Source organism: Thamnophis sirtalis, unplaced genomic scaffold, assembly GCF_051295495.1.
Source record: "Thamnophis sirtalis isolate CommonGarterSnake01/CBP01778 unplaced genomic scaffold, rThaSir2_p1.2 scaffold_7, whole genome shotgun sequence".
Taxonomy (NCBI): Eukaryota; Metazoa; Chordata; class Lepidosauria; order Squamata; family Natricidae; genus Thamnophis; species Thamnophis sirtalis.
In genome coordinates this window covers 56,902,764-56,972,024 of record NW_028261387.1, presented here as the reverse complement: position 1 = coordinate 56,972,024, position 69,261 = coordinate 56,902,764, and the positions used below count along the sequence as shown (strand labels likewise).

Genomic DNA, 69,261 nt, shown 5'->3' with positions numbered 1-69,261 from the left:
AATCTGTTTTTCTGGAAGTTCAAAGTATTCAAGTGGCCTCACCTCGAAGTCTAGCTATAATAAATATTCCCCAAATTATATGTTCATTTTCCCCTAAGTATATGTTCCTTTCGTGTTATTAGCTAAGCATCCTGTATTAAAACCTCACCAAGAGGTTTTGTAGCTTTTTGTAGCTTCTTGTATCTCTTGTATCTTCTAGAGGATAAAAGGTCTTCTAGAGGGAAAATCAATATGGTAAGAGAGATATTTCCAGAACTATACTTGGTAGGGATTTGTCTTTCAATAAATCTATATGTAATTACGTTCTCCATCACCACGGGCTCCATGCCTGTTTGAATGATCCATAAATCCACTGTGTCTAGATCAGTGGTTCCCAACCTTTTTTTGCCCATGCTCCACCTAAGCACCTCTAAAATCCTGACCCCCCCCCCCCGTGACATATAATTCTTAGTTTACTCAAAAACTGAACTTTGCTCATGTGGAGGAAGCCTAAAAGGCCATTAACTTGGTTTAGACAAGGTTCAAATTCTCCCTATTAAAAATTAAATTCCCCCCCTGTGGGGCCTGGGTCCCACATTAGGAACTGGTGTGTACCAAGACCCGTGGGTAGCCAAAGGACTGAGGCAGAGACAGGAAATAAAGGCTAACGAGTTTATTCCCTTAAGTACAGGCTAACATTTCAGAACCGGCTTAGAAAAGAACGCGCGCTGCTCGTTTGGACAGCTCCCTATTTATACAGGAGCTCTCAAACGATCAGCCAATCAGCTGTCGAGCGCTTTCCCGCTCAACCCTCTAGTCAGCGCACGCTCAGAACACAACACTCCTCCCCCCTTACATTCGCGCAGGCGTAGTCCTGTAAGTAAGCTGGACGCCGCCTGATGCGGCCTGATGCCCTAGGCCCTTCTGCTTCGCTTGGAGGTTCTGGCTGTTCGACCAAGGACTCTGCATCGGAGGACGGCGATCACCTGGGCCGCCGGAGAACACAGGATGGTGCTGGCCCACCAAGTAAGTCGCCGCTTCGGGTTGGGACTGTGGCTGCTTGTTCCCTGCTGGCCTCTTCGTTTCCGCGCCCGGCGTCGGTCGTCGTGTCCGTCGGTGTTGGCAGGTCGGTTGACTGCTGCTGACTGGTGGGAGATTGGTGCCTGCTCCGCAACTGGTCGCAGTGGCGTTTCCAGACTCTGCCGTCGAGGAGCCTGACCCTGTAGGAGCAGGGCCCAGTTTGGTCAATTATTATGCCCGGCAGCCACAAGGGATGTCCTACATAATTCCGGGCATACACTGCCTCCCCCTGGACGAAGGAACGGGACCCTCCCCGGGAATCCAATGGGGTGGGCACGGAATAAGTGGGGTGCAAACGGTCTAAGGTTGTCCTCAACCGTCGTCCCATGAGGCGCTCGGCTGGGCTAGTGTTTGTCTCTGGCGAGGGAGTAGTATGTTGGGCTAACAAGAAGGCGTCAATACGCTCCTGCCAGGGAAGGTGGTCTAGTTTGGAAAGAGCCTCTTTGACGGAGCGAACAGCGCACTCCGCCAAGCCATTGCTAGCAGGATGGAATGGGGAGGTGAGGGCATGTCGGATGCCCTGTGAAGCAAGGAAAGCTTCAAACTTGGTGGCTGTCAGTTGAGGTCCATTGTCGGACACCAACACATCGGGCAGTCCGTGGGTGGCAAATAAGCGGCGCAGGGTCACGATTAGCGCGTCTGCAGTGGTGGAGGACATGTGGATGACCTCGACCCATTTCGAGAAGGCGTCCACAGCGACAAAGAGCATGCGGCCGTGAATAGGGCCTGCAAAATCAACGTGAATGCGGGACCATGGGGCTGAAGGGGGCTCCCACGTTCGTGGCTCAGCTTTTGGTGGCAGCGCCTGGGCACCCTGGCATTGCGGGCAGTCGGCGACATGGTCGGCGATCTCTTGGTCGAGCTTAGGCCACCAGACATAGCTCCTACCTAAGGCTTTCATCCGGACAATTCCCGGGTGAGTGTGATGTAGCTGCCGCAGGACAGTAGTCCTCAGTGAGGCAGGTACGACAACCCTATGGCCCCACAGCAAACAGCCGCGCTGAACGGAGAGCTCTGCCAGGCATGACTTAAAGGGCAGGTACGCGGTGTCAATGGGGTCTTTTGGCCACCCTCGCTTAACCCAGTCTAGCACCCGGAAAATTACCTGATCCCTTGCGGACTCCCGGGCGATGTCGGCGGCAGAGAGTGGAAGGTTGAGGTCGTCTATGAGGAAGACAGGTGCAGCAGCAGCAGGGTCTTCCAAGGCTTCTGGCAGGGGGCAACGGCTGAGGGCGTCGGCGTGAGCGATCTGCTTCCCCGGTCTGTGTTTGAGCTGATATTCGTAGGAGGCAAGGAAAACAAACCAGCGGGTCATGCGTGGGGAGAGAACCTGCAGGGCAGGGCGATCTCCAGCGAGCAACCCGAGCAGAGGCTTGTGATCGGTGACAATTTGGATTGGGCGGCCGTACAAGTAATGGTGGAACCGGCGCACCCCAGCCACAATGGCAAGAGCCTCCTTATCAATTTGGGCATAGTTACGTTCAGCGGCAGAGAGCGTGCGTGAAAAATAGGCAACTGGCACCTCTGCTCCGCTGGGTAACTGGTGGCAAAGGACGGCGCCCACCCCATAGGGTGAGGCGTCACAAGCGAGCACAAGAGGCAAGTGTTCGCTGTACTGCACTAACACATCGTTGGAAATCAGTAGGTGTTTGACCGCTAAGAACGCGGATGCCTCCCGGCGGCCCCACACCCAAGGGGTACCCGAGTCGAGGAGGCGATGCAGTGGCTCAGCGACTGTCGCCTTGTGGGGCAGGAAGACAGCGTAAAAATTAAGGAGGCCTAAAAAGGCCTGTAATTCAGCTCTATTTTTGGGAGCGGGGGCCTCAACGATGGCTTTGGTTTTGGCGGCCGTGGGGTGGATGCCACTGCCATCGATAAGGAACCCTAAGAATTCTATCTGGGATACCGCAACTTGGCATTTATCTCTCTTAACCTTCAGGCCCACTTTTTGGAATCTTTGGAGAACCATGCGCAACCGGGCCATGAGTTCCTCCATGGAGGTGGCTGACACAAGGACGTCGTCAAAATAGGCGACGACGCCTTGGAGTCCTTGGAGCAGCCGCTCCATTAAGCTCTGGAACAGTCCCGGGGCAATGCTGACCCCAAACTGCAGTCTGCGGCAACGGAACGCACCCCGGTGCGTGACAATTGTCTGTGCTTCAGCTGCTTCATCGTCCACGACCAGCTGTTGATAGGCTTGGGCGAGGTCGAGCTTCGCGAACACAGTCCCCTCGCCCAAGGTGTGCAGCAGATGTTGAACCACCGGTACTGGGTATGCGTGGGAAGGCAAGGCACGGTTGATTGAGCAGCGGTAGTCAGCGCAAATCCTCACGCTGCCATCTGGCTTGATGGGTAGCACAATGGGTGTTTCCCATCTGGCATGTCCACTGGCTCCAAAACGCCCTGAGCCACTAGTTTGTCCAATTCAGCGTCTACTTTTGGTTTGAGGGTGATGGGCACCCGGCGAGGCTTCATCCGCACCGGCTGTACGGACGGGTCGAGGTTAAAGGAAACCGGCGTGCCCGTGTACTTGCCTAATTTGCCATCAAAGACTTCGGGGAACTCGTTGACCAGGCAGTCGAGTTCATTTGAGCTGAGGTGGTGGATTCCGCTGATCTGTAGACCCAGGGACTGGAACCAGTCGAGGCCGAGAAGGCTGGGCAGCCGTCCGTCGACTACGATGAGGGGTAGGCGGCCGTCAAACCCCTTGAACTGCACTCTGACCTTGCGGGTGCCAATTATTGGAATCAGGTTGCCCTGATAGTCTCTCAATGTGAGATGGCAATCGTTCAGCTGGCGTTTAGAAAGCTGTGGCACAATGCGTTTGATGGTGCTCCACGACACTATGGATGTTGCGGAACCGGTGTCGAGCTCCATCTCGCAGGGCTTCCCTTCAACCATGACCATCAGTTGAATTTTCCTTTGAAGTTGGTTGCACGAGAGGCCATAGTGAGAGTTACGGAGAATGGAATGGCAGTCCACTCTTGCTTTCTTGGGGCCCTCTGTCCTGGGACGATATGGCTGCGACCGCTCGGTCTGTGACTCGGAAAAGGACATGGGCTGTGCTGCTCGGCATACTCGAGCGATGTGACCCTTTCTGCCACAGCGCTGGCAGAGGCTTGCCTGAATCTGCACTCAGCTCTTTCGTGGTTACCTCCGCAACCACTACATGCAGATTTAGGTTTGCCCTTCTGCCGTTGCCAGCTCTTTCTGTTCGCCTCATCAAGGCGGTTGATGTCCTCATTATATGTTTCAGCATCGGAATCTTCGCTTTCCGAGTCTGGCTGACTGGTCACTGTGTTAAAGGCATTGGCAGGCTGCGCGGCATTGGCGGCCCGGGCCTTCGCGATGGTGGCTAGGGAAGCAGCAGCTATTTCGGATGCCCGAACTTCGTCGAAGGCTTTCTGGAACGACAAGTCTGATTTCGTTAGTAGCCTCTTCTGTAGCTTGAGGTCGCGGAGGCCACACACCAGGCGGTCGAGAAGAGCTTCATCCAAGTCCCGGAACTCGCAGTGCAGGGCGGCGGATCGTAGGGCAGCAACATAGGCACTCACGGACTCCCCCTCAGCTTGGCTGCGCTGATGAAATGTGTGCCGGCTGGCTATTTTGGACGGGGACGGAGCATAATGGCTCGTCAGCTTTGCCATTAGCTCAGGCCACGGAACGGCCTTTATAGGTTCAGGAGATGTCAGAGCCCTGGCTGTGTGGAAAACGTCTGAGCCACACACGGACAAGAAAAACGCACATTTCCTCTCATCTGTCAGCTCGGTAAGGTCGTGTGCGACCAGGAAGCATTCAAATCGAGCCGTGTATGACTCCCATGTCTCAGCTCCATAGTTGAATGGCGCGAAATTTAACGTGGCCATTCCTGTCAGAACCAACGACGTCTCGTCGCGGTAGGATTAAGCGTGGTTCTAGTGACTCAGCGAGTGACTTCAGCTGTAAGTGACTTCAGCTTCTCGTACCTCAGTTTGGCGATCCCATCCTCGTCGCCAGTTGTGTGTACCAAGACCCGTGGGTAGCCAAAGGACTGAGGCAGAGACAGGAAATAAAGGCTAACAAGTTTATTCCCTTAAGTACAGGCTAACATTTCAGAACCGGCTTAGAAAAGAACGCGCGCTGCTCGTTTGGACAGCTCCCTATTTATACAGGAGCTGTCAAACGATCAGCCAATCAGCTGTCGAGCGCTTTCCCGCTCAACCCTCTAGTCAGCGCACACTCAGAACACAACAGGAACCATTGGTCTAGATCAGCGATGGTGAACCTTTTTTGGGTTGTGTACCATAAGGGGGGAGCACAGGGGGGTTATGTGTGGGTGTGCCACACCCATAAGGAAATGTGTGACCCCCCCATTGTGCATGCGTGCATGAGAGGTGTTCCCCCCATTTTTGCATGCTTTTTTCACCCTCCCCCAGGCTCCAGAGGCTTTATAGGAGCTTGGGGAGAGCGAAAACAGCCTCCCCTGCCCCCCGGAGGCTTCAGGGACCTTCAGGAGGCTTCCTTGAAGCCTCCAGAAGACTAAAAAGGACCCTACGAGTAAACCTGAAGTCACTTCCGGTTTGCTTGTAGGGTCAGTTTAAGCCCTCCAGAGTCTTCAGGGACCTTCAGGAGGCTTCCCTGAAGCTTCTGGAGTACTAGAAATGACCCTAAGAGCTCGTAGGGTCCTTTTTAGTCCTCTGGAGGCTTCAGGTTTCTGAAGCCCCCGGAGGGCTTAAACTGTCCCTACAAGCAAACCAGAAGTCTGTTCCTGAACTTCCAGTTTGCCCATAGGGGCGTTTTTTTGCACTCCTGAAACCTCTGGAGGGCCTCAGGAGTGGGGAGGCTCTTTTCGCCCTCCCCAGGCTCCTATAAAGCCTCTGGAGCCTGGGGAGGGCAAAAAATGGCTTTAAAAAAGGCTGAATTCAACTGGCCAGCGTGTGCATGAGCACTGGCCAGCTGACGGCAACACCTTGCGTGCCCTGACAAATGGCTCCGCGTGCCACCTGTTGCATGTGTGCCATAGGTTTGCCATCCTGGGTCTAGATTCACACCAGTGGTAAACTAAACCCTGGCAAACTACATTTTGGTGAGCCAGTCTTTCTTCTGTCAACTGCCTCTGTTTACAGAAATAGTTCTATGTCATGGAGACATTCTCATAAGGATTGTTTAACTATTTTGTGGAATAAATAAAATGTGTCTTTTTACATCATGCATTAAGCTCTATATTATGATCTGTAAACCACTGTGGTTGAATTTTGTTCACTTCAAACAAACCAAATTATAATTTACTGCAGTGTGTGAACTAGACACTTGGCATGGCTACAGGTCAATTGATTTGGATTTATTCTTGTATTTGATAAATTCCAGCAATCCCTACAACAATTCCCTGTAGAATCCCCTATCAACAAGAAACTTGAGTGTGAGAAAGTCTGTGAACAAAATTCTTAAACTTGTTTCTGACAGCATGCAGTTAGTATATTTAGGACCAAAGAAGAAGACAAAATCTAGAGAACTTCTGCAATTTTATAGAAGTTGCTGTAGTTTCCAAGAACCAAAAAAGGAAAGATATAAAATATATTTAGGACTTCAAAACCAACAGCTTGCATAGTCAAGGTTAGGAAATTGTGGGGACCATAACCCAAAAGATGAAAATAATCTGCATCAGAAGAAATCTATCAGAACCAGAGAATCCACAGGGTAAGGCTCCATGGTAAGCAGACGACTAACCTTCCTTGCTGAGGTTTAAATAAAAACATTTTTTTAAAAAAATATGGCATCTAACAAAGATCAATGGGTAGGTACTCAGATCAGAGCCTGAAAATTCTCAAGGTAGCTGATCCAGTAGATTTGATTGTATTCTGCCTTCTTTTTACTACTTGTCTTGTATTTCTGATGTTTTTGCCACTATTTTAAAAGAAGTGCTGCAAAAGTGTGAGCTGTGTGCATAAGATTACTGTTTTTATGGGTTTTTATGGCATAACTGGCTTGTTTCAAGCTTGTTTCAAAGTTTTGATTTGATTGCAGAGGAAGATTAATGTATTTGCTATTTCAAAAGGTATTCTGGTTAGGGCTTGCTGAAAGGAGTTGCACAGGTTGCTTGTAAAATATGTATTCTGCTTATGGTATGACTCAGTAAAAGTAGTAAAGCAAGATTCCCTGCCCTTGTTGCTCAATCAGCTAGGCCATTCCATTTCAGATGACTCCTTGAATATTGATAGGAAAGACAATAAGGGAGGCAAGTCTAATTAAAAAAATTGAGCATTTCCTTGAAAACCCTGAAACTTGGCCTTATGTCTGTGGTATGAATAAAAATGAAGACCAATCTGCTAAAAGCTTTTGACAAAATATATAAGTGGTATAGGTTTGCTGCATTAAATTGATTTTATTTCCTTTGAAATTAATATATATTTTCTGCTACTTTCCTATATTTTTAGAGGAACCAACCTCAAATGCCCACTTTCTCCCTTGCTTTTTGTTATTTGTGTGAAATTGTGACTTATGCTATTAGACAACCTAAGAAGATTTATAGAGTAGTGCATCACTTTGGTTTTATCTGCAGATAGCATTCTTTATTTCTAGACTTCATGCCAGTGACGTGCAGTGAGCTTCATGGCCGGTGAGGCAAGCACAAAAGCCCCGCTGAAGCCCCGGCACAGCTTTAAGATTTGTGGACTTCCCAGAATTCCTCCTCCAGCCATGTTGCGATGACATCATCTGCATGGATCTGCTCCACTTCGCTTTATTCACGGGGGGGGGCAGAGTGAAGATGTCGACGAGCCCCCGCCGCCACCAGAATAACTGCTGCTGCTTCCTCCTCCTCCAACAGCACCACCACATTTGCTGCCCGGCGCTGCGGCCTTTTTTCCTGCTCCCGCTCCCTCCCGTGGACTCATTGCTCCTCAAAACCACGGCAGAGGAGGAGGGGGCAGGGGTAACACGGAGCCCACCTCAGGTGCTCCGAGCGAAGGGGGAGACGCCGGTGGGACCTTTGCTGGCTTCACCTCAGCCGCAGCGTTGGGCGGCAAATCCAGCAGTGCTGTTGGAGGAGGAGGAGGAGGTGGCAGCAGATATTCCAGTGGCAGGGGGGCTTTGGGGCTTCACTTCAGCTGCAGTTCCGGGCACAAGCGGCTAAGACTGGCCGCCCACGAAGGACCTCCCCGGGCTTGCTTTGCTGAACACAGGGCGACTGAGGCTAGTTTGAGGCTAGTTTGAGCGGGTGCAGCCGGCGCAAACTACCGTCAGTCGCCCCGCACTCATCAAAACAAGTCTGGGGAGGTCCTTTGTGGGCGGCCAGTCTTAGCAACGATATATTACTAATTCTTTTTAATGTGAACTCGAGTCTCCCCCAAACTGATTGCCTCTGGCATAGAAGGAGCCATCCTTCCAAGTACGCCTCGCTAGTCCAAGCCAACCAAAAAAACCAAAAAACCCACCATGTGTTTTTGAGCAAGCCCAACGGGAAAAACAACCGCCAGCCTAATGGTTCATCCATTTGCAGTCGATCACCATTTACAATGCACCCTGTCAGCTGACACGGACAAAATGCTGTTTAATGGTTTGCCCGGGCAGGGAGGGAAATACAATGCGCCCCACTAGATTACAGCAACGCATTTCAAAAACAGCAAAACCCCATCTTGGAGCTTAAAGTGGACTAACCTCTTGCTTTACCATGACTATTCCTTTTAAATATGTGAAATATCACATTTTGGAATGGGCGGCTGTAACAAAACATTAAAAGCGTCCTGGCAGTTATCAGACAATGGAAATACCAATACACTGAACAAAGGACGTAGAGAAATATAAAGAATGTAAGAGAGAAACACACATCCTTTTAAAGTCCCCAAACGCCAGGCACATTAACCCAAGAAGAAGTGGTCCCAAAGGTGCTTTTTTTTCCAAAAGGCGAGTTGACTTTCTTGGGGTATTTTTCCCCACCTTTGAAAACGTTTCGCTTCTCATCCATGAAGCTTTCGGTTCTTCTATCCTCTTGCATGAGAAGAGAAACGTCTGAAAAGGGGGGGGGGACCCCACAAAGTCCACTTGCCTTTGGAAAAAGTGTAGATCTGAATGATTGAGAACCTCTCCGTAGACATAATAGTAAAAGGTTGGAAAAACCAAAGAAACTTTACTTGCACGTTGGAGAGTTGAACTTGCTCGGAGCATGAACTTTTCCAACACAAGTGTGTTTTACAAGCAAGGCTCCTGCTGATAGATTGCGCAATCACTCAACTGCAAGGCATGATTCGCTGTTCTCAGATCAGGAGGCGGGAGAATCACGTGCCTCCTTTGCATATGAATTTTTTTGCTTTTTAACCCTTGCTTAACTCTTAAAAGGCGAAAAATTCCTTATGCAAAGGAGGCCCATAGTTCTCTAGCCTCCCCCTACAGTTAACACTAAGCAGACTCAAAGTCACTGTGACTTGGAGTCTGGCAGCAACTACCCTGGCCTTTTTAATTATTTTAAAAATTATTTCCTTTTCCTCGCTTGACTGGTGAGGCCCCACCTCCCTTGCCTCCAGTGACTGCACGTCCCTGCTTCATGCTACTATTCCACTGTTGATGTAAATATTAATTTGGTTCTTCAATTCTGAGAATATCTTTACAGAAAATGCTGTTACCAGTTAATAAGAGGATTTGGTTTCCCAAATTTGGAACGCAATCAGGCTTACCTACTGTCAAATGTTCAACACTAAAAGCCAACAATTGGTGTTAATATTTCAACAAAGGTATATAGTACCTTTGATTGCATGGACAGTATTAGGATCTAATGCAATAGAACTCTAATAATTCTGGAAACATCAGAAAGCTATGGAATGGAATAAAAAATTTGATCCTTTTTTGTATGCAAAATTGACTTTATGGAGAAAATAAAAATTGGGGGAAAGATGCTGATATGGAAAGATTGAATGGAAGCAGGAATATTGACTTTTAATCAATTAATGATGTGGATGAAATTAAACATAAATTATAGTAATAGACAAATATCAGATATAGCTCAGTGGTAATATTTACAGTACAACTTCTGTTAACAACATTGTTTCGATCAGCAACATTCAAGTTTCTAAGACACCTGGGATACTAGAACAACTGGTTAAATTTTTAAAACTAAAACACATACTAATGTATTAGTTTCTTTTGATATTTGTTATCAATAATCACTTTGACATCGAGAATAAAGAATTAGAGGTTTCTACATTACCTACACAATGGAAAAGTGTTTTAACTTCTACATCTAAAGTGCCAATTTCTTGCAATTTTAAGCCACTGAAAGCTACCGTGCCTCTTTTGTAAATGCAAGGAAAAAGGGGAGCAATTTATACAAAATACAGTAGGTTGAAAAGCATACAGACACACACACACACACTTACATGTTTGCATTTGATCATTCTATATAGAATTGTAACTTTATTGTTCTAAGAATATATATTCTATACATTATACTTTTTGCTGCATTTGTTTCATTTATTTTACAAGTATTTGTGTATTTTTTGATAATGTATTTTTGTGCTTTGCTTTTTTCCTTTTGCTGTCATTATTTTAAAAGCAATAAAAGATATTTAAAAATTATAGCAATACTATTATATTAGAATTTGAACTTGCCTTCAAACCACCTCATACGATACTTTAAATTATTTAAAATAAAGCAAACAAAACCAGACAAAAACAGACAATTGTATACAAATTCATGAGGACAAATACCCAGATTGCTTTTATTGGGGGCAAGAAAAATTAGAAATTTCTGCTTCTTCTAGAATGGAAAGGGGAAAAGTTATTGTTAATTAACTAAACACTGGAAACTCTGAATCAGTAAACTTAGCAGATAACCAGTTTGAGACAGAAGGACCCCTCATTGACTGACATTCTATGCAGTCAGATGTTGACAATTTAGAATAAGCAATTATTAGCTGAATGACCACTCTGAACTCCAGACTAACCAGCATATAAAAGATCATGCAGAAATCCCAAAAGTGCTTTTCAAAGGCAACTGGATTTTCTGGTTTTTCTTTGAATACGATTTTGAAGAAGCTTCTTGGGTGAGAAGCGAAACGTCTTCAAAGAAAAACCAGAAAGTCCAGTTGGCTCTTGAAAAAGTACTTTTGGGACAACCATGACCTGGATGACTGAGAATCTCCATAGACATAATGAAAAAATCATTTGAGAAGAACAGATGGTTCTTAAAAACAGTGCAGAAATAATGATTGGCTTTAAAATACACAATGAATGTTTTGCAATGGGCTGATGTTGTGGTGTAGCTCAATGATTGTTTACAAACATGCAGTCTGAAATGAATTTCAGAACTTTGAAAAGATGCTGAGAATACAAAGATGTTGCTTATTGTTTTTTCTAAATGGCTTTTATGTCTCCTACTAAAATGAGCTACAATCAATCAAAATTATTAATTCTTTGAGTTTGGTCAAAGCTAATCATATGAATGATCAATATAGGTAAAATCTAAGACAATTTCATGTATGCTGAACTACTGAAAATGCTACATAATTTGCATACTGGAAATTTCAATGTATCTATTTTAAAACATAATGCAGGCATGGGGAGTTTCCTGAACAGAATCTCTTACTATTGGACATGCGGACATACTCCTGCTTCTTCTGAAGGTCAGAAGCCGCCTAGATCTTATAGACAAGAGAGTTAGGACTTTTTTTTCAATCAGTTTATCTTAGTATCAAAGGTTATAATCAGGGCTAGTACAAGTTGTTCTCTTGCCTGAAGCAGAGCAACAAATGGATACTTAATCATGGCAGGGTAGTTCCTCTGATGCATGAGACAGAAAAATCACAGAAGTACGTCTTTCCATCCTGGCAGTAAAAATACAGAAAAAAAAATCAAAGGAAAAAAAACGTAAATGAAATAACTAACAATTTACTTCCTTTCATTCCACCCATCTTTTGTTTAAAGTAGATTCACTCTGACTCTTGATAGAGGTGGTTTTACTCTAGGTTCACAAATATATATACAAGCAAGAAATAAAGTAATATGTAAATAGAGTGCATAAATACAACATAGAAGATGGTTTGCAAACGACACCTATTTCAGCCATTTTTGATTTAAATGTTCGGAAACATTTGATGGCTTTAAATGGGAAGCTTCCCTAGGACACAGATAACCATCTCTTTTGATAAGTGATTTAAATTGAACTCAAACTACACCATAATTCTGCCAAAATGTTTTTCCAAAAATGAATCTGCTGCCAGGCAAACTCAGCATGAATGTACATCCTTTATAATTTCATCATCATCGTTGTCGTTGTCATCGTCATTGTCATCATCATTTTAGCCATTGTCTATCCACTGCAGAATGAAGGCCTCTTCCGCCTGTTTCCAACCAATATGGTCCTGAGTTTTATTTTGCCAATTGGGCCCGCAATACTTGCTGATGTCATCAATCCATTTTGTTTTAGGTTTCTTTTGTGAATGCTTCATAATTTAAACTAAATTATCTATTAAATATATAGAAATAATGGCTATAATCTTGTTCCTTTGCAAAATCTACAGAAATAATTTGAGAAGCCCATTTTCTCACTCAGTTCTAAAAACTAGAATTCAATCTATAGACAATTGGAATATAGGTAACCCATTAATTACAACCATAACTGGAAGCAGAATTTCTATTGTTAAGCAAGGTGGCTGTTTAATGATCTGTGTCTAATTGTATGATCTTTTTGCCCAGGATTGTTAACTGTTGAAGTTGTTAAGTTGAATCATGTGATCATTAAGCAAATCATGTAGTTTTTCCATTGATTTGCTTATCAGCTGGAGAAGTTGCAAATGTCAATCACATGACCTCAGGATGTTGCAACCGTCCTAAACTCACGCCAGTGATCAAGCAGGTGAATTTTGATCGCATGACCGTAGGGATGCTGCAACAGTCCCAAGTGTGAGGATCATTTGTAAGACACTTTTTCAGTGCTGTAATTTTGAACAATTGCTCAACAAATGGCTATAATTCAAAGACTACATGTAATTCTCATGTATAACCAGTACAAGCCAAAATGGATTATAGCTCTTTTCTTCTACTTAAGCAGTAAATCCCACTGAATAAGATTTATCTCCAAACAAACATATTTGACATTTTCCAAGGTGACCTTTAAGCATGCATTGCTTTCCCCTTCAGTTACAGAGATATAATTTGGTTTAATTTGTGTAAATGCCGGCACCTGTTGCACTAAACACCTCTCATATCCATTAAATATTTTTAACTCCTAAACCAAAATAAGAAACCATAAGAAAAACAAGGTTGTAGACAGAACAATTGCATTCTTGAAAATTAAAACAATGCAGCAATGAATTGCCAGGTTATCCCAGCAGCTATATATTGTTTGGTCCATTTAAATATTGCACCGTTTTTAATTTAAAATGGCTCTCAAATTAAATCCAACTGTGTGTTTTTAAAGGGAACTGCAAGAATTAAATTTGTGTCTCTAGAATGGCTATCATTTTTATCAGTTCAGTCTCAAATATTTTGCAAGATATAAGAATATTTGACAAGGGCCTCTGGGTTTCTCATTTTTTTTCTATTCAGGATTCTAACAATGGTGTGATAAACAAAAAAATAGTGGGTACAACTTAGAGATGCACTGCTAAGAAAAGCTCTTGTCATCCCAAAGGTGCTTTTTAAACAGGCTCAGAGCTGAAGCTTCCTGGATGACAAGCAAAAAGTCTTCAAAGAAAAACCAGACAGTCCAGTTACTTCTTCAAAAACACCTTTGAGATAGCCATGACCTGGATGAGTGAGAATCTCCATAGACAAAATTTCCTGTCAATTTTCTTTTGTGCTAGCACTATTGAAACTGCAAGTATCACAAAATTCTAATCTTTCTCTCTTGCTCATCCTTTATTCCTCTAAACTCTTCCTTTCTTTTCCCACAACTGTACCATTTTCTTCTAGCTAACAGCGGGCTTTTTAGGCCATGCCTGATCTAGAGCAGCCATGAGTGGGTTACTGAACTGCATTCTTCATCTTGGATCATAGGTTCTTTGCTTCACCTTTCTGTTGCATTCTTCCTCCTTTACTTGCTTTTTCTGAATGACCAATGCATGTTTGTAAAGACGGTAAGGTAGTAAGGTAAACTTTACTCCATGCCTGTTCTGACCTATTAGTCAAATGTGCCCTAGAATGAAGACACTTACATAGCTATTCTTACATGATGCAAAGAGGTTTGTTACCAAGATAGCTTCATAAGACTCATTCATAACATTGTCTGAATAACTTAAAACTAATATGTTTACAAAAAGATACAGAGGCCCTACAGAGGCGAGTTATAATACAGAACAAAGAATGAGGTCCAGGTTGAGTAGTAACAAGCTGTGTACAGATGCAGAGCTTCTGACAGAATGATCTTAAAGAAGGCCTTGGTAGGAATAAGAAATGGGTTGTCTTGTGCCAGGCCTGACAGTAAATGTATTTAGAGTTCCATATTGTGGACTAATGTGGAAAGGCCTAAACAGAAGAAATATAAAAAATATCATTAGCTCAATAGAAATTATTAGCAATAAATAAAGACCTGTGATTCAATTAAGAGGTATATTTAATTCTAAGTACAAGATCAAAATGTTAAATGAAGAAACTTTTCAAATCAATATTGTTTGAGATTTTGTTAGTGAGATAGTCTTTGATTGCCAGAAACATGAACAGCGAATATGAAATACTTAATACATTTTTGGGGGGAGGCATAATCGCTTTCTAAGCTAAATTCTAACAAGTTTATCTTACCAATATAAATAATAATCTGGATGGTTTTAATATTTTTGCTTCTGTTTCAAAAATAATTAAAGTACCTGGAAACAATAATTCTGTTGAATTATATAAGTTTCTTGGTACCCATGCCTTCTCTATAAATATAATTTGAAGTGATCTTAGCAGTAGGAACAAGTGTGGAAGAATCAGGCATTTGGCTGAAGCGGTATTATTCATCTGTTCACCTGACTGAATAATAACTTAAATGGAAAATACTCTACCTAGAGCATTGTAACTCTAAAAAAAGAGGTGGGGGAACAGATTGCTTACATTATACTGGACAAAAGTAACTGCAGAATGTCAACCTACATGCTGACTTCTGGCCAAAATATTTCCATGCAGTTCCTACTCACATTACAACTCCTATATTTATGACAAATGAAACATACCTGCCAGAGGCATTGGCGGAATAGTCTCCATTTTGGCTTTTAGACTGGGCATCATTGACAGAAGTATTGTAAGTTATAATTTTTCCAGGCAATTCCAAGGATACCCTTCGACCCTGTGTACTATTGGGAACATTTCTGTGAGGATAATTTGCTCGATGAATCCCTTCCATAGCTGAAGAGTTGTAGCCATAGGAGTTAGGTGTGCTCATACTGCGAGCAGACATAGCTGTCCTACTATATAAGTCATCAGTCTCTGATAAATAAAGGCGTTTTTTAATTAGGGGGCGGCTATTGGGACAGCTACTAAGGTAATTGGAGGTATAGCTACCAGCTGGATAAGGGTGACTATAGTCATTTGGCCTTTGGACTGCTGATGTCAGAGGGTAACTATTGCCATAGTTGTAGCTTGAGTTGTTGAAGTTAGGTTGCATATCTGAGACCTGAGTATCTGAAGAAAACTTTGGGATTTCAGAGGTATCGTTGCTGAACTCTGGTGGTGGAGGAATTATTTCATAATTGAATCCTTCCTCCACCTGATCATTTTTAACTGTATGGTTTTGGGGTGGAGAGAAAAAATGAAAGGGACTTTCGGGTGCACTCTGTGGACCTTGCTGCTTCAAGTGACTTGAGTTTGAGTTTTGAAGCAAAATAGAAGAACCACACTTATTTGATGAAAGACTCGGAGACTCATTTATCTCCCTGAATTTCACTGTGCTCCTGCATTGTTCGGTAGCATTGGAGAATATTTGTGGCATATTTTCAGTTTGTCCTGACAAACTCCTGATATTGTTGTTGGATGCACTTGCTCCATTACATTGCTTACTTTCAGAGACTGCCAATAAGTCATTGTGTGGGGACTTTGGGACCACCTTGATAGTGTTGGGTTTTGAATTGCTGTAATAAATGCTGGATAACCCATTCTCTGATTGGCAGCTATTGTTCAACTTGAGCTGAGTTTTCTCCAAAACAGAACTATTATTTTGAGAGGCAGGAACAGAAGACTTGACTCTATTGGCTCGCAATTGTGCAGCCAGAAGAAGAGCCATTGGAGAGCCTTTCTCTACTTTTTCTCCTGTAACAGGATGAAACAGACTATCACTGCTCAATTGCTCTGCATTCCTAGATAATTTGGATGTTGAGGGCATGTTTCCAGTAGAATATCTTTGATTTTCATTATTACTTGGGCTGCTGAGTCCATCATATGTAGCTTGGGAAGCCATTGCAGAGACAAGGCTGTCAACAGTTTCCAATCTTGACCTATGAGTCTTATATTGCACAGAGAGATCCTTAGTAGGAGAAGCACTTTGTGTGACTAAGGTAGCCTCAGAATTAGGAGAGGAAGATGTAGCTGGAGCCAAAAGTTCACTTTTGGGTTTTAAAGATGGAACTGGTGACTTGCATGTGTGGACAGAATCACTAGGCATTGTTGGTTCCTTCTCTGTACCTTCCAGTTTTCCTGTTGAAAATTTTAACTCACCATTATTGACCTTATTGCTGGAAAACTGAAGAGTAACTTGTTTTCTTTTTTCTGGATTATGTCTCAGGTTTGCAAGTGCCAAAGGTGGGCCTCCTTCCTTGACTGGAGACAATAAAGCTTCCAACTCCTCTTTCAGTTTCACAGCACAATTTGCTTGAGTGTCTGTAGTTGAGAAAGCATCTTTGGTGGAAGATTTGGCTGAAGGATTATTGGCACATTTCTTTTCTTTCTTCTCATTCTCCGCTCCTTGTGAAAAATGTATTTTTTTCACATCATGCTTAACTAGTTTTAATTCATCTGTAGTAATATTGTTGCTATCAATATCTGTGCCTTTAGCTTTAGAAACTGTAATTCTTTTAGTTGGCAGGTCATCCTTTCTGCAAGTTGAGGACAGTAGGGTTGACAGTTCATTCTTCAACTTATCTAAATTGCAACGTTCTTTCCAGATATCATCATCAGACGATGCATGATCTGGAGATGAAAATTCTGTTCTTTCTTCGGTGGACCAAGATAAATTCTGTTTTTTCTTCCGTGGGCGACTTTTGGAATCTGATGTTTCAGATACTGTGACTAAAGCAGAATGCTTTTCCATAGTAGTTTTGGCCCCAGCTTCTGCCTCTGAGTAAACTATGGTAGAAGATTGTACAGTAGGTAACAGAGGAGTGTGACTGTCTGGTGCCATTGTAGGAAAATATTCTTTGGGACTAGAGTCTTTTTCTCCTGAGGAAATAGATGATGTTCTCATGGGAGTTGGAGGGGGTACTTTTAATGATTTGGGGAAAGTGAGATGAGCCTCTGGGCTGGATTGCGGTAACTGTGTCTCCTTGTGAATAGGTATTGCTGGAGAATTGAGAGAAGTCTCTGATTTCCATTTGGACACACCATTTGAGAAGAATTGCGTATGAACTGGTAATGAAACTGGAGGAATAGAAGATACTGCAGTATCCATAAACTCTGGAGGAGGAAGTGGGGGAGGAGGGGGAGGAGGAATGAAGTCTGGTGGAGTTGGAGTACTGGGAGAAGACACATCGGAATATGGGAATGAAGATGGCGCCAGAGTTGAAAGACATGGAGCTGGCAATGCTGGTGGAGGTGGAGGTGGAGGAGTCATTGGTGGTGGAGGTGGAGGAGTCATTGGTGGTGGAGGTGGAGGTGTCATTGGTGGTGGAGGTAGAACTACCACAGAAGGTGAAACTGGTGGTAAATCAACTGAAAGTGGTGGTGGTGAAGGAGGAGGAATTGAAGGTGGTGGTGGAATGTAGTCATCATCCAAATAATCATCCCCAAATGGCTTTGTCCTCAGGTCAATGACTGAATTGTACTTTCTATAACTGCCATTGATTTGTGAACCTAGGAAGAAATACGTACATACATATATAAATATATTGCATTGCTCTCATTTTACATCTGAAAGAGTAAATTTATCTAAGTGAATATTTTCTGTTGGACCATATTGAGAAATACATTCAAAAGGTTTTGAAGGGAATAAGAGAAAATAGCTCCTCCTCCGGCCCCGGTGGTGAAAACTCAGAAAAACAACAAGTACAAATCCATTTATAATGCCTTCAATTTTTGGTTTTCAATTGATTTTCTTTAAGATGCTGCAGTAAATTAAGTGATGTTTTTATAATGGAAATGGAAGTTTCAGTCACCGATGCTTTTTCTAATTTAACAAGTGGGAAGTTCTTTAGGGGAAGTTCATTTGGGCCATAAGAGGCAAATTATGAAAGGACATAATCACTACTACGGCAACCACATCAAATGTTTCTATCATACTTAAGAGAGCAGTGTGGTGGCATGGTGACTGGAATCTCTATTGAACAATAAAAAGGTCTATTCCTGTAATAGGAAACATGTCTATAATTTGTAATTTAATCTGTTCTTTTTGATGCAGGAGAGTAGATTTCTGTAACCTGTCTTCCTCCAAATGAATCAGGATTGCAAAATGTAGAAGGCAAAATCCCAACATGGCTGGAGGACATTATGAGTGGTGAACTTTGAGCTGCATCCCTAAACATCTGTAGAACTTTATGTTGGGGAAGCTGCCATTGCATAAGAGCCATGCTAAAAGCAAAGAGCTTCTGCTCCCATGGGAAGCAATAGTTTGTGCTTACAGATAAGAAGCCCAACAGATGACACAATTTATTCTGAATAGCAGCAGGAAGGAAAGTTTAAGTTTATCCCCTGCTTCCCATGGGTTAATAATCATGTTTTTCCTCCCAGATTATTTTTATTAAATAATATACATTATTTATATATTGTACATGTACATGAAATTAAACATCATGCTCAACTTTGCTTTAAAGGATACACCACAGATATTAATGCAACTCAATATAATCATATAAATCAGAGAGATGATATGGAAATGCATCTTCCCCTCTCAAAAATACTTCTTTTCTATGGAAGATGAGGATAATTTCATTGGTAGGATTTCATAACAACAGGGATGATAGTATAGGTGGGAGAAATGTTCAGTTCCCCCATCTGCCTAAACAGTGTTTTAATAGCCTATAATGATTAAATATTAGAAGAATCACTCCAAGTGTGGTAATAGAAGACATCTACCTCATTTATATTCTACTAGGACAGTACTAAAAAGGGGGACATTGAGTTAGACGGATGGGTCTGAGGAGAGCTTGGAGTCTCCACATCCAGATTATTGCAATGTTCGTGGAGCTGACCTTGGAGGCCATCTGGAAGCTATTAGTACAAACTGCAGCAGTGCAAACAATAATATCAGCCTTTCAGCATACAACTTTTAAAAATGTTGCATTTGTTGCCAGGTGGCTTCTGGGTGCAATTCAAAGTATTGGTTATTACTTATAAAGTCATTTATGGCATAGGATCTAGATAACAGAAGAACTATCTATCTCCAACTGTTTCTTCCCACCTGATATGTTCTAGCAGAATGGTATGCTCTTGGGGCCTTCTATTAAACATTGTCCTCTTATGCAGCTGAGGAAGCTTCTCTGAACTGGTCCCTGTCCTCTGGAATAGCAACCCACCAGAGACACAAATAGCACTCTTTCAATCGGCTTGCATGTTTTTTATTACTAATATGTGATCCTGTCAGAGTGAGCCTGTATCTGTAGTGCCAGAAAAACCAAAGATTAACAGCCTACAGAAATTATGCTGTTAAGAGAACCTGGTTTAAATCATTTAATTAAAATTAGTTCAATTTCTTTCTGTAATATTACGTTCTAAATAAAAATAAATGTTAACAATGTGCGCTCTTCTCTATCTTCTGTACATTCCAAGTCACGGGGGGGGGGGGGAGGGAGGGAGGGAGAGAGGGAGAGAGAGAGAAGCAAAGCAATGTGCCAATGATGAAAGGATTTGGTCCCGTGTAAAAATCTTTCTGGGCTAATAAGATAACATTAGTTTTGAGGAGAGAAAGAAAAATAAGAAAAGGACCCCCCACAACAGAAAAGGTATACAATATAGCCCCAAATCAATTCAGATCAGTTCAGTTCAATGGCAAACCAAGTCAGATATATTAGTCTACCAATGTAAATGGGACATTTAGTGCTGCTTGATGATTTACAAAAAATATGTAAAAAGAACAGCATAATTAATTTTAGAAGCTGTTGTATACCACTTATTTGGTATCCAGGAAATGTTCCTTCCAGAGATGGCACAGATAATAGAGCTTTAGAGGCTGGAAAGCCTATAAGGAGTTGTTATAAAGAAGAACAAACAAAATACATTTTTTCTGATTCTCAGCAAACAGTAACCATGGCAAAGTAGATCTGCTCATTAACAAGGAAGTAACTGTATATGTTTTAAAAAGTTTGCTAATTGCCATGGCTACCTGACTACAAAAACTAGCTGAACTTGCTTTTAAGAGACTGATTTAAGTTAATGATAGCTCCCCTCAACTCTGTGCCAAGCCTTCCTGCTAGCAATGCTAAATATTTTCCATTTGTAGTAAATGTTTTGAAAGGTCTCAGAATAGGAAGGCCAAAAAACTAAAAGGGAGTTCATAATCTTAAAAATAAATAGTAAGTGTTTATTTAAAAACAAATAGGATAACAGAATGTGGGGGTATTGAAATGTTATCAGATAGCACATTAAAAATCTTGGTTGTCTTTAAAGGGATCTTCCTTATGCCCTATAGATTTGTTGAACAAAACTTATATCCCAAATGCATGGATAATGGCTCTGCATTAAAGGCTCATTTAAAGAAAATGTGATCAAGTAACTTTATGGTAATTAAGAGTTGACACTGATTTGATGTCATGTGATCAATCAAACAGACAAGCAAAAATTACATATGACAGAGAAGCAGTTTTGTAAGCTTCATGCAACTAAAAGCTTCTGGCTAGAGGAAGATTGTACTTAACTATAAAGGGAATGGTAATGGTTAACATTTCTTTAAATGACTAGCATCTTGTACAATAGGTATGCCAAGCTTAACTGAGCATTGTTGTGCTGCATATTTGTCACTAAATTTAAATTCAGATTTTTTAAAAAAATCTAGTAGGTTGTTAGCTATTATCTGTTATGGAATATAGGTAGTATAATTCTTCTTGATTGATTAAAACTGCCAAAGGCTAGGATATCAATCGAAACACTGATATTCAGATCCTTTTTGACTCAAACCCAATCAATTCTTTTTTAAGCAGATAATGTCACGTAGTAATTAAATATACAGATTATTTATTTATGTAGGGGAATTGCTCTGCCCCAGGGAGGCTGGCACAATAACAAAATAATCCCAATGATCTCCCAAGCATATTTGCAATATATATATATATATGGGTCTAACATCTGGCAACTTGGGGCAACAGCATCTCCGAACACCAACAGAAAATGACAACTATTTTCCCTCTTCCCCTGCCTGGTGCCATACTCTGAACCCAGCTGGACACATTTCAGAAACGGGAACTCCCCCCTTAAGGCCTCGGCCAGGTTTCGGTAACACCTGCCAAGTTGTCCTACTCCTCCCTGATAAGATCACAACTAAGGAAGCGTTATTATTACTCAATCTGGTATTAAGCAGCAACAGTAAATAATCCAGGCTTCTGTAAGTCTACTGACCAGGCCTGGGCTAGAACTCAGATGGCTAGAACCCACCATCAGTACTAAACACGAGGAAGGCCTTCCCCACAAATGGACCTCTCTCTGTCTCCCATCAAAACATTCCATGCTGTCACCACTACCATCAATAAACCAATGCATTGACCTCCTCTACACTTTCCTCCCTCTCCTAGCCTAAGATCCTTCCATCTGCTCCAGGGCAAAGGCAGCAATGGAGGCACTTCTTCAACGTTTACCAGCATGCTACTATATAGACTGTAAAAGAACAATTTGAAATATCCATGTAAACTTCTGCAAAGCTTCAGGTCTCGCTCTCACTTTTGGTGGCTTGCAGACTCAGTAGTGTGCTGAAGGGAGCTCACAAAAGCTGATAAATTTTCTGGAATTTTGCAAACTGGATGAGAGCAAAGATGAGCCACATGCCTCTGTCGAGGTAGCCACATGTTCTGTGACTACCTGGACAGAGGTGGCAATGGAGCCAGGTCTTCAATGTTTTCCAGCATGCCACTGTATAAACTATAGAAGAACAATTTACAACATCCATGGTATCATCTAAAACTACAACAAGACAGCATAAATAGAAGCAATAAAAGCAGTACCAAATGAAAAACAACAGTAAGCTGAAAACAATTACTTTAAAAAAATGCTTTTTCATGGTCACTACTTAAAAGCAATCATAGTTGCCATAATGTCTATAGCCACCACATGGTTGACTTACCTTAAGAGGAATAATAGACTCTGAAATCAGAAATGATCTTTCTATTCTCCTGATAGATGGTTTCCTTCCTTATGCCACCTAAAGACCCTTTCCATAAAATGTGGTCAACATCTAAATATGTTGCCTTTTGTTTCAGTCCTCAGTGTGAATGATAGATTATACAGTTTCACAAAAGTTCAGAAACGTCACAAAAAACTACATTGTGCTAACATTGCAAGATGATATACTGATGCCAAAGCAAAATTTATGATTTCACTGTCAAATAAGATAATGAACGATAGCTAATGATATGCAGATAATAGATATGGTGAGCACCCATCTCAATTATCATTTTACCTGCTGGTAGCTTGTCCTCAAAGCTGTCTGGAACAGATGGTGTTGGTACAGCTACCCCATGTGCTTCTTGAGCATTCTAAAAAGGTTGAAAGACATTAACATTCTATAAAAGTGGTAAACATAAATGCCTCAGTAGACAAATCTAATTAATACACACATGCACAGATGCATGCATGCAACCCCCACACACAGATACATACACATAAACACACACAGAGAGACAAACTTTACTATTACTTATTCCATTTTTAAAATATTTTTCTAAATATTCCAAAATATTTTTCCTGCAATATTTGTAAATTACTTATTGTTTATATCATTGCTCAAGAACAAGATAAATATTATTTAAACTATAGTGAAAATGCAAATTCAGTTCATAAATCAACTCTGCTACATTGCTAACTCATATTAGTGGAATTCCAAAGTGCAATCTTTTAAACTTTCCACAAATTTTATAACTAGGGAAACTTCAGGAAGCATCCACACACATAATTATGGAACCAATCTAGAAAATGCAGAAACAACATGTTTCATTTCATCTTGACTTGAAATCTACCAGTAAAAAATCTGCCTGATAATGTGTCTCTATAGCCATTCAAATAAGGTGGTTAAGGATATTTATTCATCCATTCATTAATCAAATTATCACCCATCTCATAGAAAGTGACATTGGATGGCGTACAATATTTTGGACAGAATCCAATAAATTATGCAATTATTTCAAGAGTTCAAGAAACTCTAGGGTAGCATTTTTCAAGTTACCGTTCTCTAGTGTCATTTATTAAATAGTTTTTGAAATCTGAACATTTCAAAAATGTATGTCATGGTTTGGATATACTAATCAAGGCAAAGAGATCATTCAGTTTAGGTATATCCATATCCTTTAATCCATTTGAAGTATGCACTTCTTTTGTCCTGGCCCATGGTATATTTAAGCAAATGGTATTCACAAGAACAATGGTGTGGACTGTCATTGACAGCCCTGGCTTTCAATGCAGTTATAAGACAAGCACCACTGGCAACATTTTTGTTTAAACTATTGCAAAACTCAAAGCACACCTTGCAGATAGTTGGGATTTCAACTTCCTCATTTTTTAAAACCAGCAAACTAAGTTTATAATTTTTATTTATTAATACTACAGCAATAATAATAAGCATCAGGCACATAATGCTCCAGACTTAACAACTGTTGGTAAGAAAGACATAAAGTCTGAATAGAGAATGCTGTAGTACCTGAAGAGAGCAGAATCAAAGAACTGGAGAAAAATAACAAAACACAAAGACCTGGAGATAGAAATAGAACGATTGTGGCAAAAGATAGTACTACTACGAATAGGTGCCTTGCACGCAATTCCAAAATATCTAGAATACCATTTAAATGCTATGTACATTGACAAAAATTACCATCAGTCACTTGCAAAAGGCAGCTTTATTTGGAACAATTTACATCCTGTGATGATACTTTTAACACACCATTAAACCACATTCTGCCTGTCCCAGGTCCTTGGGAGGACTCCTAGGTGGATAAAAGTGCCAAATCCTGTCTAAACATTTGGCTGACTGTGTAGCCAACTATAATGACAATAAGAATATATACTGTTAAAACAAATGCATTAATAATAGTATGAAGGAAGGTTGAAATGAGTTGAGGGTGTTTTGTCAGGATAAGAAACAACAAAGAGGAAATAGGTGAGGCAGACAGATTACAGAGATGATGGCCAAATTGGCTGGGAGATGAATTACCTACCATTTTAAGGTTACTTCTAGTTTATAGTCAACATTAGTAGCAAGTTTATAGTTCATCCTGTGACTCTAAGCCTGAGGATATAGATTCAATCGTTATGAAAAGGCAATCTGGGATCATTTTAGATGCCCACTTTCCCTGCTACATGTTTTAAACTTCAGCTAATATCACTGATAGTTGAAATGTCTCTTAATAGCTTGGAATGGTGAAACGGGCTTCTGCCATAATGTAGCCTCAGAGAAAAAGTCTATTTGTCACTCTACAACTTGAAACTTACTCTTGAATTATCCCACAAAATAGCAGTTGGTGCGCCTGCTATTCTTTCAACATCTAAATTAGTGCTGAATCAACCTTGCATTTCTTATGTCACTAAGTAAACTCAGAGTTACTTAGCAGTACGTTTCAGCTTCACCCAAATCCAACTGACCCACATCAGAGACCAACCCTCTCAGACTCTTATTGCATATATTATGCGTCAGTTCCCCCATGAAACAAAATGGCCCATACGTTTTGGTAAATCCAAATGATCAACATGGATATTCCCCTAAAATTATACCAAATGACAGCTTCAATTCAACTTTGGTTGATTCCCAAAAGTTATGTTTGGTTAAGCATGGTTAATACTAAAATAGAAGCCCATAATAAAGTCCCAGAATTATAAGGCTTGTTCCAAAGTTAACTAGAAAAATAAAGAATATGATCCTCCACCATACAGGAAGTATAGAAGTCACACTCCTTTATAATTAGTTTTACTTTCCCTGCAATCAATTAATTATTGTGGCTAGATGTTGTCGTTATTCTCTGCTAGAAGTAAAAATGCCTTCTCTTAACTCTAAGGTTTTATTGAGTTCTAAGGTGGTTTCATTCTGTTTTTTATAATAGTTGTATTAAACCTTAGAGTTCACAGATTAAGAACTAATGCAAATTATATTTAAAAAAGGAAAAGAAAAAAGAAAAAAATGAAAGTGGAAAAAAGGGGAAAACAGTAATATACAAAGAAAACTAAAAAAAAAACTATAGCAAAGAAAAAGAAAAGAAATATAAAGAAGTAATCCCCCTCCTTTTGTAGGCTGAGTATGGAAAGGCAATATGACAGACACAAAGTTATAAAATAAGAACTCACATTCACTATTATGATAATAATGAGGATGATGTTTAGATTTTTATCCCACCTTTTAATATATATAACTCAAGGCAGCAAACCTAATGAATATTCCTACCTCCTGTTTTCCTTACAATAACAACTTCCGGATGCTGGGAGTAAAAGTGGCCCAAAGTCGCCCAGCCCTCTTTCATGTCCAAAGAAGGCTTAGAATTCACAATCTCCTGTTTTCTAGGCCAGCATTCTAATTACCATTGTACATACTACCATGTTTTCCCAAAAGCAAGACAGTGTCTTATTTTCTTTTGACCCCCGAAATAAGCCTTTGGCCTTATTTTTGGGGAGGTCTTATTATTTTTGAGTGCAGGAGGCAGCGAGCATGGTCACCTCATGGCTGCTGCTGTGTTGTAATATTTTCAGGGAGGGCTTATTTTCAGGGGAGGGCAGATTTCAGCTCATGCTCTCAAAAGTCCCATTCGACTTATTATCCGAGGTGGTCTTATTTTCAGGGAAGCAGGGTACTGCTGTATTACTACACCAAATGGGATCTCTGTTAAATTGGTATTGTTATCTTAGTGTTATTCTAGTATTAGATTCCTGTTTCAGAGTGAATGTAATTCGCTAGGAACCTTCAACTTTAACCACAGTTCATAAGAAAGGATTACATGGATGTGATCTACTGTTTCGTTCATATCTTGGCCTATGCTCATCTGAAGTGATTCAGGAAATCAGTGAAGTGCAAATCAGTACAACATTCTACTGTCAGCTACAGGTGGTGGAAAGGGACTAATAAGCAGCAGACATGCTGAAACTAAAAGGGTTAACTTTAAGGAGTAACTAGGAAATGAAACATCTTACTGGAATTTTGTGTTCTTTCTGTTTGAATATTTACAGCACTGTTCTGAATACAAGGTTGGATAATGATTAAACAAAGCCTGGGCTTTCTAATGAGTATTTGCTAAAAGGCCAAAGTCTTCTGAACTTAGCAGAACATAAAAATGCTCAACTCAAAATAATGAAGGGCAAATAAAGAGTTAAAAAACTGGTGTGTGTGTTGGGGGAGAGAGACACACACATACCAATAAACTAATCTCAATAAACTAATAAACATCCAGGGGAAGTGTGAAGAACTTTTTACAGTTCATTATATTGTTACAAAAAAAATCCACCTTTCCCTTATATTGTTTCCATTGTTGATTTGTATTCATCTTGTTGTTTGGATTTTTTAGGGAAGGTATGTACATTAAGATTACACTAAAAGGAGGAGTAGTGGAGAAAAGTTTATGACTCTGTTCCGCTCTAGTCTATGTCAGAATTAAGTGCAAAAAAGGAGGCATGAAGCCTGAAGCACAAAAACTTTGTGAATGCTCCAAAAGACTTTAATGGAGGCTTGACAAATTTCAAAGGTTGTTACCAAATTACAGTATATTTTTTAACATGACACAAGTATTAGCTTTCAGTGGAGAGTGAGACACTTTAAACATTTAAGATGGTAACCTCAATTCCACAGTCAAGGTTTCTATTTTGATGTTTTTATACCTACCACCTCCAGGTGCACTGAGAACAGAGAAAAGTATTCCATTTAGGAGCAGAGAGTACTAACCATATTGTGGAGAGTTTAGAGGATGATCTTGACAAGGCAATGATCAGATAAATGTGGTTTAAGCCCACACAAAGAGACGAATTTATGAAAACATCTCAAAGAGGCACTTTCTCCCAGTTAACATGAAAATAAAAGAGGGAGGAAGGGAAGCACATTTAGATTTGCAAGACTGTGTTAATATAGCCACTATAATAAAAGTAACATTAGGCCGATGTGGTGTCTGTTCTGTGATATGGTCTACCTTGTAGGGCTGACACATATTTTATTTTAATTAATTTGAAATGTAAAACAAAACAAAATGAATCAACTCTAAGTTTAGTTCTGGCTTCAAACACTACTTTTGTTAAGCATGGTTTCAAGCAGCTCACTCAAAGGCATTTGGAGCTTTGAAATTTCATCCCTCTATACCAGGGGGATCACATTTGCGATATCACATTGTCTTCACATGAGATATCACGACTTTTTCTCCCTTTGGTAAACCGAGGAGTGGGCATGGCCAGTATGTGACGCATTTGGCCCATGGGCCACGTGTTTGACACCCTTACAATACAATACAATACAATACAATACAATACAATACAATACAATACAATACAATACAATACAATACAATACAATACAATACAATACAATACAATACAATACAATACAATACAATACAATAGCAGAGTTGGAAGGGACCCTGGAGGTCTTCTAATCCAATCCCTTGCCTAGGCAGGAAACCCTATACCGTTTCAGACAAATGGCTATCCAACATCTTCTTAAAGACTTGCAGTGTTGGGGCATTCACAACTTCTGGAGGCAAGCTGTTCCACTGTTTAATTGTTCTAACTGTCAGGAAATTTCTCCTCAGTTCTAAGTTGCTTCTCTCCTTGATTAATTTGCACCCATTGCTTCTTGTTCTACCCCCAGGTGCCTTGGAGAATAGTTTGACTCCCTCTTTCTTGTGGCAACCCCTGAGAAATTGGAACACTGCTATCATGTCTCCCCTAGTCCTTCTTTCTATTAAACTAGACATACCCAGTTCTTGCAACCGCTCTTCACTCTTGCTCTATATGAGTCAAGCAAAGCTTTATGACCCCCAAACTTTTTATAGCTAATCATGTGCTGGTATGTTGGGAATGTTTGGAATGTTTATTTAATTTGTATGCCGCCCCACTCCCGAGGGACTCGGGGCGGCTAACAACCAAAGGTGGGAAGGGGGTACAAAAAGACAAAAGACAAACAGATTAAAAACAACAACAGTCACAACATTTCAAGTGGGGCTGGAAATCCATCAGCCCCAGGCCTGCCGGAACAACCAGGTCTTCGTGGCTTTGCGGAAAGCCTGGAGGGTGATGAGGGTCTGGATCTCCACGGGGAGATCGTTCCAGAGGGCCGGAGCAGCCACAGAGAAGGCCCTCCTCCGGGGATTTGCCAGTCGGCACTGGCTGGCAGATGGAATTCGGAGGAGGCCTAATCTGTGGGATCTAATCGGTCTCAGGGAAGTAATTGGCAGGAGGCGGTCTCTCAAGTACCCAGGTCCGATACCATGTAGGGCTTTAAAAATAACGACTAGCACCTTGAAGCATGTCCGGAGCCCAATAGGCAGACAGTGCAGCTCGTGGAGGATAGGTGTCATGTGGGTGCACCGAGGTGCACCCACAATCGCTTGCGCGGCTGCATTCTGGACAAGCTGAAGTCTCTGAATATTCTTCAAGGGCAGCCCCATGTAGAGCGTGTTACAGTAGTCCAGTCTTGAGGTCACAAGGGCGTGAGTGACTATTCAAAGGGCCTCCCAGTCCAGGTAGGGTCGCAATTGGTGCACCAGGCGGACCTGGGCAAATGCCCCCCTGGTTACAGGCGACAAATGCTCTTCTAAAGTCAGCTGTGGGTCCAGGAGGACTCCCAAATTGCGAACCCTTTCTGAAGGGCGTACAATTTTACCCCACAGCCTGAGAGATGGAGTACATTGCCAATCTTTGGGAGGGGGCATCAATAGCCACTCAGTCTTCTCGGGATTGAGTGCCAGCTTGTTCATTCCCAGTAAAATCTTTAAGAACTGGCTGTCTGGAAAAAAGAATCCCAACATCTATTGGTAATGCTGGCTCCCTTGCCAGCAACATCCCATTTAGCCACTGAACAGCTGATTGATACAACAATCATGATGGTTCAGTTCAGCTCATAAAGTTTCAGAAAATTTAATAATCAGCTCTTGTGAGTCAGTAGGACTTGGCTCCAGCTTTTCACTGCTTCTAACCTATACAGAATTGCTCAATATTTTATCCATTGAAGGGCTTCTATGCTCATTTGAGCGTTTAGAAAGCTGGATAATAATTTTGCCCTCCAGATGCAGCCTTGGAAAACAACAAACTCATAGCTCTCGTACCTCATTCTTTTCTTCTATGCTAATTGTATTTGGCAAGTTCAGCCCCACTTTTTGCAAATTGCATTTAGTTTTTAACAAATAGTTACGTTCAGTGGTGGGATTCAAATGATTTAACAACCGGTTCTCTGCCCTAATGATTTCTTCCAACAATCAGTTCACCAAACTGCTCAGAAAGTTAACAACCGGTTCTCCTGAAGTGGTGCGAACTGGCTGAATCCCACCACTGGTTATGTTCCTAATTTCAGCACAAATGTGATGCAACTTTTACATAGTTGTTTTGATGAAATGTGTATGTTAAGAGACTAACCTTTATTCTAGAACTTTACCATTTTTCATTTTGCAAAAATACTAAGACCTAAGATGACTCTACATCAATACATGTATTGTGTTAATTCAGTGCAATATAGACATTATATTAGCGTTTATTTCTTTAGGGATTCATTGAAACATATATATTTACCAGAGGTGTTTAAATCTTTGCTTAATAACTTGGTGTGTGTGTGTAAGAGAGAGAGAGAGGGAGGGAGGGAGGGGGAGGGAGGGATGGCTATATCTGTTAATATTTTGAATATGTGTAGATCTAATATAGATGGGTCCATATGTGCTGTCTTTGTCTTTACATACTACCATATGTTTCCACAAAGTGGTCTCCATATGATCCTTTTTGGGTCATATGCCAGAAAGACAGACAATTTAATTCTGAAAGCATTACAAGCTACTGCCATTTGCTTTTCCAGGAGGATGATTTTTTTGGGGGGGGATTCTCTACCCCTCCTTGATTTGATCCAACCTAGTTTGGAACTCTATCTTTCTTTTGCTGGCTTCTCCTGCTACATTAGATTTCATCCTTTTTTGTTCTATCATCCTACTGATGAAAAAAGGCAGACAGAACGTAATTTATTTCCAACACTCTGTCGGGTTGGAAAGAATTAAAAAAGGTCAGCAAAACCAGTATTTCAGGTTTGTGGAATCTAAATCCACCATTTGAATGTATCAGTCATCTTTTCAGTCAGATTTTCATTATGCTAGTGTTGGAGGTTGAATTTGTATCCCTGATAACATAAGACATTCGTCATTACATTTGATGAGGCTCTGAAAGGATATGAAGGAGAGGGCCTTTTCTGCCAAGCTCCAAGATCATGATTTCATCCTGTTTATCCTAAAGGAGATCCCACTGGCTACATTGCTATTCATGTAATAACTGATAACTGATGAAATTTGATTTGTACTAATGGGTTTTGGAGCTGTCGCTTTAGCTGCTAGATTGCTAACTGGGGAGGCTGTATAGCACAAGTTTGAAAAAGTTTATTACATCAATAATACATTTTTTTCATAATTTCTTTGAACCTTTCTCTTGGTATAACACAAAGTCATGTCTCTAAACCAGGGTTTAATTAATTATAATGGTCTGATTCACACATAAGGCTAAACCATAATAAGTGTTTCCAAAACAAATTCAAAACAGGCTTCTTAGATTCTAAATTGTGAGCCAGTAAGGCAGATGCCAAGTTTGGCTAAGGGTAGGGCCAGAAAGCTTCATTCTTATTGGGTATTTTCAGAGTACTGTACAATAATACAAATGGGCTTCTGTCCAATGTTGGGTGTACACAGCTCCTGTGCAATTTCAAATATTGACTCACTCCTACATTCAAGGTGGCTGATCAAACCTTCATTCCTTTCTGGGGTAGAACTGTACAGAGGTTAAGGCCTTCATTAGGAGAAAGTCTCAATGCCAGTCATTTCCAAGAATGCACAGTTAAAGCATGGGCTGAGACTCACATACTTCATTGTTTGAATTCATTTATTAAATTTACTCATCATTTAAGAGCTTACCTGTGCATTGGGTAAGAATGCATGACATGAAGCCATACTGATCTCTTGTCCTTGGATTTTTGTTTTGGGGGTAGGTGGGAAGAAGCAGGTTCTGATGAATTGTGGGGGGCAGAAAAGTGCATTGTACAGGATAGAGGGAATGTCAACTCTTTTCTTATCAGCTCTTTTCTCCTTTCCTGATCACTTAGTTGTTCTTAGTGTACTTCTAATGAAAAACTAATTGTCCATGAAATCCCAAAGAAAATAGATCACGCACATCATAGATTAACCTTTGGGAAGTTTTGCTTTAAACACACACACACATACAGAGAGAGAGAGAGAGAGAGAGAGAGAGAGAGAGAGAGAGAGAGACAGAGAGAGACAGAGAGAGACAGAGAGAGACAGAGAGACAGAGACAGAGACAGAGACAGACAGAGATACACACACAAACATTATGCACATACACTAAACTTTTTTTAAAAATTACAAAACAATTGTTGGAGATATGTCAGTCTATTTACATGTAGCTTAGTTAATAAGTCTGAAAATCTAAGTCTGAATATGGTCATGAATTATAAATGTATGCAGGTGGCAGGGGTGAAATTCGACCGGTTCTATCCACTTCAGGCGAACCTGTAGTGCTGGTGGTGGGAGGCTCCACCCACCCATCTGGACCTCATCATGTCCCATTTTTGAAGCTCTGCTGATGCGCGCACTCACATTTACGAACCGGTAGTGAAGGTAAGTTGATTTCACCCCTTGCAGGTATGTGCATATGATTTGTATATATGTAGTCACTGATGCTTTAGGGGGGTTCTAAAGCTGCCATAATTTGAAAGTGAATTGCCCCAGAATTTATTCATTGATTAGACTTTTATCCCAGCCTTATTTTTTGGGACACCTCAAAATGGCAGACATGGCTAATGCTCCTATTTCCTCACATCAACAATGTTGTGAGATGGATTGGTCTGAGAGAAAACAACTGGGCCAAAATCACCCAGCCAGCTTTCATACCTAAGGGAGGATTAGATCTCTGTCTCCTGGTTTCCTGCCACTTTTAAAATAGAAAATAGAAAACAAATGTGAAAGTCTTAATACGCGTAAACATGCCAAGCAAACACAGAAATTACAGCTCTACCCAATGTGACCTCTTTTCTTTGTGGTGATGTCAAATTGGGTAGAGGTGTGATTTTTGGGTTTTCTTACCAAAGAACATTTCAAAGGCATCTCCTATGTGGTGAGAGATACTAACTTCCTTTAGATAATTCCTTGTTTCAGTAAGCGAATTTCTGTCATAGCTTCCTTTGCAGTTTCTTTGCTTAGTTAAGTGATGTATATCTGGCCATGAAATAGAAAATATACAAAAAAACACCTGGTTGGGGAATTCTGGGAGTTGAAGTCCACACCTCTTAAAGCTGCCAAGATTGAGAAACACTTCTTTACATTGGACATTAATACAATTGAGTGGATCCAGAGGTGCTTCATGAGAAGAGTACTCCACTCTTCTACTCATAATAGAATTCCCTATGCCACCAGACTTGAAATTTTGGGCTTGGACAATCTGGAACTGTGCCGTCTGCTGTATAATCTAAGCACAGTACACAAAATTGTCTGCTACAACGTCTTACCTGTCAATGACTTCTTCAGCTTCAACCTCAATAATACATGGGCAAATACAAACTCAAGGTAAACCGCTCCAAACTCAATTGCAGAAAATATGACTTCAGCAACAGAGTGGTCAATGCCTGGAAGGCTCTACCTGACTCCATTGTTACATCATCTAACCTTCACAGCTTCAACCTTAAACTGTCTACCATGGACCTCACCCCATTCCTAAGAGTTCCACAAAGTGAGCATGCATAAGCGCACCAGCGTTCCTAACGTCCCTGTCCTACTGTCCCCATATATTTGTATTCATTTCTTTCATTTATATCCATGATTATATTTATACCTGCTATCTTGAACATTTTTTACAAACTAATAAATACAAATAAATACACTTCTGTAGAGAAAAAAATTGGAAGCCTGCAAACATATTTTGGGAAGAGATTTACATGTGGAACCACAATGCAGGAAACTTTGCTCCCTTGCATATATAAAGCCCAGGAAAAGGAATTCAAACCTTCAATTGCCAATGTTATTCAGAGTTTTAAAAGGCAAGTTATGAATCTTAAGTAAAGCTAGAATAATTGGCAGGTGGTACAAGTTTGTTTATTTATTTTTAATAGTTTAGTATTGTTCCTGCTATGTTCTAAATAAAATCTTGGAACAGACTTCAAACAAAATTCCATGTATAGCATACTGAATTAATATTAGCTTTATGTAAAGAAGTAGTAGTATACACTGGCAAGAGAAAATAACTAATTTGTTGCTGACTCATTCAAATCTGTATTTTTTAATGCCCATTGACTAATAATAAAGGTAAAGCCAAAACTAACACCCAGTCAGACCTGTTTAAAATAAGAGGGTAGTACCAGATATATCCACACCTCAGTCTAGAAAGTTGCTCATCTGCTATGCATAGTACATACAAAGCAAATGAATAAGAGAAAAGAATATTTTCATATTTGCTAAGCAACATCAAAAAGTAAACACTGTATACTTCTTCTTGTTGAATTACATGAATTTGAGAGGTAAATATGTGTACATATAGTGAAGTGCCGATTTTTTAATGTTAAAAGTAACCAAATACTTTTGAGTAGAAGAAACAGCAGAAAGGAATGCAAAAGTATTTATTATGAGCCATTTCCTCTTCAGAATCCTGCTCCTAGTTGCAAGACACCAGGTTGGGGAGCATCTGTTCTGTGTATGTGTGTAAAGCAGTCAAGATAGTGGCTGTGACCCCATAGCTTGCAAGAGAAATAAAAAGTAGGCAGGACTTTGATCATGGGTTAACAGCTACCATTTTGACTTTTTAAATTCACTCTACACATATCCATGGATATTTCTGAAACATATGCACATCTTCAGGGGGAAAAGCAATTCTCTGAAAAATTAGTAGTAAAAAGAAAAGAAACGTATTTTTTCCTGTTATTCCTGCACCCCCAAAAAGAAGCTCTTCCAAATGTTTCAAATGCTATTTCTTTATTAGAAACATTTGATTGTAAATTTCACTGGGTAAGGGTCACAGAAGTTGGAGTAGAAAACAATAGACATCAGGAACCAGAGACAACAAGTAAGGCAAGCAAATATCTCCTCTCTTATTTAATGCCTAATATTGTCCAGTAAACATGTGAGAAGATAGGAAAGAAGCTGTGTGACTGAGGTTGAAGTTCAGAGCCTGTCAAAATCTGAGAGTAGGTAAATTCAGAAGTTTATTGGTGTCAAAAATTAGAGCAAGGTGTCAATTCCTACCAACCATATAGATAAATATTCTACAGATGGATCTGTCCCCAGCATTGTCCTTCAGGTCTTTTATGGTGCTTTTATGGTGCTCCCTTAACTACCTAATTGAGTTTATCTACTCCATCCACTTTGCTGTAGGTTATTATATTCTTTTTTCCTTGCATGTTTCCCAGCATTATTGAATTCTCTAGAGAGTTAAATCTTTGTATAATGTGTCTGAAGCATGATAATTGGACCCTGGTCATTTGGAGCCTATAATGTCACCCAGATGTTGTAACTTCATCGTTCAATGCAAATTTTGTAATTTGCCTTAATTACATAATTTACCTCATTTGTGCACATATCTCACATCCCCTTAAGTGCCTCCATCCTTAAGGTTAATGAGTACCAGTCACTTCCAATCTGCATATCTACATTTTGTGAACCAGACTATCATGCTAAGCAATAATATAATTGATTTGTTTGGACACAGAGTGTTATGTGAACATTGCAAAACTTGCAGGCTGCTCTGGATGTAGGCTTAGGCACAAAAGTATAGTCTATGAAAGTCAGAAAAAGTTTGAAACCTGCAATTAGGCTTTTTTCTCTGTTGCTGGCTTAGCACTATTTATCCTTGAGTTGGCAGAAAATGATATTGACATGTAATTCATTGTCCATATTGCTGATTCCTCTCTTCCTGATCAACCACGGTCATCTCATTTTCTCTCACATAATAATTGACAAAGACAACAGATGTATAACATCTTGGGGCTTCTCTTGGATGATGAATAAAGAGAAAAACATTGCTTTAGGTAGAGCAAAGGATGATTTAAGTCTATAATTGACCAGGAATGGAAAAAAGGACCAATATCATGTAGTCATAGTAGAAAAATTGATATTGCCAGAGCAGGTTTTTAGTGTAGTTATGTACAAACCAGGAAAGGTTGTTGATTAAATTAATTGTGTATGTGAACCAAGTCATTTCCTTTAACTTAATGTACATCTTACTAGGTCTGTATCACTACCTTCCACAAGATTTTCTTTATATATAGTCTTATTCCTAGAATACTGATATTTTGATAGTTACATCAGTCAGCAATGATGTTACATCTATCATGTCTCTAATCCTTAAGCTGATAGTAAAGTGTGGTTGCAGACTTTGCACTACCTTCAAATCTGAGTCCTGTTTTGCTTCAGTAATAAGGCAAGGGGAGGAGTGCGGTCCTTATAGGTTTAATGCAGAAAAAGTTAAAGAAAGCAACTGGTGGATTCTCCTACCCCTGTTTAGTTTTCCATCACATCTCATCAGCTGTTGGAGGTGGGGGGCAGACATCCATCAATCATTTTCTTTGCATCTGGACAGGAGGTGAACTTTGACAGGTGTTTAGACTTGTTAAGGCTTGCTCTGGTTTTACTTCAGTGTTTTTGTACAGGGGTGCAGCCAATAATGTGGCTCCTTTTAGACAAGGATTAAACTGATTTATGTATACCCCTATTTTGGAATAGCCCTAAATCATTCTCCAAAAGGATAAGCCTGAACTTTATAGAGTGAGAGGTGACAGTTATGAGGGTAACCCTCCCCCCCACCACTTTGCTATTTTCCCTTGTCAACTGCTTTACCAGGGTGCCCAACCCATCCTGCAGATCTGGGGTTGTAGCTATAGTGGGAAGGTGCTTTCCCACTTCAGGAAGAGAAACTGCATTACTTGTGTCTAAAGCAGTCTGATGGGTACAATGGAAACCATGTAATGAAGCAGGATCTCCCACTTCACGGTAACCCAACAGTTCTAGTCAGCTGCTTCTCAAGCTAGTTCATAGGTCCCAGCTGCACGCAGCAAACTCTTTCATCACCAGATTGCCATGCCATCAGACGTCCATGGACGGAAAATATCAGTTCCCCTTCTCTCCTCTTTCCCGCTCTACATGCTATCCTATCTGGACTCCTAGGAGGAGTGAGGAGAGATAGCTCCTGCTGCCAAAATCAAAATAGTCCTGAATAAAAACTGCCCAGGGAATGGACAGCAGCAGGCATGGAGTATATTCAACGGCATAAAATAGCCAATGAAGGTAGACAAATCTGATTGTATCATTGACCACATTATAAATGAAGGGATCAAAAGGATCAACCTCTATCATGTGCAGGAAAAAATAAACCAACCACAAAAGAAAGCTGACCGGCCTTTTCTTTAAAACCAACAATCTTCACAGGTACATTTTTCTGCTACTGCAAATTTCTTAGTAAGTTTTTCTTTATATTTAAATGAAATCTAGATGGATTCAGTTTATAGTTATTTTAATAATTATTTCTGACATTATTTTATGTGGCCATTGAAAGCACTTTTTGATCATTTTCACTGAAGTTTCCTTTTATGGACCTGAACATGGCTATCTTGCCTTTCCTTATCTTTTTTGTCTCTACACTGAACATTCCAAGTTCCTTTAGTAAATCCTCCAAGGCCAAATTCACCCATGCCACAAGGCTTATATCAGGAAAAGAAGAACACTACCTTAACATCCAAAGAATTATGATAAGCATAATCACCTCCATGTTTAGTAGTGTGTGAGATGAAGGACAGATATGTCCTTTGAGAATAGTTACTGACACATCTTTGTGGCAAGGTTAATAGGATCAGTTATAGAGACCTGTCACAAAAGAGAAGTCAGATAGCTGTGCCAGTCTGATTTGAAAAGGGAAATCTGCCTATGAAATCTTTCTTGAAAAAAAAGTTATTTTTTTTACTCTATAAATACATGCACCCTTAACATTAATGGTATCAGAATATCTCTGTTTCATCTCTGCTTGTTTCCAAATGTAAAAGTATTGGTTCAAGTTGTTCATAGGCTTATCTATCTAATAGTAATCGTTTTCTAGCAAAACTAAATACACTGAAGATAATACAACTCAAAATCACTTGATTATCTTCATAAAATTGTTACAAAGAAGAGTGGGGGGGGGGAACCTTCTGTTTTTTTCTTGCCACAGCTTTCATCATTTATCTGATACATTTTGAAAACTAGATTATCAAGTAGTGATGTATCTAATAATGATCCCTTCAACATTCCTATGAACCATATGTTCTGCAATATTTTTCATGGTATTTGCAAAAAGGATGCTAGTCCAGTCATGCAACCTGGTAGCTATAATAATTGATGCTCAAAATAGTTCTTCAAACATTCCTGTTTGAAAAATCTTGTTGTAATCCAAAGGGGTTGCAACATCTACTAAAGTCATATCCAAAGATCTTTCTAATACTTTAAGGAGAAGCCAATCTGAGACATTAATTGCATGAATGCAGAGAGTAAGCATGATATTGCAATAGTACCTCCTGAGCAGAATCAAAACCCCAGGAAGTGGGCTGAAGATTGTAACATTTGTGTCCCCTTTAGTCTTGATGAAAAGTGTCTCTCACTTCAACTACTGTTGTAAAAAGAAAGAATTTTCCAACTTTCCTTATTAATGATATCCCTGGCCTGGTTCTAAATCAATATATTTCCATGCTGTATGCAAAAAAAATCTTTCCATTTCAAATTGCAATTTTCAGCATGTATATAATATGAGACCTGAAGCTCTTTTCAGTTTCCATAATATCAACTTATATTTTATGTTGATTGTGATTATTCCCTTCATCCACATAAAACCAGTATATACATTCTCACTTATAAACATGTGTTTGATATATGAAAGCTTTGGAATTTTCTTACTTCCCCCTTCTCCTCCAATAAAACCCCAATCTTATTTTCAAAGCAGCTATATTAAACTGAAACAAATAAATTTGTCCTCTATCTTCCCTTACAAGAACAATAAGATTGTTAGATGGATGGGTATCATCCAACATCATGTAATGTGTAGCAAATACTCACCAGAGGCAAGAAAGTGAGCAGAGGGCGCACTCTTGGACGTGGTTTAAGTGTGGCTGTTCCAGAATCTGTCATTGACCCAAAGCGATTGCCGCCATAATAAATACCATCCACTTCACCTAAAACAAAATAGTGGAGATAATAAATAAGCAAAGGAATGAAGGCCAAATGTTGTTTTTGAGATGAGTTATAAACTTCCTAATTATTCCACTCAAACCAATCCTACCATCTAAATAGTTTGTAGTAATATTTATCCATGAGACATATCAGATTCCTTTGACAGAGGGGCTTAACTAACGGGCATTAAAAATAGAAGCACATAAAAGGTCACCATGGTTTCACAAACACTTGGAAGCCATTTCAAATTACTTTATGCATAGAATCTAAAAATCATTAGAATCCTTCTAAAGATGCAACCTAAACTTGCCATAAAATACAACTTCAGCATGTACTCAGAAGCTTCTCCATGATTATATTAATACGATACAAGATGAACCAGCAAATATGTAAATTCTTTCATTCGCAGCCTTGCATCCTTACAACCATTGTAGAACTTGTGTGGGAATTAAAAACTGAGTTGGTTAACGATGAGCTCAATTTCTGATCCAAAGAAAAGACTGCAAAGACTTCCTCTTGGGCTATGATGTGGAACTATTTCCATTGCCAAAAGCACCCTATTGCCATGTGCCTGGTCACCATAACACCAACTTTTGTTCTGCATAAGCAACTGGGCAGGGAGTCTTTCTGCTCCCAGAACTTATTGATGGTGTTTCCGCTTGCTATTACTAGAAGAAAAGTAGGAGGGAAACAAATAGAAGAGTGTGGACTGATTGAAGTATTCATTTTTGTGCTTCCTTTTGGCAACCAATTTCCCTTGCTAATGGGCAGGGGGCAGGGAGTGTCAGCAATTACAATTAACTTTACAGTTTACTTTACTTTACAACAGGTGAGTAGGGGAGGGAGAAAAGGGATGCACAAATAGCCAATGTAGCACAAGTGCATAGTAACTGGGATAAAGTTCACTGGGGGAGTAAACTTACTCAAACAGTTTGCAACTTTACCTGCCTACATCCTCATTGACTTTCACCCTATGCGCTTCCCATAAGCAAAGACTTTGCTATCAGGAAGCTATCAGGAAACATTGGAAATGAAGATCACATGACTGTGGCTGACCAAGGCAGTGTGGCAGCAGAACTGAAGCAGCAGTAGCACAGCAGTGCTGAAGAGGCTGCAACTTCCCCAAGTTTTACTCCCATGGGTGTCATAGGTCCAGGATTTAAGACACATTTTGTAAATTAGTTCATTGGTTTAAAAACCGTTGCTCTTTGAGGCATCATTTCAACCAAACAATATGAGAGTTTTAGAAGTATATAGATATTCTAATGGACACTTACTCTTGGAACTATTATTCACAATAGCACAATTTTTATATTTGTGGATGAACAGTTTCTATAACTCCTACATGTCATACTTCTGTCTTATTCTGATATTCAGCCCTTGCTTAAAGATCAAACCATATTATTTACAAACTAAATCTTGTGAAAGAAAATAAAATCAATGTTGGTTACTTCCTTATAAGCACCGATAAAAATTTGTGAGTTAAAAGAGATGCAAATCAATATATCCCTATCAAGATAACACACCCTTATTTACAATTCTACCTAGCTAGCTGGCTGGCTGGGAAAGTGGGTGTTTGAAGTTGCATCCCAGTCAGAAGTATCAGACACTGCATTACAATTTCAAAGTAACCCATGTTTCTGAAAAACCATTGTAGCCCTGTTGATGTATGAAAAAAAAATTCCAAAAGTTAATTTGGGTAATATTTCCAATACAATTAACAAAAATAGCAAGAACGTATGCAAATTTGAATTTTTCACAGTGTCCCAGCAGGAAAGATGATATAAAAACAGAAGAAGCAAGAAAGTTGGAAAAAATGAGAATAGACATTTTAAGATATAAGACTTTCAGTTTAATGCCATTTGCAGTATGGAGTACAGAGTGGGAACAGAAAAAAGAATGAAATCAAGAAAGCTTTTTCAAGTGTGGTGAAAACATGTTTTCCTATTCTTATCAGCCTTCTATCTAAAGTGGAGTAGTTAATCCTACTGATAACTCAGCCTCTTTTTACCCATGATCTTATCTGACAGGTTTTGTTAGACCAACCAATCAAACTGTGGCGTCAAAGAACAAGCAACAGCCTGCTCTACACAACCTGCTATTCCCAAAACCCAAGCTTCAACATTTCCTTTACGTCCTTCCATTGACAGGGACTCTGTTCTCATACCCAAGTGCTTTAGTTGCTTTTATCACCTCAACAGATCTTGGTCATTTAATTATGCTCAGAAGACTGAAGGACAAAACATCCTTAGTGTTTTTCAGTGTTGCAAATTTACAACTTGCATCCACCATAGTGCTTTTTGTCTGGTGTCTTTGAAGAAAACATCAAGCAGGATCATAGATATGCATTCAAAGGATGAGACTTCATTCAAAGAGACCTGCTCTTTATCTTGATGTTTCATTTTTTACTAAGTAAGGCATTGGGGAATAATAAAAATTAGAAGGCAATATTTCATAATCACAACAACAATATGTGTAAATTCCTGGAAATGCTCACCCTGGTTCATTCGCTGGATAAAATAAATGCATTATCCCAATAATAATATACCATGAAGATCAGTTTCAAGATGAACTGGGCACATAGATGAAATATTTCCTATTTTTTGGGAATAAGAAGCAACTTGCTGGGAAGCACCCAGCCTGGCAGAGAGGAGGGATCAAGCATGGAGTTAGCCTGGAATCCCTGCACACCACCAAAAGGTTAGAACCGACCTATCTCCTTTAGGTTCCATCAATCTCCTACACTGAGGACATTCTTGTATTATAGGCAGAACTTAATAAAATATTTAGCTTGATTTCTGCATGTATGCGTCTGGTAATTCATGCCTGACACAACTTGGCAACCTATGACCCCTTGGATCATTATTTCAGACATTTCCTGACCAGATTTCTCAATGCCTTCAATAATGGCAGAGCTTCTAAAGGACTTGAAAGGTTCTTAAAACATGCAGGGAGATATTCAGAGATGTATCCGTCTTGAAAGTATGTTGAACTGTATAGCACAATCAAATATCAGGAGTTAACCAGAGGAAAGGTTTTATGACACTTGTATTATGTCACAAAATGCTTATCTAGGCTCTAGAAAGACCATGTGTTTTCCGATGGTCTTAGGCGACCCCTGTGAAAGGGTTGTTCAACCCCCAAAGGGGTCGCGACCCACAGGTTGAGAAACGCTGCTTTATTGTATTTTTATGTCATAATATGCTTTACAAAATTTGCCAAATTTCAATTACCCAGGAGTTATGGATCCCAGATTTTGCATGCATTACGTAAGTTAGTTCATTTAGGTACCTTAATTGAAAAGGTTTTGCCCTATGATGCACTATTTTGCCCAGTTAAAGGTCACATACACAAAACCTTTAGCAGTATAGCAAGCAACTCAGAGGATGCGGATCAGAGGCAGTCATATTTTAGTACCAGGACTGAGAGTTTTTACAATCATAAAAATATAACAGCATATCAAAGAATAGACTTGTCTTTAATATTCTGCCAAAACATTTAGCCCTTAGTTCCTTAGTTTTCACCTTAAAGGGTCTCCTCCTAAAATGGTACCTTTTAAAAAAAATAATTAGATCTATTTTTGCACTGTAGTATCTCATCTTAAGTTGTCAACTGGAGTTCAAAATTGGCTTGACAGAAATTTGACAGAAAAGATACAGATTTAAATCTTTTAAATTACTCAAGGAACTTTAACTAAATCTACAAGTAGACTTTAGGACTTTATTTACAAGAAAATCTATGAAGATTTATAGTCTTAATGTATGTGATTTAACCATTTAATAGATTGATTAAATCAATTACATGTTTCTATATTTGCAAATGAGTAAACCAAACCTATTTCTGAATATGTATGTCTGTGTACTTAAATATATGTATTTTTTTTCAAACGATCCTAGCACATAAATAGTAGTAGGTACTACTTTAGAAGGCAAATTCATTTGTCTGCAAAACCAATGAGGAAATGAAAAATTTAAAGTTAGGTTTGTCACCTACCATTTTATAAGAAGTTCTATTTATGCATTTTGAAAATTGGGATACCTTACTTATTTGGCTACAATTTTACATGTGCATAATTAGGACTTTCATTAAAATAAATAATACTTTCAAATTAATATGTATTAGATTGCATAGTTTATAATGAGTTAATATAATCTGTTTATTCCAATAGTCCCCTAAAAAGACATTGAAAACATATACATGTTTAATCAGAAATATAAATGATCTTTTATCATTTAAATTAAATTATAAATTAAATGTTGATTTAAATCAAACTTTTACAACCTGATTCCTCTGACGATGAAGTGGATTAGAATTATGGCTTTTAGAATGCCATGCTAGCATAGTATTTGATCATATTGAGTTGGTATTCTAGATTAGAGTTTCTAAACTTCAGCAATTTTAAAATGGCGACTTCTACTTCCCAAAATTCTCTAGCCAGCATCTTAAACTAGATTGTGGAAATTTGGTATATCTGGATGGCAGCTGATTGGTCCAGTTTGTTTAACTTATCAAACATCAGGAACCTAAATTTTAGCATCTCTCCCTTTCTTTTACAATTAATTATATATCCAAACTAATAGTGCTAATTGGATAATATAAATAACTTGACGTTTTGAAGAAGCCACTCTTATTCATTATCTTTCTGCATACCTCTTAGAACAATATTTGGCAAATATAAAAGAATTTAAATCTGACCTCGAAAGGTATAAGCAAGCCATTAAAAAGGGTCTTGGAAAGACCAGAGACAGAAGGAAGTATGAAATTCAAAATAACCCCGCCTTACTCTTGTTTAGTATAAGATGAAACAGAAAGAAACCTGGACAAGATTTTCTTATTTATAAACTGCAACAATAAAATAACATTCCTGGAAACACTGTGGTGTCTGTGTTTTGACCCAGCCCACTTTGAAGACATGACAGGAATCTAAGATTTGTAGAAATCTCTATCACCTGATAAATATTCAGAAAAACTGCCCTTGAGAGGGCATCCCAAAATAGCTCAGCAGGGGCTGACATGCTCCTAGAATGAGGCAAGCACATGATTCTTGAGGGAGAAGGGAAGGAAATCACAAGGGAGGATTTAGCAGAATGGAAGAAAGACTGTAGGAACCAAAATATTCAATTGTTCTTTCCTTTTTCAACTCTCAAATGTATCTGTTTTTCTGTAGCCCAAAATATGCATGGAGGAAAATGAACTTGGGAATGGGAGGAATGGGAATTAAGAAAAAAAGTGGGAATGGGAGAAATGGGAATTAAGAAAATGTGATGGATTATAGTAAGAAGGTGGACTCCCAGGAGGGACGTGGTGTATTTCAGAGGACTAAGCAATTCAGCTCAGATATCAAGTGAGAAAGAGGATGAAGCCAGCTCCTTCCTACCAGTTCACAAAGTACATTGCAGATGAAGATAGCAGAGTCCTTAGTCTGGTAAGATTTTGTCTACAGGTGTTAAAACAACAAAGAACTAAGCTTAGAAGAATGACCACACGTCATTCTTGGGTTTGGGCCTGACAGATGAGCATTAATGGCATAGACTGTCCTGAACCAACATAACACCAAGGACAAGCTTCTTGTATTTTACCAGTTTCCTGAAAGACAGGCCCTTTTGCTCTTTCTCTTTTACTACCTGTCCTCAAGACTTAGTTTATTGAACTGAAGTATACGTCAGTTTGGTATACACAGCTGTGTGATATAGCTTATTGTTTCATAGAAAGGGAATGTTTGGGGAACTTTATGACCCTGTTGCTAGTACCATCATGATCATTCAAAATTACTGCAAACACATGTTCAGAAAGACAATAATAGAGATTAGCCCATATTTATTATCCAGACCTCACATTTTTCAGAAGTTTTTTGCAATAACAATTGGGATCTAGACACAACTATAGGCCTATTAAAACAGCAGGGAAGAAACCTTGGACATGTTGGTACATTCCCGAATCAGAACCTGTGGACATCTTAGCTTCCACCCTCACATTCTTGCCACATAATCACACTTCTCTAAGCTGTGTTTTCTAGTTGTTAATGCAGCCCATAATTTACTTTAACAACCTTCTCAGGTGAACAGCATGAATTAACAAGTATGATCAGCAGACACACTCAAACTCTATAAGCCCCACCTCTGTTGGAAGGCTCTGCAGGAAGTTGCTGCAAAGAAAATAAACATTAAAGCACATTAAAAGAGGAGAGTCATATAGAGTACGCATGATCAGCAGTAAAAGAAGCAGAAAAATCCTTGCCCACTTGCAATTCCATTACTGATTCAAAGTCAGAAATAAACAAGGAATTATACATAATTTCATTACATAAAGGGCATCTGCATATGTGTGCTTTCTCTCCCTCTCCACCCACCAGCAAATCTGTATGCTCTTGCTGTTTTTGTCAGATAAATTAAAGCACCACTGCACCATTTTAAGCTTTGCCCATTTTAGGCATCTGGGTCATGATACGAATAGGAAAAGTTATGATTTGCACACAACTTATACACACGTGCAAAAGAGGACAAAACATCTGCAAACTACTTGTCTCTACCATGTGTTTTTTTCTGTTTAGCAGATGTAGCCCATTAATTCCTTTTCTCATTAGGAAAGAGCTGGAAGAAATGTATTTTTATGGAAATATATATCTGAATATTTCTTCTATAACAATGAGCATGCACCTGAAATTCTTCAAATATCTATTCTTCTAGATTGTCATGTCAATAAAGATTATACGCACTAAATTCATTCCTTTTAACTTATGAATTCTTGAATCAATTTTCCATCTAGATAGCCAAAATAAGCTTTGAAAACCAGCAAGAAATTTGTAGCACAATTGACACCGTATTTCTTATATAAAATATTATTCTTTTATCATGAGTAATATATATTTTAATCTCATTTAACTAATATATTAACTGGCACTGTTCCAGTCTTTTCTTACAGTCCAAAACTAAGTTTAGTATTCCATAGCAAGGACAAGCTAACAGGGTAGACTCACAAAGAGCAGAAATGCAAAGCATTTGAAAGATCCTTTCAATTCAAAATAAATATTAATTTCTGGGAATGATAAGGAATGATGAAATGGTAGGAAGAGGGTAGGGAATATAGATAATGGTAAGATAAAACAAATTAAGTCCCAGTTGTTTTAATGGTCTATTGATATCTGGCAGTCATTTATATACTACTAAAATTCTTATGTCTGTAAATTTAACAGATTGAAATGGTGCATCATAGGGCAATTCCCATGGAACTGAAACTTGGCAAATTTTATTAAACATTTTATGGCATAAAACTATCATGAAGCTTTTTATGACATAACACAAAATGCCATAAAACATTTCCTATGGTCAAGGCTCCTGATGTTTGACTGTGCTAGACAGTTCATTATGGGTTACTTTCAAGGCAGATACATCTCTGACTATTTCCCTGAATTTTCAAGAGCTTTCCAAGACCATAAGACGCTCTTCTACTGTTAAAGGCACTAAGGAATCTGGTCAGGAAATATCTCTGAAACAATGATCCAAAGGGTCACAAATTGTCTAATATTTTCTAAAGGTGGATTCTCAAGGTGGCTATTCCATACAGAGAATTCTGCTATGTGTATCAAGTTCCACCGAATGCACCAAGAAAATATTAGTATTTAAGTAGTTATTGATATGGATCGGACAAAATTAAGAAGGCTTCAGTGGCATGAAAAATAACACAAAATATTTGAGAAAGAATAAATATACAACCAAAATAGAAACATTTTCAAAACAGTTGTCCAAATTAACTGCATTCTAAGAAGTCAGTCAACACAAACTGACATGGAATGAGTTGGTTTTATGATAATTTCAACACCACCACCCCCCATTGCAATTCATCACATCCTTTATTTATTTTTGGAAATTTTCTAAAACCTTGTCAAGTTTTCATTTGGATGTCCATTTCACATAGCTTACAACCAATAAATCATATGTAGTTGCTAGCTTGCCACGCAATGGCTAATTTTATCAAACCAGAAAATATATCCTATAATGGGCCTTTAGAGTTCTAAAAAACACAGCAATAAGACACTGTAAGAGGGAAATTGTACTAAAGGCCCTACATGTAAACATGTAAACTTTGACTTACAAAAGTTCATTTAGTGACAGTTCAAAGTTACACAGCATTGAAAAAAATGACCCATGATCTTTTTTCATACTTATAACTCTTGTAGCATTCCCAGTCAGGTGATCAAAATTCGGATGCTTGGCAACTGATTCATATTTATGATGGTTGCAGTGTCCTGGGGTCATGTGATCATCTTTTGTGACCTTCTGATGAACAAAGTCAGTGGGGACGCCCACGATTGTCTCACTTATCAACAGAAATTTTGGGCTCAGTTACGGTCATAAGTTGAGGACTACCTGTACCTATTCTATGTATTCCTCAGGTTTACCTGCATCATATTATTGAGTCCTATGATGGGATTTCTTTGTAAGCAAACATGCATAGGATTGCCCTGTAAGGCAGGACCACTGTCAATAGCCATTACATTTGGAGAACTAAATGTGAAGAAAACAGACTTGCCGGTAGCAATGCAATACATCTATTGTCCAGCCTACATCTAGGACTAGATTCATACTCAGTTTACTAAGTGCACTAATTGTACATGGAGATTTGTACATGCCACACACTACAAGGCATTCCTTATTTCTTCCTTGCATAATCAAAAGGTTTCCCAGGTGTAACAATCCCCACCCCATGAAAGCTGTTTTTTCCTTTTGCCTATCATTCAATCTCCTCTGTCCACATAGATTCTATTCAGGTAACTTTTATATTACTTCTGTATTGCAATTTATTAACCGCAGCTAGCTACATAGTGCTCCAAGGAAGCCAGACACAAATCATATTCACCAATCTGTTACCATCTCTGTTTAAGTTTAAAGTAGCCAGCCATTGAATACAATTTTGTTCATTTACTGGAAGACAGCATCTATGCCAATTGTGCAATTTTTTTAAAAGGCTCTGAGCAGTCACAAGACATCTTGGAAATTGTGATGCATCTAAAAATGATGGGGGGAGTTGGGGAAGCCACAGAATGCCAGATCAGTATATAAAGAATGTAATATGATTGTATTTAATGAACAGGCAATTAAACAAACATGTGGAATATGTATGTATGTATGTATGTATAAATGAGATTGCTAAATATATAATACATTATATATTTAATGATGCTCAATACCTGGTTTTACTGAAGCAACATCTCTCTGAGAGGAATTCAAAATAGAAAACTTTGGAAAGAAAACAACCCCAATGCTTTTCTCCATCTATTATTGTCAATGGCTTTTTCATTCTAGGAATGCAAAATAAAACCTAGCAAAGATAAAGATGAATTTCAAATGGGATTAAAGGATATTTGGAATTAGAAGTTGAAGAAAAGGAATGGATTTTCCCACACATGAAGACTTTAGCATTTTCAATCTGGTGTCTTGAAGGTGAACTGTACAACAACTTCTATTGAACCAAGATAGTTGTGCATGTTGATTACAAAACACATTTGCAAGGCACCAGGTTGAGGAAGGTTGATCTGCCCCTATGATTTACTAAACTAAATATATCCCCTTGTTATAATTTAAAATAAGAATGTATGGTAGACCTCTTCCTTATCAGGTAGCAAAGAATAAGAAGGCTGAAAATCTGAGAGATTGGATTAAAATACTGCAGTAAACCAAAGACTATGATGTTTACAGAATTTGACAGCAATATTGACATGGTGAAGTTCCATATTGTTAGTCAGCTGATTATTCAAATGGAAGAACATGAGATAGGTTGGTTGGGTTTTGGACACTATGTACATCTTAGAGATTGTAGACAGTCTGGAAATCTCTCACTCAAAGACTGCCAAAACTATGAAATGTGCTTACACTAAAAAGAAGCAAGAATCCCTGTCAGCCCTATCTTTTATGAGGCAACCTCATTTCCTCAAAATTCATCTGATTGCAACAGTATAGTATAAAGCAGGGGGTAATATAGAATATTTTTGCATCCAGAGAGTATAGCATTTAATAGATTTTTTTCAGTGATCAAGAAGATGCAGATGTTATGATGGCGATGTAATGATCTTATTTCAGAAATGGAATTTTTCATCCTTTCTTCATTTTTAGAGCAGTAAATAGTAGTATCTTTAACATTAAAAGGTACATGAAGAGAATTAATGTACCAGGAATGCGGCAGCACAATTAATTCAAGTCAATTAATCTTCATTTAAAGCTAGGATTCACAGCCTTCTTTAGAGAGTTTTAAGCCATCTTGATTTGATTTGATTTGATTTGATTTATTGCATTTCTATGCCGCCCTATTCCCAGAGGGACTCAGGGCGGCTCACAAACCAAAGTAAAGGGGGGGATACAAACAGGAGGAAACAACGGACAGACAACTACAACAATTTAAAAACAATCCACAACCACACAATTCAAGCGGGGACAAGGAGCTCGTCAGCCCCAGGCCTGTCAGAACAGCCAGGTTTTAAGGGCTTTGCGGAAAGCCTGAAGGGTGGTGAGGGTCTGAATCTCCACGGGGAGCTCGTTCCAGAGGGCCGGAGCAGCTTCTTGAGGTTGAGTTGAAATATTGGAATGACAAAAATATGCCTCTTTTATATGAATTTAATCAGATGTTAGACTTTTCTCTTTACAATTTAGCCAGGAAACAGTTAACTCAAAGAACAAGAACCCCAGAGCTCTAAAATAAAAATAATTTATTTAATACGGTATATAACAAAAGAATTACAATAAATTCGAAGGAGATGCTTATTTATAGGCAGTAAAAATATTGTCCATCTCTTTATACTTTTGTTTTTAAAAAGTTGACACGTGGAAATCGATCTTTTTGTGAAGCTGGGATAATCTGTATTTATGACCATCATTTTGCTATTTGTTCTTCCTCTTATCATTATGAAAAATACTTATTGCACCAGGTTTAAAAGCAAAACCCTAATTTAAGATGTTATTTGCTGATTTGTGGTCAACAATGTTGAATTGCATCATCTCATTTCATACAAACGTATCAGAATGGACTTGTGCTTCTACTAACTCTTAATATGATATAGCTTATACCAGTTTTTGCTAAAAGGTAGCCAGGTATGTTAGAAACAAATGTAGTCAGCTCTCAGAATTCCTAGCGATGCTACACTTTGAGATCTGTCATTAATTAGGTAAGCCTCTGGTTGTGATTGGCACTGAAAATGCTGTGCATGTGTTTTTTAAAATAAAAGTAAATAAATGAATATGCCTAGTGCTCTAGATTCATTGGTAGCAGTATTTAGGTTGGGAAACAATCTTGAATTCTAATGTTTATATTCCCTATGTGATCAACATCTTCCAAAGAACTTGCTAATTGTAACCTCTAACTCTAAGCATTATGCAGAATGAAAGCAGTAAATAAGGAATCAATGAGAATAACTCCATAAGTGAAGATGAGTATTAGGAGATAGATGTACCCTGTATATAAATTCAGAGCTGCCTAAATGGCTCATTTGAGGGCTTATTTCACTTAGAATGCAAAAGGACAAGTAGAATTTGGTAGTTAAGAGAATTTCTCAGTTATTCTTACAATATTTATTCAAGTCAGTTCAAAACATTCAGGATTGTTATACTATTGGAGTTAAACTGTAAAATGAAAAACCAATTTTCCCCTCAGTCTGCTGTCAAGGTTAAATATTAAACACTAAATTAGTGTTTCAGAAACTTGACATATTTAAGAAGTTTGTCAACGTTCAAAATTCCCCAGTAAGCATGTTGGCAGGGTTTTAGGAATTGAAGTCCAAACATGTCAAAGTTGACGACTTTGAGGCACATTGCACCAACCAGCAGAATGGTTTATATCCCAGGAACATTTGTGGAAATAATTCATCAGTGATAAACTTGACTATATTTCAAGCAGTTTCTCAGAGGTAAGGTGGAAGAAAAGTTAAATCTGTTGAGAACTTGCAAGGAACTTTTTACAAAAATTGAACATTCTTGAAGATTGGGTTGTATTTACAAAAAATGACATCATCTTCCTAATCACTATATAATTAATTTGATAGGTAAGGGATATTTTTCAGATATGTAGAACACTGTTGTGTCATTTTCCTGCATTACACATGAGAGGTGTAGCTGCATTTTATGTTGAGTACATCCATAGCTTTAAGGTTAGTATAGGAAAGAGGGAAGGGCCAGAGACTAGATCCAGAAATCTTTGAGTCAGTGACACCCACAAGCCCACACCCATTGCAACTTGTGTTTACTTTGCAATTCATTTATGCAAAACTAAGGTGAGGTTCAAGCTGAATTCAACTATTTTTTTTAGTCCATGCAGCATAAAAATGTTGTAAACATTTCATTCAAGGAGCTGTTTAATATATAGGCATGGGGCATTTTCTGTGTTATGCTTAGCTATTCATTTACCTCAAACAAATAGCTTTCTCAAAGAAAGCACCAAGGCTTTGGATGTAATTTTCCACAGTACTCCATGCTAATCACAAGCATGGATGGACCAGAGCAATGTTACATCATATAGAGCCGTGATGGCGAACCTATGGCACATGTGCCAGAGGTGGCATGCAGAGCCCTCTCTGTGGGCACCCACGCCGTTGCCAGATGCTTTTCTGGTTTATGTTGCCTGCTGGCCAACTGGTCTTCACAGGCACTGGAGTGCCTGAAAAAAGCCCCATGCTGTTTTTCAGGCCATTTTCAGGCAATTTTTTTGGGCCAAAAACAGCCTGAAAACACCCCAAAATATGCTCCAAAATCAAGCATGAGTGCACTGTCCTGCTGGTCTTTTGGTTTCTGTTGCTCTGGTGTGGGCACTCGGTTCTGAAAAGATTCACCATCACTGATATAGAGCAAATGTCCTCAACCTCAGTTTGCAAATTCCAAATTCTCAGTGGTATGTGAACTGACTGAGGAAACATGATGAATAAGTATGCAGGTTGGGAAAAGGGATCATAGAAATATAGCAATAACATGTTTTCTTTCAAAGGATGTGCAGTCCAATGTTAGCAGCAGAAGGATACAGAGATAATTATTGGAAATACAAGAAAACAACTGACTGAATTTTATTTCTATACCTGTATTGGACTAATATACTGTAGCTAAGGCAGCAGATCTGCTGAAGGCATGCAGGGCAGTCTATGTATCATATACATATCTATGGATAACCATGACATAACCTCAGGCTGACAGGAAGGACGAAGTAATGTTAGAACGTATTGTTTCTCAGAAAGAATAGTGGAAGCTTGGAACCAACTTCCAGCAGAGGTAGTGGCTCATCAATAACTGAGTTTAAACATTCTTGGGAAAAACAAATGGCCATCATCTGACAATTTTTTTTTAAAGAAAATCAATTAAAAATAATATAGAAAAAAAAAAAAACCTAAAGGGCAGATTCAATGAACCACTAGGTCTTTCTCTGCCATTAATTTTCTATGTTTCTATGGCTTTATAGGACTCAAATGCAAAAGTTAAAAAAGGGATGCTGTTATTCTTCCAGCTGAATATTATTGCCTCATCTCCCTTAAGAGAGAGTTCAAACTGCATGCTATTGCATTTTTGTATGTGATAGAGAGAAAGGAGACATTAAATTTGATTCCCTTTGTCAACCTTGCCCAGTGCGCACAGACTTACTCAACTCATTATCCACACTATACACGGTCCTTGCTGGCAAATAAATAAATAAATGTTCACTTCTGTTTTAAGATTAACACAAAGGTCTCAGGTAAACAACTAGAATTCTTGTGAGCAAAAATTGTCTCTTAAATATTTACAAAGGAACCTAACGTAAAATATTTTTTTAGGATTCCCCTGTTTATTCCATCCTTGATATGAACATAAAATCATGTTAGCAATTTTGCCTCCATTGAGCCACATCCTAGATACTGCCGTTTTAAATCTCATTTCCCTGTGACAGCTATAATTCCCCTTTGTGAAAAACAGTGCATTGATCTATGCATTGATACATTTATATTTCACGTCATTCTTCTCTTTTTCCTTACACAGGGAAGATTTGATATCGCATAGCCTGAATTATCATGACAGAAGAGAGAAAGAAACATGTTGTGTAGGGGACAGATTGCTCAGCTTTGTATATATTACAAACAGAGCATGGAACCAATTTTAAATATTTGTGCAACAAAGAATGAAAACAAACATTGATTAAGTCTTCCTCATTTCTCCTAGAGCTTATTTTGGAACGACACAGAAAAGGGAATCCTGGGCTGAAAATTAAGTGTAAGAAGGAAGCAGAGTCTTCTAAATATTTTTTCAAGACTAATTCCATAATAATGCTGCATGGTAAGCAGTCAGAGGTCCTTCCTCTTGGACATTGTATTGCCCCTTAGGCTGTTCAAAGTTATAGGTTATACTGAAGCCTCTCATGATTCAACTGTGTTTTCATTTTTACAGACATATTATCATAGGTATACCTTATGCCTGAGGGTTGAAAGTGTATGTGGACAGGAATAAGAACTACCAATACGGAATGTGAAGAATAGCAACAAAGATGTCCTTTATAAATTTAATTCTTTAGCTTTTCAATCAAAATATGCACACCTATTCAATCTTGACAGCTTAGCAGCCCACCTTAGCAGCCCACCACCCTTAGCAGTGTATGTGCATAATGTTTGTGTGTGTATCTCTGTCTGTCTCTGTCTCTGTCTCTGTCTCTGTCTCTGTCTCTGTCTCTGTCTCTGTCTCTCTCTCTCTCTCTCTCTCTCTCTCTCTCTCTCTCGACAAAAAAAGTGTGCGTGTGTGTGTGGGTCTCAGATCTGGGCTGCAAAAATCAGGAAAGTAGCAAAGAAACCTCTAACTCTTTGCTGCCATTAGGTGGTTGTACAAATTTTGCATCTCAGAAGCAGAAACCCTAAGCAAGAAGCAGAACTCCTGGATCCTGAAATACTTACAGTATATATGCTATGGAAGCAAAACATTTTGTTTCTGGAGCTAACATATGGGCACAAGTTGCATAATTTGGTGACTTTTAAAGACACCACTTATGAAGAATTTTAATATGCAGTTTCCATCTATTCCATTGGCCTTTGCATTCAATATGTCTGGACAACCCCTATCTGAAGCAAATAAGTGTTGCATGGCTACCTTGATGGAGGAGATCTTAAATTTGCAAGATTAATTCTATATCATGGACACTCTGCATTCCAAGTGAATTCAGAGTTTGTACCCACCCATCTGAGCCTGAAGGCTATTGTACCACAATTACAGGCTGCAAGAGAGAATTACCACCTACAGAACAAGTCTTTTGCTGTCATTACCAGAGGCCACTAGCGCAGAGGCATCTAAAGGCCTCCTGATGGCTGCAATCAGAACAATTCTAATCCCATATGAAATGACAAACATTTTATTAAATTGACTCAGGAAATCAACTTCTCATTCTGCTCTTTAACAGTGTTTTGAGAGAAGCTACAATTGGAATCTGCTGTACTCATTCTTATGTTTAATTATTTGAGACGGCGCAAGGATCCAGGTTTTACAGGTTACAACATGTTTCCATTTCATCCAGTCATTCTTACCAAATACTTAGTGTAGATTTCTAGCTGAATTGTTGCTTAATTTGGAGTACAAATTGAATGTGCACAGCACTGCCACCCCAGTAAAAGCTCTGATGGCTGGATCAGTGCTACAATACAGAGCCCTTTTAGGTGAAAGACCACAACTAAAGTATAAATCCGTTCTCCTTTTCCTTCCCACTCTCCCTTGAAAACTCAAAGAAGCCATACTGACCTGAGGTTTTCAGGCTGTCAGAGTTGACCTCTTGTGTGAAGATCCAAGGAGGGTTGGTGACAAAGAGGGAGCTTGTAGAATTGTTGCTGGCATGCTTTTTCCCAAAGAGTCGGCTAAAAGTTCCCTGAACAGAATTATGCTTCTTCATCCTTATTTCTGCTTTCCCTAATGTTTCTTAGCTCCTCCGTTTAGCAAAGCATATTTCCAGTTTGCTCGGTTACCACCTAGCACACAGAGCTCCAGCAGGTGTTAGTCTGAGGAACTCTCTTTTCAGCTGCTTTAAAGCTAAACCACCTGAGCAGGTAGAGGGCTGGCTGCTATTACCTGGCCACACCCCACAGCACTCCTTCCGTCACATTCTTTCCTTGCTGCTACAATAAGTCATTGTTAAGTCCAAAACAGTTCTTTACCTCTGAACTGATGAAGGTCTTCCCCAGGGCAGTGCCACGTCCCAAATATAACTATAAGCTCTACAGTGCTTCCCTGGAAAACTGCAAAAAATAAAACAACCCAAGCACACTGTCCATCCAGATGTTCAGATTAAAACCAAATAAACATGTATGTATTTGTTAGCAACAGAGATTCTCCAGCCTGCCAGGTCAATATTTATTTAACTTTAGAACCTTGTCTGTTTGTTAAAGGTTCAGAAGCAACATTTCTGAATGTGCATTTTAAAAGAAAAATGGCTGTATTTTCTTTTTAGGTAAGTTTCATGCATGCACAAGAACTCAGCCATAGCAGAAGTCCAGAAGCTGAGGTCTTAAGACCTTCAAGAGCCTCTGAAAATCTGAAATGTGACCATTATGTGTCATCCAAAGGTTATCACCAAATTGTCACGTTTAATGTCATTGAAAGGAAAAATGATGAATATAATATATACTAGAGATGCTGGAGCAAGTGCTTCAGGGTACACAAGCATAGGTACTATTTGTAGGAATGACCTAAAGCAAACGTGTCTTTTTGTGAGAGCACAGTGCAGCTGCAGAAAGTAATCACACAGTCAAGGGGAGAGAAACAGTTGCTTCAAAGAGCTTTAGACAGGTGCGTACATGAACACCTCCAAACATTCCAAAGCACTTCGTGGCATGACATATGAATAGCATAGCATAGCATAGCATAGCATAGCATAGCATAGCATAGCACAGCACAGCACAGCATAGCACAGCACAGCACAGCACAGCACAGCACAGCACAGCAAAACATATAGCATAGCATAGAATACAACTTTTTTGTCACTTTAAATGTACAGTTATCAGCATACATTAAAATAAATTATCATTGCATTTATCATTGCATTCATCTCTCAAAGGATGACTATTATGCATATTCCCACTTACATAGAGAAACATCGCAATCTAGTTCGAATGTACATGGCGTTTTGCCATATACATGCCGGGGAAAAAAGAATCCTGCAAATTTACAAGACAGATGCATAAGGAACAAAACTGTTACAGAACTTAGTAGTCTTGCTATAAATACTTTGAAACCTTAATCGTGCACCTGTAAAAAGTGCCAGGGCAGAAGGAGAAATATGTGCTCTTCTCATTTGATGCAAGAAATGCAAACACTGTTTTGCATGCTTCACCAAAGGTAACGTATGAAGAGACCATCAAATTTGTAGTAACTACACCCCCAGATACTTAATACTGTTGACTACCTCTACCACTGCAGCCTTGATACAAAATGGAGTATGATTATGCTGACTTTCTAAAATCAACAAAGATCTCCTATTGTTTATTCAAAACCAGGTTATTTTTTTAATGCACCAGTCCACCAAACCTTTACCTCTTCCCTATAAGAATCTTCACTGTCATCCTGGATAAGACCCACCATTGCTGTGTTATCTACACACCACAATATGATTCATAGCAGTCTTGACACAGCAGTCATGAGTCATCAAGGTGAACAGTATTGGACTCAAGGCACAATCCTGTGGAACTTGTACTCAAGGAGATGAAATTGGAACCTTTTCTTCCAACTCACAGAAACTGGGGCCAATAAGTGAAATCAAATTTTGTTGACCTGATCCCATTCAAATTTTGCAGGGCAGTTGCAAAATTTTATGTGTGAAGGAATCTAGAAATGATCCTGAAAGAATCGTTGATGAGGGACTTAGAGAAGCAATTATGTACAAGTACAACCACAGTTTGGACTAGAATTTCACTTGCTAAACAAATAAGTTAAGTAAGTCCCATCTAATTTTACTACTTTTTTGCCATAGTTGTTAAGTGAATCACTATGGTTAATGAATCACATAGTTGTTAAACAAATATAGCTTTCCCCCTTGACTTTGTCAGAAGCAGGCTGGGAAAGTTGCAAATGACCCCAGAATCCTGCAACATGCTGGTTGCCAAGCACCTGAATTTTGATCACATGGCCATGGGGATGCTGCAAAAGTTGGAGGACCAGCCATAAGTAACTTTTCTCAGTGCCATTGTAACTCTGTACCAGTGGTGGGTTTCAAAAATTTTTAGAACTTCTTCTGTAGGTGTGGCCTGCTTCATGGGAGTGGCTTGCCGGCCATGTGACTGGGTGGGCGTGGCGAACTTGCAAAATGTGGTGAAACTCACTTAACAATGCTCTTGCTTAGCAACCAAAATGTTGGCTCAGAAACTCTGGCATTTGAAGTGTGCAAGTCTTAAAGCTGTCAAGTCACAAGACCCTTGCACCCCTAACCCTTTAGAAACAATCCCCCAGGGGTGTTCAAACTTGACAGCTTTAAGACTTTAAGGTTTAGATAGGACTCTTAGAGGCAGGTGGGGCAATTGGTGAGCCAGCCAATCAGTGAACGGCGGGCGGGAGGGCAAGCATGGTACAGATGGGCAGGGGGAGGGAGCTGGAACCAGTTCTAAATGGCATGGTAGATTTGTGGAACCTCTTCTATAGAAGAGGTTAGAACTGGCAGGAACCCACCCCTGTTCTGTATAGACATACCTATGGTCTATGCAATGTTTCTTAATTTTGGCATTTTAAGACATGTGGACTTCAACTCTCAGAATTTCCCAGGCAGCATGCTAGCTGGGGAATTCTGGGACTTGAAGTCCACACATCTTAAAAACATCAAGGTTGAGAAACACTGGTTTAGAAATTAAAGCAAGTATGAGAAGAAACTCAGTGATTATTGTATAAAATGCGGCATAGAAAAACACCAGTTTCCAAATTTCTCTTATTATACCTTACTATAGTGAAGAACACTCTTGGAATCCCTGTGGCTTGTTGAGCCTGGAAAGGGATGACGGTGTGACCCTTGGACTAGAAGAAGTCAGAAACCCTGGACTTGGGCATTGGTGAATCTCTTTGTGAAAGATAGCAGTCCCTGGAAATTCTTCATATAGCCTTTCTAAGAATTAAGAGGAGACTGTTTCCAGGCTGAAATATAGGGATGAAAGAAAATCTGCTTTTCAAGCAGGAAATGACTTAATCTTTATTATGAATCGTTATGTTGTCCTGACTTTGACGTTTGCTTATCGTTCAAATGTCAGATATATCATACACACATAGATATGACATATTATGTAGAACAGTGTTTCTTAAAGTGAGATTTGAGAATCCCTGGAGTCCCCAAGACCTTCTCAGGGGTCCATGAAATCAAAATTATTTGATAATTATTTGATATTGAAGATATTTGAGAAAATTTAAAACAATGTTAATTTTATTATTATAAGTAGTCCTCGACTTAGAACATTTCATTTACTGTTGAAAGTTACAATAGCAATGAAAAAAGTGACTTATAACCATTTTCACACTTATGACTGTTGCAGCATCCCGATGGTCATTTGCATGCTTGGTAAGTGGTTCATATTTATGACCGTTGCAGTGTCCCAGGATCATGTGATCATCTTTTGCGACCTTCTGACAAGCAAAGTCAATGGGAAAGCCGGATTCATTTAACAACTATGTTACTAATTTAACAACTGCAGTGATTCACTTAACAACTGTGGCAAGAAAAGTCATAAAATGGGCAAAATCCACTTAACAACTGTCTTACTTATCAACAGAAATTTTGGGCTCAATTATGGTGGTAAGTTGAGGACTAACTGTATTTCCTTTTTTTTTTTTAAAAGAGGGTTTTATGAAGAATATTATTAAACATATATATATATATATATATATATATATATATATATATATATATATATATATATATATATATATAATTTATTAAACCATATATATATATATATATATATATATATATATATATAATTTATTAAACCATATATATATATATATATATATATATATATATATATATATATATATATATATATATATATGGTTTAATAAATTTTATATATATATATATATATATATATATATATATATATATATATATATATATATATATATATATATATATATATATATATATATATATATATATGGTTTAATAAATAATTTACCTGATTAAATATTATTGTAGGAATGCATACTCTAGGAATTTTAATTTTTAAAATTGTAGATATTGTAAATATAATCCATAAAAACAAAAACCCTTTTGTGATCCTCCATAATTTCTAAAAGGAAGAAGGGTCCTGAGAGCAAAATGTTTAAGAAACACAGATCCCAAACATTGTTAGATCCATGACAATGTGGAGAAGATAAATGGCACCTAGATTGCCAAAATACTTATTGCTGTCTTGAAATGCTAACAAACCAATGGAATAAACTGTGATGCTATTACATTGGATGGTAAGTGTCTTCTCTAAAAAAAACTGGAAAATTCCATTGAAGGATATTTTCACTCAGCTTTTAAATTACTTCAGTAAAGTGCAAATATGGTGTGAAAATGTGAAATTAAGATAGATGTGAGAATTCATTAGTTGCTACTGAAATTCCGGATTTCACTCCCGTTGGACAATGATACTATCATAAAGATTAATCTGTGGCAGAGACAGGAGGAACTGCAACAAACTGGATTCATGCCAAAAGGATTACATGTATAATACAACATCGTCACTACACCATGATGCATATTTTTTACCCTGGCGTCTGAGATAAATATTAAGTTGCAGCATTTGTGAAGTGATATCATTGCTTCCCCTTCCTCTGCAGACACCTGTGGCTCAGTCAGCTGCCAGGGACAAAGATTTGGGAGGGGGAATAGTTCATTACATTGTGATGACTCTCTGATGCACATTTCTGTACTTGTATCAGGACGTGACACACAAATATGCAAGGGGTGGAGTTGTATTGTGATGTATGCGATAATGCATGTTTTATCATTTTACTGTAGTTGCCCACAGATTTTTGGTCAGGGGACACCATTAACACTTTGAACCAAAAGCTGCAGAGACAAGGCAATGATGTAAAAAAAAAGAAAGGATGGAGCCCTGTACAGCAGGGGTGTCACATTCGTGTCATCATGGCAGCATCATGTGACATATCGGGATTTTTTTTGCTAAACTGAGCATGGGCGTGGCCAGCACGTGTCACATCTAGTCGCGAGTTTGACAGCCCTGCTATACAGTATACATCAGTGGCTCCACACTTTTCTTTTTCCCCTGGCCTTTGATAGTGCACTATCACCAGCTGTTCTTTTATTTCCAGTACGCACATGTGTGCCAGCCAGCTGATCTTCGTCGGTGCCGGACAGTGGTGGGATTCAAATAATTTAACAACCGGTCCTCTGCCCTAATGACCAGCTGGGTAGGTGTGGCTTGGTGGTCTTGTGACGGGGTGGGTGTGGCCAACTCAATGTCACTCAGGTCAATAGGTGCTTTGCCTTAGCTGTTACAATGTAATAAGGGTTAACCGAAGAGGCAGTTTCTGTAAGCAGGGCAATAAAGATTAGGATAGAAACAACACCAGAATGTTTCTTTCCTGCCTTCCTTACAGGATTAGCCATGTAAAGTGGGGAAAAAACAGAAGGAGATTTCTTCCAAGAACAGGTTCTCCCAAGTGCTTAGAAAGTTACCAACCGGTTCTCCTGAATAGGTGCGAACTGGCTGAATCCCACCACTGGTGCCGGAGTACTGGAAAATGACCTGAAAATGCCCCCCAAAACAATCTGAAAATGGCCCCCCAAACAGCCAAAAAACAGGCATGTGCACACAGGCCAGTTGGTCTTCAGGTTTCTGGTGCGTGCGTTCCGGTTTGGGCACATGGTGCCGAAACAGTTTGCCATCACTGGACTAGGCCTTCTAATTTGGAAACCAAGGAATATGTATAAAATACAGAAGGATGAGAAATGCTAGATTAGATTTAATTAGGACCAGTCCTAAAAAAGCACTAAACTTATTTAAGCAAGAATGATCATTTACAATAGATTAGTTACATTTATCTCTTAAAATCAGGTGTTTGTTTATAAAAGCTGAATTATGAGACTATAGTAGTTATAGTTCTTAAAGAACAAAATATGTTTATGCAGCTACGAGATCAATTCCCTTCTACTTCACTTCATCAGCAGAAAGTACATCAATATGAAAGACATCTGTTAACCAAAATATGCTGTTATGCTGCATATTTTAGAAAATTAACAAGCTAAAGAATTAATTTCATGAGACATTAAATATTTATGAAATATTACCTGCTGTTTAAGATGCAACGTTGAGAAATGTGTCATATGCTTATAGCTTTTTCTTACAACCATAATTTACCAGGACTACTTGAAACACTTAGAATTTGGGGGCTTAAGCTTCATTTATATCCAAATGGCCATTATTCCTTGTAAACCTGACTGAACTGTCAATCAGAATGTAAATTTTATTTTAAGCATTGTTCCAACTGCAAGAAGAATTTTGCAAGTATATTTAAGTTTGATGGACAAATATACGAACAAATCAGAGAAACACCCATGGGGTCACCACTTTCAGGTCTCATAACAGAGACTCCATGCAATGTCTAGGAACTATAGCTCTCCCACACATACAACCCAAAATATGAATCTGGTATGTAGATGACATCTGTCATAATAAAAAAGAAACAGGAGAAGACACATGAAGCAACCAACAACTTCTTCAAAGAAATAAAATTCACAATGAAGCAATAATACACTACCCTTCCTGGATATCTACATCAGCAGAGGCAATGATGGCTAATTAGAAACATAAGTTTATCATAAAACCATTCATTCTAATCAAAGTAACAACCTAAACTTCCAGAAGAGAATCTGTGTAAGAACACTGTTTAGACAAATATGAAAACCACTGCAGCAGCTCTGAAATCAGGAAAAAGGAAAGAGATCAACTATACAACATATTCCAGCAAAATGGTCTGAGAGCTAATAATTATACACTGATTTCTGCGTTGTTCAGATTTGTGAATTTGGATACAGATAATCCATCTTTGAAAGATGCTATTTTGGCAACTGGACCAATCTTCAGAAACTTCTTAGCACAGGGAACAATAGATAATTTCACTAAATAGTGCTTTATGAATTCACAGATCAGATTTAAGATCAAACAAACTTACATCTGTTTGTTTAGGCATTTGCAGGCTGCCTCAATCTATTACGACTGCTGACAGTTTATAGAATAACTATAATTAAAAAAGCAAAGTAAAAACAAACAATTTAAAAACTCTGAGGGCATATTCACAGCCTGGTTGTCATTCATTAAATCTTTCCCAAGCTCTGTGAAGTAATTTTATGATAGCCTAGACTTGTCTCCCTGTAGCTGCTTAGAACTCCAGATGACCAAGCAGCACAATGGGAGTACAAAAATCAACATCTAGTCACTGCTTTTTTCTCTTTTTAGAATCAGAGAATTGTAGAATTGTAGAATTGGGAGTGACTTCAGGAATTATTTAATGCAGCCCCCTGCTAGACCAAGAACCACCTCTGAGAGGTGACCATCTAGCTATTCTTTAAAGATCTCTTTATAGCGAAAGAGAACTCTATATATAATGTAATAGCCTATTTTATTGGTTATCAACTTGTACAAGTGGTCAAGTGGTAGGATTAATTTTTTTTTATTTCTGGTTCTGTGGATGTGGGTTGGTGGGCATGGCATGGCTTGGTGGGTGTGGCTGGGGAACAATATTGCAAAATTCCCATTTCCACCCCACTCCAGGGGTGAAACTGTAGAATCTACTGTAAAATCCCCATTCTCTCCACATCCCACTAATCTGCTTTCCAGCTCCATTTTGTGCAGGACAACATCTTTACACTCTTGGTGCCTTCTTGTTCCAATTTGTCCCTATTCTTTTTTTTAAACTGGTGTCTCTGACTGGATTCAAACTCTGTGTTTTTGTTAATACACTTGAAGATAAATTTTATATTTTTAATAATTGCATCAAATTGCAAGCTCTTGTTTAATTTGTGGCACAACGAGGATACCCATAATTATACTTGCATTTTTTCATCCCAGGTCCAGAATTTTATATTTATTTCTTTAAAATTGCATCCTATTAATGTCTGGTCACTGCTAAAACATATCTATATCCTGTGGAACCTTCTCATTTTTATCTAAAGTCATCTAGCTTTGTGTCATCTGCAAACTTTATAACTGTCACCCCAACTCCTTCATCCAAATTCCTGATAATTCCACTTGATAGCTCCCTCCAAGCTGAGATGCAGCCCTTAAGGAACCCGCTTGAGGTGAGATCATTCAGCCCATCATGACTTCATCTAAGAGAAGTAGCATCTTATTGGTATGTTGTCATTTTATGAAGGAAATAGAACCAAAAATTCTATGTCCACTATGGCTACAGCATTCTGTGACATATAAAGCTTTTTTCCACGATGCACTTGTTTTGAAGGAGTGCAGCAAAATGATCTGTGAGAGAGGAAAATGCCAAAGCTATTCCTTCACTTTCCTATTATGGCAGTTTTGAAAGAGAAGCCAGGAAAGCAGGATGAGGCAGTCACTCCTGCCAATGGGAAAACAGACTTCTATCAAATTCTATTGTTAATTTCAAAACAGGATTTTGCAATTCCTCTGAAGTTGCAATCATGTGATTGCAATCACATCATCCAGCAATCAAGCTGGAAGTAAAATGACTTGGTTGCTCACTTGTGACAATGGTGTGATTGACAGGAGCACAGGTGATCCAGCATTGGTGCCAAAGTGCCAGGTGGGAGGATTCTAGAAGTCATAGCTAATCAGAAGAATCTCTTGTGACCATCCTTGTTTCAGCAGCTGTTCTGTTCCTGGATGAATCTCCAGCTTTCTGACAAATTGATGTAGCAAATTAATCTATAGGTTTCTTTGGATCTGTGGCACCAGAATAGGAAATGAAAGAGGAATTAGGAACTTATCTGAGGAGCTGCCAATATTTGGGGAGTGATTTTTGCATTATGTGCCTGTATGTTATTGGTTTGTCTATTTGATTAATTATGATTAGATGGCACATCAATACGATTCTGATTTATTTGCACATGTCAGGTGTAATTGCAAACTTTTCAGGTACATATGATTCAGATACAAGATGCAACCATACAGGAAATTTACTGTAGATGAATGTGTGACTGCAGTACACAACTGGAATTGCACCAAAGATTCTCATACCCATATTGCAGCCATTCTGTGGATCAGCTTCCTTGTCCCAATTTCTCCATTCCCAATTTTCTCCATCTTAGATGTGCAGGGAATTAGAATGTTTTGCATTGCTTCTGTAGTATGACAAAAATTCATCTGAGGTGTGAAGAAGAGAACTGTTGTTGTGAGTACAAACATTCTAATTTCCTTCTAAATATTTATCTTGCCAGTCCATTTATGATATAGGATCCTGAGAAGCTGAAACAATGGGCAGAAACTAGTAAGATGAATTTCAACATCTTCGTGGTTTACAGGCTGAATTTGAACCAACAGTGTGATGCAACTGGAAAAAAAGTGATAATATATCAGTGGTAATCTAATGTGATGATCAAGAAAGCTATCGCTCCTCTATGTTGCATGCATCAGGCTGCATTTCAGTTCTGGCATTGTTTTTTGCTTGGCAAATAAGTGGAGCCTATCCAGAGAATGGCAATCAATATGACAGGTTGACTGCAAGGAGAATATTATGAGACCTGACTGGAGGCATTGAATATATTTAACCTGAAAAAGAAGAGATCAGATAACTGTCTTCAAGAATCTGGAGAACTGTCATATGAGCCAGAAGTGTTCAGGATTGTTCCAGAACACATGACAATACATTGTAGTTTTAAAAGACACAAGACTTAAATTGGACATTACAAAAGATTTCCCAATGGGAATTTCCCTATTCAATAATGAAACAGATTGCCTTGAGAAGCGGTGGAGTCTCTATTGTCAGAGGTAATTAAGAGTTTGGATGGATATCTGTCAAGGATGTTTATGGAGATTCTCAGTTATGCAGGTCATGGTTGTCCCAAAGCAGTTTTTCAAAAGGCAACTGAACTTTCTTTGTTTTTCTTTGAAGACATTTTGTTTCTCATCAAAGAAGTTTCTTCAGCTTCTTGAAGAAGCTTCTTGGATGAGAAGCAAAACATCTTCAACGAAAAACAAAGCCTAGTTGCCTTTTGAAAAAGCACCTTTGGGATCTATCAAGCATGCTATAGTAGTGGATTCTTGGGCAAGGAGTTAGACTAGATCAGGTGTGTTAAACTCATGGCCCATGGCGTCACACATTCGCCATGCCCTTCCCTAGGTTAGCGAAGGGGAAAAAAGTTGTGATATATCATGTGACATGTTGTTGTGAGTTTAACACTCCTGGATTAGATAATTGAGGTAACTTCCAAACCTTACTGCTATGATTCTATGATTCATACATATAGCCCACTGAATTCAGTGAGGTTGAAAGCAGGCCCAGTAATTTTCTTATACAGTAGAGAAGATATGTGGATGCCAATGGGCAGGATAAATACCTATGAGAAATATGCAAGACATATTGCCTGGTATTTGCACTGTTTCATCAAACCTGTTTAGCAAGCTATATTATATACACAGGAGAAAGGAAGGAACAGAAATGGGAGGTGCCTTCTAAAAGAGTACTATCTTGAGGGGTTGGTAGAGACATGTATTAGGGCAGGAATGATTTAGGAAAAAAGGAGAAAGCTTTTGATTTTATCACACTGCTGGTGAGCTTTAGGGCTTGCTTACTGATGTAAGATATTTTATTTTGCCATAAAAATGCTATGATGCTGTCATTTGGGGATTTATTTCTATTGACCCAAATGAGATGTCTACTGCTCATGATTGTTAGAAGAAAGCTACTCTGTATTAGGTATCATTATCATTATTAATCCTCTCTTTCTCCCCCAAGTTGGCAACAAATTGTATTGTGTTCTTACAATACAATACAATACAATACAATACAATACAATACAATACAATACAATACTCTTCAGGAACTCTTATATTATGAGGATGTTTCTTTTATGTAGTCTCCTGATCATGTATGGAATTTTCTTGCTTATGCTATCATTTCCCTTTGTGTGAAAGAGGAAAAAAATAGGAAAATACAAAACAGCTTCAAAATTTGTTTTTAATGCATGCTGTTTAGATAGATGGACTCTAAAAGGGTACTTTTCTAAACTTTCTATTTTCTGATGTTATATGAAGATATCACATGGTATTTAGGAATACTCTGCATATATTCCGTTTTCAGTAAATAGCTATAGTTGTCTCTTAATCATATCTAGGCATAGTTAAATTGAGAGTGGAAATGATCGACAATCATATTCCACTACTTGTACTTGAATGGTTTATCCAGATTCCAATCTATCATTGTGGCATATGGAACATATGTGCAAAGAGGCGGCAATATAAATCTCCTAAATAAATAAACACATTCGTACATAAACTGTACAAGACTTTGAGAGCTGTAATTTTGGTTTTAGTTTTGGTTGATCATTGTTTTTAATGTCTTGTTAATCATCTAGGATCCCTGGTTCCCATATAAACCAAATAAAGTAAACTTCCAGCTGGCCTTTTCCAAATTTGGGGTGCTGTCAAGGTACTGATAAAAGGAGTGGTACTATTTATGAAATTATCCCCAACCTCATCTCAGGCTAGAAAGCATGGCTACATCAGTCATTCCACCCATCATATTTCTATTCTAGTTTTCAACCATGGTGAAGAATGTACAGTTCTTTCACTGGTGCAGTGAAGGAGGTATATAAATCAGGGAGGAAGCAACAAGCATATACAAAGGGACATTTGGACGTCTTGATTTGACAGACTCAATTTAGTACAAGGTCATCTGTTTTGTAACATGTTATTTAAGGTAATCCTATATTTCCATGCTTTCATTTACGTAAAACACTGGATTATCTCTAAGAATAGAAAATTCTGATGTAGTTGCTCTTCTAATATGTGCTTCCTTATTTATTTTGATTTTAAGACTAGGTGGTGAAATTTCCAGGAGCAGCCATTCATAATGAAACTTTTGCATGTTTTAAAATACCAAACTGTTTTAGGCTTTCTTTGCTCCCCATCCAAGAAGTCTGTGCAATCACATTGCATTTCCACACTAACGATTAGTAACGTTTTATATCAACTAGTCATCATTGTTGCAAAGTAAAGTATACATTCATTACTGCTGCTTTTCCATACAACTGCAGAATGACGGTATTAGACATTATAAATCATTAGTGGAGAAGAAATTGTTCGTTCCTTTGCCCGTTACTATTACAAACCTTTAAACCATGGCATATCATAAATAACCAGAGACAAGAAGTCAGGAAAACACCCATGACAGGCTCTATCCATAGTCAGCTCTTTCAATCAAGATGCGGTTTGACAAGTTAAGGCTTGCCTGTCATCAGGAAGTGTTTGTAATGCTAAAGTAGAGCCTCAGAATATGTGCAGCAGTGAGGTTAGAACATCTGAGCATTTACAGGAAGCATTTTTCTCTGAGAACTGAATAGCAGGATTTCCTATTAGAGGCAGTACTTTTCAGATAGGCATTAGAAATTGTCAATTGCATATAATATTGTATTTGCAGACACATTTAGACTAGAATTGGCGTATACCTCTATTCAGTCATCTAGTTGTATGTTAGATAACAGTAACCTTTTCAATTCAGCTTCAATTCCATTTGTAAGAACTCCAATGATTCCAATCCTCTGGTGTGAAAGTCACAAGATTTTCATTATCTCATGAAAATCACCAAAAATTATAGATGATTTGTCAATGATGATGATGATGATAATGTTATGCTCCAAATGACGATCCGCTTATATATGAAAATTCCACAAGATCTTCACTTTCTCATTTTCAATAACTTTTTCCACTTTATGTTCCCATGACTTTCTGGATACAGATAAATCATATATTATAATATATTTATTAATATTGTTATTATTATTATTATTGATGATGTTGTTATCATCATCATCATCACCACAACCACAGAATTGTATCACAGCGGCCAGTTGTTTCGCTGGATTTGGCATTGATTACTAGTCAGGGCCACACCCAGGAGCCTAGGACGTCGTAACTTATTTTCGTAATATGCATGGGGATCCAAGCAGTGCGGCTTTTTGCATTTGACTGATGGTGATTTTTGTCAATTTTTAACTGTTTTAAATGTAATTCCAGTGCTTTTGGAAAAGCACCCAGTGTGCCGATTACCACTGGAATTACCACTGCTGGTTTGTGCCATAATCGTTGAATTTCAATTTTTAAGTCCTGGTATTTTGCGATTTTTTCATATTCTTTCTCGTCGATCCTGCTATCACCTGGTATTGCGATGTCTATTATTGTAACCTTATTTTTCTCAACCAGTGTGATCTCTGGTGTATTATGTGCCAGTATTTTGTCCGTTTGTATATGAAAATCCCATAAGATCTTGACCATCTGATTTTTGGTGACTTTTTCAGGCTTATGTTCCCACCAGTTTGTTGCTGTTTTAATATTATAATTTTTGCACAAATTCCAATTGATCATTTGTGCTATTGAATTGTGCCGCAATTTATAATCAGTCTGCGCGATTTTTTTACAGCAGCTGAGTATGTGATCAACAGTTTCATCAGCTTCTTTGCAAAGTCTGCATTTGGCATCATCAGAGGATTTTTCGATTTTGGCCTTAATGGCATTTGTGCGGATAGCTTGTTCTTGCACAGCCAGGATTAGTGACTCTGTTTCTTTCTTTAATGTACCTGCTGTTAACCATAACCAAGTTTGTTCACTGTCCACTTTATCTTTTATTTTTTCCAGAAATTGGCCATGCAGTGCTTTTTTCTGCCAACTCTCCATTCTTGATTTTATCATATCTTTTCTGTATTCTTGTTTCGTCTGTTGGGCCTTCAGTAGATTTTTGTTCTTCTTCTTCTTCTTCTTCTTCTTCTTCTTCTTCTTCTTCTTCTTCTTCTTCTTCTTCTTCTTCTTCTTCTTCTTCTTCATCAACATCATCATCATCATCATCATCATTATTTACATGTCATGATGTGACTATAAAATCATCAGGACTCCAGCTGAACTCAAAATTTTTATCTTTTAATCTTCATCTGTGTTGAAAGACCTTGAGGGAAAACAGGCTGCTCTGGACTGTTTGTGTGATTCTGTAAAGCAAAGCAAAGTCCTTGGGAAGCAATTCAAAGCACTTAAATAATGTAAAAAACCACTGAACTGGCAATCAGTGCAACCCTAAACGTTTGCTTGTTAAAGACAAGAAGAAGGATGGAGTGAGAAAACTTGATCGAAGCAAGTGACTGATAAAGGAAAAATTCATCAGAAACTCTCCAATCATAATTCAACAGGGTTAAAAATACTGAGTTCTTTATCCACAAATATAATTAATTATGGCCTACAAAGAGGTGCATGCCTCCTTTTTATATAACAATGTAAGCATAAAGTAACCCAGCTGCCATTACCTATGCCAGTGACGTGCGGTGAGGTTTATGGCTGGGGAGGCAGTTCTCTCCCCGACATCCCACTGTCTAAAGCGCTATCTCTCTTTCGGCCACCTCAGCTCTGATAGGCGGGCGAAAGAAAGACAGCACTTTAGACCGTGGGATG

At 38.8% G+C, this 69,261-nt stretch overlaps 1 protein-coding gene across 1 annotated transcript; it reads right to left on the bottom strand.

Annotated features, from left to right (window-relative positions):
• Positions 1 to 9,940: 9,940 nt before the first annotated feature.
• CUNH6orf132 (chromosome unknown C6orf132 homolog) lies at positions 9,941 to 54,802 on the bottom strand. Its single transcript, XM_014054207.2, has 5 exons — positions 54,398 to 54,802; positions 38,568 to 38,683; positions 22,754 to 22,829; positions 15,180 to 18,006; positions 9,941 to 14,493 (listed from the first exon to the last, which is right to left on the bottom strand). The coding sequence occupies exons 1-5, from the start codon at positions 54,543 to 54,545 to the stop codon at positions 14,394 to 14,396; spliced, it is 3,267 nt and encodes a 1,088-aa protein (XP_013909682.2). The 5' UTR covers positions 54,546 to 54,802; the 3' UTR covers positions 9,941 to 14,393.
• Positions 54,803 to 69,261: the final 14,459 nt, after the last annotated feature.

Bases quoted from the DNA above. Each gene is read 5' to 3' on its own strand.
- CUNH6orf132 (XM_014054207.2), bottom strand. From the start codon at position 54,545: ATGAAGAAGCATAATTCTGTTCAGGGAACTTTTAGCCGACTCTTTGGG. The intron at 38,684-54,397 runs GTCAGTATGGCT...ATTTTGTTTTAG, and splicing joins TGACAGCCTGAAAACCTCAG to GTGAAGTGGATGGTATTTAT. The intron at 18,007-22,753 runs GTAAAATGATAA...ATTTCTTCCTAG, and splicing joins TGAGGACAAGCTACCAGCAG to GTTCACAAATCAATGGCAGT.